The sequence below is a fragment of the Schistocerca americana genome, chromosome X (genome assembly GCF_021461395.2).
Source record: "Schistocerca americana isolate TAMUIC-IGC-003095 chromosome X, iqSchAmer2.1, whole genome shotgun sequence".
Lineage (NCBI taxonomy): Eukaryota > Metazoa > Arthropoda > Insecta > Orthoptera > Acrididae > Schistocerca > Schistocerca americana.
The window spans coordinates 788243719-788315807 of record NC_060130.1 but is presented as its reverse complement, the minus strand read 5'-3'; the positions used below and the strand labels follow the sequence as shown (position 1 = coordinate 788315807).

The window sequence follows — 72089 nt, the reverse complement described above, 5'->3', positions numbered from 1 at the left end:
AGTAAAGTCTGTAGAGCAATAATAGGCTGGTGGATTTATTTTCATAACTATCTTCTTGGATTTACTGGTTACGCTGCTATGGTATGAATGTAGTGCAGGTGCTGGACTCAGCATGGCTGAGGCACAGGGCCTGCAGGGCGAAGGAGGGTGGCGAGGGGGGGCAAGGGGAGAGGTGCAGATACTGTTTGTGCCAACGGCAGGGTGGGGGCTGGGGAAGGGGAACTGTAATGGCCGCTCACTCAGTGAGAAGGCATGTGGGGAGTAGAAAGAGGAGTGGGGGCAGGGCCTCCTGTATGTAAACAAACTGCAGCGACTACCTCGACTGGCGTTAACTGAGCGAGTTCTTCTTTGGCATTTAATAATTTAATATACTGAAGCACGTATCATCATAAAAACTTACCTTGTTGTCTCTTCAACATCGCATTATGAAAACAATAAAATAGCACTTAAGGAAGACTCTTGTGACTATAGAGTAACATATTTGTTGTTTAACTTGGACACACATATTCTTGTTATTATCATTGTGTGATCATTTAGCAAAACATACATGTAATAGGGCATATTTGAAATAGCAGGTAGATGGCAGCATATTGTCACTGGTCTACTGGCACTTACGAACGCGTGTTACTATCATGTTTTTATGGTAAAGCTTTAACAGTAGTCACTAAATCAACAGAGGAAGTGTGAATCCCTTTTATGTATAGAAGATTAACTAATCCTTAGCTCAGCATGTTCTATTGGCAAGGACAATTTTCCCCTTAATTCCATTACCAATAAGTATTTGTGTTTTCAGTTCTTGGCTGCTAAGACAATATTACTGGAAGCATTAATTGGCACAAGGCAAAATGATTACAAAAACTTCAATCTCTTGCATTAACATGTGATATCCTAAATTCTGTTACCAATGATTGCCAATTCTTATGTCTACTTATAACTAACATGCAGAACTTAAATAAATATATAGTAACAACGGTGTTTTCCGTTAATTAATTCTCTTGCTGCACACAGGAGTTTTCCAACTGTTTACATGTCAACTCAGATCAAACTCCTGGAATGTAAATCACAGGGGTATTTTGACCTTAGAACATATTTACGTTGTGGTCTAGGCAGTTGTATTACCTTCTTTCTTGATTTCTTGGGTGGAACTACTGGCGTAATAGGCCCTGTTTCACTATCGGGTGGGGATGGCTCGGAACCTTTGTACAACTTTAAACTGTCGAAATGAATGATCACTGTACATCCTGCTAACTGAATTTCTGCATTTACTGGTGAAGTAAGCCAGATGATATGGTATGGTCCTTCATAAGTAGGTGTAAACTTCTTGGTTCGTCCCTTTTGTACTGCTGGATTGCTCAACATAACTAAGTCTTCTACCTTGTATGTGGGCATTTTTGCTTTCAGATTATCCCTCTTTAACTGTTGAGCACTGGCTTTTGCATTATTCCCTCTCACTTTTTTCCAAATGGCTTTTAGACATTGGGCCAAACCTCTCACGCCTTTCGATTTAATTCCAGGGGGCACTTTGTCAATCTCAAAAGGCGAATTCATAGGGCAGCCATATACTGATTCATAAGGGGAATATCCTATAGCTTCATGGACATGACTATTATATGCTGATGTGACCTACTGAACATACCTGTCCCAGTCAGTGTGATTTTTATTGACATAGTAAGAAAGTATGCATGTAATGGTGCAATGGACCTGCTCCAGGCATCCGTTCGCTTTTGGATGAAACAGTGTTGTTCTCCACTTTTTGATTTGCAACAATCGACAGACTACTGTGAACAATGTGGACATAAAATTTGTGCCTTGATCTGTAAGTACAGCTTCAGGACTTCCACAGCGTAACACCAAATGGGTGACAAATGCATGAGCTACTGTTTCTGCGGACATATCCGGTATGGGAACTAGAATTAAGAAGCTGGAAAAATGATCTATGATGGACAATATATATTTGTTAATCTGTGGATTCAGATGGAAAGGACCAATGATATCTGTGGCTACTAAAGCCCAAGGACAAGTGGCTTCTGGTACTTGCTGTAAGGGCACTTTCGTCCATGGTGGCAATGACCTCTTAACACAAGGCAAACAATTTTGTATATACCTTTGCACGTCTCGTCGTCTGCCTTCCCAGAAGTAATGGGCAGCTATTCGGCAATTCATGGCATGAAAACCATTATGACATGCTTGCAGACTATCGTGACATTGTGCTATTATTTTGGGACATAGTTCTTTCGGAATTACCCAAGGGGGTCCTTCGATATAAAATTCCATCTTCAACAGAAAATTCAGGCAAAGCTTCATAATTCTGATATTCAACATCTCTTTGCCGTGCTTCCCTCAAATCTTCAATAGAAACATCATTAGTTACAATCACTCTGACTTTCCAACTTCATGCATCGGCATTTTGATACAACTTGCCAGGTTTGTGTTTTACCTATGTTTAACCTGCTGCTTGGGTCTTTTAAGCTTAGCAACCACTGTAATGTGGCACGATCAGTGATGACAGTAAATTTTCTCCCATACAAATAACATCGGAAATAGGTTCCACCAAACATGAGCGCTAAAAGCTCCTTCATAGTGGTACTGTAATTCGATTCTGTTTTGTTAAGCTGCCGAGATGCGTAACCAATTGGTCGTTCTTCTCCATCCATTTCTTGTGACAGGATGGCTCCTACAGCATAATCAGAGGCTTCTACTGACAGAATGAATGGCTTTTCTAGATCTGGGTATGCTAGTACAGGGGCTCTAGTTAAAACATGTTGGATTTGTTGCATTGCTTCATCACATTCCTTGGTCCTGATAAAACTAGCTACTTTTTTCAATAATTTAGTGAAGGGCTTCGCAATGGTAGCATAATTGTTCACAAAACATCTGTAATAATTTGCAAGGCCTAGAAATAACTATAATTCTTTGACATTTGTTGGTGTTGGATATTCCTTTACTGCTGTGGTCAAACGGGAATCTGGTTTGACACCTTCTTCACTTATTATATGCCCCAAATATTGTACCTACATTTGAGCAAAGGCACACTTTTCCAGTTTCACACTCAAGTTAGTTCCTTTCAACCTTTCCAAAACATCCCTCAGCCTTTCTGCATGTTCTTTGATAGATTTAGAAAAAATAACAATGTCATCTAATTATACCAAGCATGTAGTGGATTTCTATCCGTGCAACAAGAAATCTGCAAATCTTTGAAAAGTTGGGCGCATTCAAATGGTTCAAATGGCTCTGAGCACTATGGGACTTAACATCTATGGTCATCAGTCCCCTAGAACTTAGAACTACTTAAACCTAACTAACCTAAGGACATCACACAACACCCAGCCATCACGAGGCAGAGAAAATCCCTGACCCCGCCGGGAATCGAACCCGGGCGTGGGAAGCGAGAACGCTACCGCACGACCACGAGATGCGTGGGCGCATTCCTCAGACCAAAAGGCATTCTCACAAATTTCTATTGCCCTGTAGGTACACCAGTATCAGTTCTATGGTGGTTATGGGGTGCAACAGGGATTTGATGATATCCGGAGCGTAAGTCAAGAGTGGTGAAATACTTGCATTTGCCTTGGCGGTCTAATTTCTCATCAGTGTGTGGTAACGGATACGTGTCTGGTGTCATTACTTGGTTAACTGCTCGCATATCGACACACAGACAATAGGCTTACTCTCCATTCATTGATTTTTTTTTGGCATGATGACCACGGGGCACACCCACGAACTTGAGGAAGGCTGAATGATTCCTGCAGCTAATTGCTGCTGAATCGTATCTTTGACTACAGATTGCAAATGATATGGTATACAATATGGTTTTTGTGCAATCAGCTGTGCTTCACTGGTTGGAATTTCATGCTGAACCAAATCCATGGCCGGTAAGAATTGCCTTTCTTCAAACAACCAAGAAAATTCCTCCAACACTGGCTGTAACATCTTCTTCTCCTCAACATTTAAATGACTTAATTTCTCTGACAATTGACTCCTTAATGATGACACGACATAGCACACTTCTCTAACTGAATACTTCCTTCTCCTCCGTCCCTTCTCCTCTTTACTTTGCTGCATCTCAGCTCCTTCTACTTCTTCAAAAATTTCCTGTCCACTAGCAACAATAGTACCTTTTGGTATCACAACATCTTTCAGACCAAAATTATCTGTACTCACCAGTATGGCAAAACCTTTCTGTTTTCTTTCTAGTCAACAAATAATTCTATTTATATGTACTGATTGATGATCTAATACATCATTCTGGGTGAGCGGATCCACCAGAATGTCTGTCTTCAGTTGCATACGATTTTTGACATCTATCCAAAGAATCTTTCTGCTTCCACTTCTTATCATTACAGGGTTAGTGATTTTTATCATCCACGTCCGAGGTTTTATGGGAGACTGTGAACGGTGCCTTTCACAGCTTCCTCATGGCTGTTGGGATGGTGCACTGCCGAAATGATGAATTGCTTCACCGAAGTGAACAGCGCGTTCAATAATTCACTGTCCCCTGATAACGGTGCAAGAAGTCATTCCCTAATATGATGTCAAAATCACCTTTCTTTAACCTTACTACTTCCATTTCTTGACTGTATTTACCCTTGTCTATTTGCAGATTCACTACACACGAACCTGCAGGGACGATTACTTCCTCTCCAAGGCCACTGATATGGAATCGGGGTGGCTGTAACACCCTTTGGTCGTTTTTATCTACAAATAATACACTAATTTGTGCACCAGTATCAACCAAAATTCTAACTACTTTGTTCCCGAGTATGCCATTTAAACTAACATATGCCACCTCTTGGCATTTTCCGGTCCTCACCAGGTGTATTATTTTCATCAGGGGCATGGGTGGGTGGCGAAGCCTGCCCCCCATGCATTTCCCTAGCTTGTGCCCTCGTTGCGGCATTGGCTGTGCATCTTTTGAGAAAATAGTGACTTTGTGGGGCAAACATTATTGGTATGGCCTACACTCTGGCACATAGTGCAGAAAGGTGCATGACAGTGCACTGCCATGTGGTTGGGTCTCCCACAATGCTAACAAAATACTTCCCCTGCTGAAACCGGTACTGGGTCCAGCGGATGCAGTGCAGCAGCACAGAAGTGCAATACATCTTTGTGCACTATTGGCAAACAAACAGCTTCAAACAGTGAGGTGGGGGAGGCTGCTTTAACTTCTCCTCCGATGTGGGGATCAATACCGCGAACAAACACATCAATTGCATGCACTTCTGCTTCTGAGTGCAATATTCTATTTTCACTGGCATTTTCACCTGGCTTGTAGGTACGACAAGATACGGCTCGTATGTGATCTGCAAAGGCATCAAAATCTTCATTTGGCTTCTGCCTAAGGGTTGATGATTGATCTCTATAGTATCCGGTACCTCTGGTATCGGTATAATGCATAGTTAGTCCATAGGCAAAACTTCAAAGCCACGCGTATTGCGCAATGTTTCTATAAACATTCAGGGTTCCCCTATCAACTTTAATCTGGCTATGTTGAGCAGTAGATCATCTGGCCAGGCACAAGTGTGACCCACATCGCGAATATTCTGTATGAACATAGCCACATTTTTGTGGGACTTCACGGAAAAGGTGGGAATGAAATCAGCTGCAGGAAAATTACTTACAGTTGCCATGTTAGCTGAGACTGTCGCAGTCACATTAGTGACAGAGTCAGTATTAGGTGTCACTGATGGCACATTGGTTACAGGCGTGGAACTAGCCACAGGTACTGGCTTCCAGTGTCTATTTCAAGACGCGGTTTTGCTCAAGTAATTCTTGATTTTGTGTGAACAATTGGTGCATTTGTGCATTTATGGCTTTGAGCGGGTCTTGTGAGACAGCTGCCTCTTCAGGAGGATCTCTCCCTTGAGGTTTTTCCTTTGGCATGTTTACAAATTTAAGGGACGCTACTGACCAAAAGAAAACATAATTGCTACAAAAAATAATGGTCACAAAGTTTTGCTAATCCAGCGGCGGATGACTCATGACATTACTGTTTGAAGCCACGCTGTGACTTACATAGTAGTGGGGTTGGTGCAACGCATTGGTGGCGGCGACGGTGTGTGGAGTGGCGGCAGCGGGTGACGTGCCGGCGGTGGTCATCAGTACAGACTGGCGGCTGCTGGATCCACAGGCTGCGGCCAATGCGATCCCGGCAGGCGATGCTGTGCTGACTGGTACACGGCGTAGGCCCCTCAGCAATGGCTGCTGTGATGGGCGACGGTGGGCTGTAAATACAAACCGTGCTTCTGTTTTAACAAAGCGTTTCATTAATTTCCCCACTGACCATACAGCATAGGTTTTTCATACTATATAATAAAAAGTTTATTGATCAAAAACTATGGGTGTTACAAAAAAACTGAGGCTGTATTTGGATTCAGCTCATAAAAATCAATATAGTACAAAAAGTTTTCCAAAAAACATTTTTTGTTGGCCTGTATTATGGATCCAAGTATATGTCTTATCAATTTCGTCACTTTTACTTGTGCTTTCCATTTACTGTGCGATGAGAATAGGGCACTTTTGTAAAGCGTGAATGTTATTTTTTTTACCTGTCAGAAAAAGTATATGTTGTATGGTTGACAGAATGGAGTACACTTTAGCGAAATTACTTTTAATGAACATGTTGGTATTCCAATTTCATCAACAACCACACCATTGTATAAGAAGTGATAAGCCATCTCCATCCCATGAGTCATTACTGTACAGAAATGGCTCCATTTCCATCTAGGGTGAAAAAACTTTTTCCAAATATGATGATGTGTATCTTTTGTGAGCTGTCCATACTTTGTGCTGATGTGTACACATTATGATGTCATTCCATTGACGGATTTATGTCTTGGAATCAAAGACCAAATCTGCCACAGGCTTCATGGATACAAACAAAAACTGCTAGTTTTTCAGAAAGTGTTACTCTGTACTGGGATGGGTATGGGTGCACAGGCACACAATTACAAAACAGTTATCACAGTAGAGGGACCAAGTGAGAAGCAGAGAAATGATTAAAGATAAATATTAAATGATCAATTCATTGGCGTTCGATTAATTTACAGAGACTAGAAAAAAAAATGGATATCTAGTTACTACACAAGCATTGTGACAGTGGGTAATGGTTGCAGCAGCCTCATTGCTGCCAGAAGGTTTTGAATACATAGCCTCAAACAACTGGTGCGATCCACAGAATGCAGAAGCATCTTGTCAGCAAATACATCAGCATGAATGATAGGTTTACATTTCATGCTTTATTGGAAACACTGAAAACAGCAACCTTCTTTCAAGGTGTAATGGAATTAAAAACATTAGCTGTCAGTGGTCAATGATTTATATAAATGGGGAAAGCTGGAAATTTGTGCTGGACTGGGATTCAAACACAGGTCTCCTGTTTATTAGGCAGATGCGCCAATCACTGAGCCATCCAGACATAGTTGTCAACGCAACTGCATGGGCTACCCTACCACACCTCCCATCAGATCCAAATTCATAACTCATCAACACACTACAGATGTAGTGCTCCTTGACCATTATCTTCATTACCCATGTTATTTTGCTGTTTCCCATAAAAGTTCGAGCTTGGTGTGCATCTACACTGAAGGGATCATTGCCCATCCTCACCTTAATTATATATATGCTGTATCTGTTCTTTTGCACATCTGTCTGTCTCTCTCATTTTACACTATTTATATGATCGTCATCTCTTTAGCTTACTGAGAGCTGATGAGCAGTTGACTCAAGTGACAAGCTGATGTGCACAGTGAATATTTTGAAAGAGTTATTAAGCCTTTCCAAAAGTCTCCAAGATGAAATGACATTAGAATTGGCGTTGTCCACCTAGTCAGATTTCGCAACAAGTGCCGTACTACTTAAAGTACCAGTTTGTTTCAATAATTACACGTCGATAATTCTCATGTTAACATTGTGATATCGTAGGGCGTTCGCTTGTGTGAAACAACGGAGGTAACATGGTCTGATGGAAAAAGACCATAAACCACTAATTACATTTTGGATAGTTTATCACAAATAGAAGAAATATCTTCAGTTGCAGGGAATGATTCTGTATGTTAAAAGTATGGTCTAAGACAGAATTATTACATCATTCAAATATCATCGTTTTTCAATATGGTATAAATACACAAATCTTCAACTCACTTTTACCGGAAATGCATTTTTCGGATTTATGCCCAAAGTCCATCAAACTCCTCAATTTAACTAAAGAACATGACAAAATCATTGAATATTCGACGCCCAACCAAATACAATTACTTTACACATTGTATTTACACTGATGAGTGAAAAATATTATGACCATTTGCTTGATAGCTTGTTTCTCCATCTTTGGAACGAAATACATCACTGATTTGGCAGATCATGAATCCAACAGTTTGTTGATTGGTTTGTGGAGGTAAGTGGCATTAGATGGCTACTCACAGGTCACATAATTCATGTAAATAATGGGACGCTGATTTGCGTGTGTGGTGATGGTGCCCGATGATCACCCAGATAGGTCCCATAGGATTTACATCTGGCTAATTTGGTCGCCGAGACATCAACGTGAATTCACTATAATGCTCCTCAAACCACTGTAGCACGGTTCTGGCTCCAAGACAAGGACAACTATACTGTTGCAAAATGACAAAGCCATCGGGGGAGACATCAAGCATGAAGAGCTGCAAGTGATTCACAGCTGTCAGCGTGTCTTCGATTACTGCCACAGGTCCCATGCAAGTGCAGGAAAATGTCTCCTGTAGTGTAAAACCGACCTCACTAGCCTGCATCTGTGTCACGCTGCATGTTTCGAGCTGCCATGCACCTTGATTTAAGCAGTTGTGGAGACGAACATCAGCCTGATGTCGCTAAGGGGTGATTCAGTCAAAGAGCTGACACGTTTACAATGATCAATGGTTGAATCCCGATGGTCCTGTGTCCACTGCAAATGTAACTGACCATGTCGTTGGGTCAACACGTGATCACATAGGGATGGTCTGCTGTGGAACTCCATGTTCAACAGTGTACAATGAATGGTGTGCTCCGAAACACCTGTGTGTGCACCAGCATTATGCTCTTTCAGCACAGATCACCATCTAGCCAACTTTACAGAGCAGACAAGCCTCTGAACCTCACATTTTGTGTAGAGTCATGAATGTTCAAGCAGTGGTAGTTTCACCATCCTTTTACCTCTTTTCATAGATGTTCATGAAGTAGCACATGAACATTTGACCAGTTTCGCCGTTTTTGAGATATTCGTTTACAAGCTTTGTGTAATAATAATCTGTTCTTTGTGAAGCCCCTGATCTCAATGGGTTTTCCCATTTTGAACCCATATCTTTGCTAGGGTGATCCCCATCCATCTCTCTTGTGCTTACATACTTTTCGCTGCACGTCACATGCCCGCAACGTCACCAGGCAGCATCCAACAGTGCGGGGGGGCAAGTGGTCATAATGTTTTGTCTCATCATTGTACATTGGAGTTTATTCCCTTGACATTATTGCTACATTCTCACTGAAAACTTTAATTTCCACCCCAGTAATGGAAACTGTCATTGTATACTCTCAATATCCTTTTTGATGTCCTCACCAAATACTACTCTTTGCAAACTGTTGTTGACTTTATTTATTTTTACACTCTGTGGAATTGGTTACAGAATTCATGAGACCAACTGACTCATTATTATGCTGAACTGCACAGTTCTAACAGTTCTGGTGCTGCTGTCTCTTGAAACAGCATGACATGCAATGAGGCGAACTGCCACCAAAGCATTGTCTATAGGCATGAAGTCGAAAAATTACCAGAAAATTGTGAGACTGTTTTAGATAACATGGGAGACAATACTGCTGCTGATTTATTTATCTCTTACATTTATCTGCTATGTCAATAAACTAAAGAAAAAACACTATTTAGTATGCACTGTACTAATAGAAATGAGTTGCGTCTTAAAGTGACGACACTACAAAACAAGTATTTTTTAATAAAACAAAATAACCATAATTCTCATGAATTAGCAGGATAAAATGCACTTTTAGAGTCAAAATGGTCTGTGTCTACATTCAGTCCACAGTTGTACTGAAGGAGCATTACAGGATTACCATAAAAGTATGCAAAAGTAGCAAGCAATAGGTGTAGATACATAACAAAATCCAGTTAACAAAACATTCAGTGCCACAATCAAGTCAATACAATTGACAAAAGCAAAGAAAGCAGGCATTAACAAGAGTGCAGATCAAATTTCTCATCTTTAGATGTAAAGGGTACAAAATCAAGGTAGCGTCACAATTTACGGGGCAGATTTTATCCTAGGATTTCTTTACTGATTGTTCCTCTGAATGCTAGTGGTTCTTTCACAGAAGAGGTAAAAATTTTATCTCCAGTGAGATTAGAACTGAAAACAAATGGACTCTTCAGCTTAAAGGGTGTACACTTTACCCCTAAGTTAGCACACACGTGCATCATGCAGTGCTCCATTGTCACCCCACTAACGGCTAACACAAAGAATGCAAAATGTACCCGGCAAAGTAAGCTGCAGCTCGTTTTGGAAAGAGCTTCCTGGACAGAAAACCATAAATCTGCTACCTCTATATCATCCCTTAAGTGAGAATAATTCAGAATATTTAATTTAAATTACAAGGAAATATCGAGTTATTTCACCAGGATAATTCTGAACCAACCCAGGAAGTAAACTGACAGTTGTATAGTTGTCAAATATGTTCTACAATGTTGCCAGTTCTCCATTAGACTAGTGATAGGCAGACTACTTTAGCTCAGCTGGTACAAATCTTGAGTTGGCTATCATCGGAGAAGTGTGCCTTTAGGAGATGCAGTGCCACTTACTCCTATTGCATTGACTGGCAGCCAAAATTCCAAGTATAGGTCAATGAGATTTATTTGCATATCTGTAACTATGATTTGGGACTAAAGCATAGTTATGAATAATATCCAGATATACTGATCGCATCTCAAACATCATAAACGGAGACCAGAGAAAATTATTTCATCGGTTACCCTCATTAACAAATGTCATAGATATTTTTGTTTTTCTGCATTAAGGAAATTGCAAAATACAAAACTAATTCACAGGAAGCAATTCCCTTCTTTAGCATTGCCAGATGCTATTAAATCTCTGTTGGTCCATCATGGCCAAGGGAAATTGGCTGGTTAAGTAATTTCCAATGACAATAAAATTCACCAACACCACGTACTTTAAGATATTATTTTATTTTATTGTGAAGACTACCAGTTTCTGCATTTCATTATGCTATCTTCAGCCCCCATACACATCTATCTAAATAAACGAGCTTGTCATATAGCACCATAAATCTCTGGAAATTGTGAATTCAGTCGTTACATTCGAAGACGTAATAGGACCTCATTGAGAGCTGAGTTGAATTATTGCTTTTATTATTTTATAATCCTGTTAAGCTGTATATTAACAAAAAATATGTGTTCATGACCATTATAGTTTATGTTCCTGTTCAGGATCAGTAGCTTCTTCACTGTTTAAGTCTCTCTAGAAGTTTGCTGCTGCTACAGTTGGTTTCTCTATTATTGACAAAAATGAAATATCTTCAGGGAGTCTTGTTGATTTTTTAATGAACTTAAAGAGTATAAAGACCTTAAAATATGATTTTGAAGCTTTGATTGACCCATCACTGCCAAAGTGCATCCTCACAAATGACTGCAACTGGAAACGAAATTTCCCTTGTGGCTTTGATGAGAAGTTCATTAAACTTTAATTCCAATCTTTAATAATCTCACTTCCGCCAATGACTTGAAATGGCTCTGGTTTCTCCCTGCATTGTTTAATGACTAGGACATTCTCTTCCTTTGAATGTACAGTTTCCCTCTTCTTCAACTTTTTTTCAGCAAAATGTGTGACAAACATATTCAAAGTGATTTTGCTAACCATGTGCAAAAAGTGATCATAACAAAGTTTGTGTTTTGCCCTGTTTCATAATATTCTTGAAGACTTCAAGCTTCTTGAACATAAAGTCATGGATTAATGAGCAAACTTAGTTTGGATCCTTCTTTCCTTAGAACTCCATAAAATAGTAATAAGCACTTGAACCTTCATTATGGCAGTGTACTTTAAGAACAAACATCCAGAGGAGTCATTTATGAAACTGTGGATTCACTCCCAGTTTTGGTAATGGAAGGTTCTGTGCATAATCACATTCTAAGCACAGCAGTCATCTGATTTGCAATGTGCTATAAGCTGCTTTTTTTCTGCATAATAGCCCTCAACATATTGTTTGTGCAACTCTAATCTACATTCAAGCTCCTTGTTTTCATCACATTTAAGTCTTGTAGTAGTTTCAGAACAAATGTCACAAATGTCTGACCTAGGTTGTTTGAATGCAAAGTTCAATGTTTTGAAGAACTTATAATGTGCATGATACTTCATACTAACTTGACTACCGTATTTTGCCCAGTTGTACTCTTTAAAGAGGGTGAATAATATACTGATACTTAAATTTGGGTTCTCAAAATACAACTTGCTTAATTTTGATGCTGCATAATGTGAATTTGTGTAAGGAATTGTTACAGAGTGCTCCTTAATACATTCCCAAATCTCCTTCCCTATTTTATGGGGTCCATTTTCATGCTTACCCATTCTTTCTTCAAAGCTATCCACCTTGCAGAACCTTCTTCTGCACAATCCTTAAACGCTTTTCAGAAATGTTCAGCACATGAAGGAGCAAATTTCTGCACATAGGCACTTTACAACCTCAGTCATAAAATGAATACACCCATACATTTACTCTGTTCTTGGTTCTGGGCATCTTCTTTATTTCTTTAACATCCTTTCTCTCCACACATCCTGTTGAGATTTATTACCACAATGATAAAAGAGATTTAATAATGTTCCTTGGATCTCATCCGTCACTATTGCACTACACTCTTTTGGACAACACCGATCTACAGGCTTAAATCTTTTTGCTCCCACAACCATTCCTTTCTTGTTTCTATAGCTTTCCACATTGTTTATTCTCTTCTTTTTGTCTGTAAAGTCATTTTCAACTTCATTACCACTCACTTCACTCATTATATCATACAACTTAACAATCAATGCAACTCACAGTCGACACATGAGCTATACACAGTAAACAAGGTGACAACTGCCTGTTATGCACTGCCTTCTTAAGATGACTCCTCAGCTTACCCGAAAGTTGTGAGACGAAATTTTCAGAGTCAGTAATTCAAATGTGGGGGGTATCAATTTAGCACTTTGACAGAAGAAAAGGGTGTAAAGCACAATTAGGCTCATAGTCCATCATACTCCTCAATTGAAGACTTCATAACAAAAACGACCCTTGTCAAAAATCTTCATTTTTCAGGAGAGCGAAAAAATGTAAATAAAAACTGTATCTCTCTTCAGATGTTGCTTGCTGTTCAAGTAACGAAACAATTAAGAGGTCATTTCATTCTGCCCTCTCTTGGTAACTCATTCGTGACATGTAAGCATTATTACTTCATCATTGTCAAGGTTGCAAGTGCCAAAAACATAATACCATAGCTGTTTTGCATGAAATATTGCATTAGTTGTTAGCTGAGGTACAGGAATGTTTTGCATGTTACTGAAAGATACAACTTTCACTAACCCCTTTTGAGATTTCTGCATGAAGCGTCTTTTAGTACATAAAAGGCTTTCACTTTTCTGAAGTGAACTTCTTTTTTGAACTATCAATGTGGATTCGAGTAGCAGCAGGTATCTGCTTCTCTAAACCATCACAGATAGAAGAAGTGTCAGACTGAGGATACCCAAATGATATACTGAAGGTACTGAACACTTCTTAGTAGAATTTATGGGATACATTATTATGATGTTCGTCCAGAAAAACTTAGTGTGTTTTCTTCACAAGGTTTCAGGCAGGTACCTATTGGACAAATTCTTATGGAATGAGTAATGAGAAACCATTGGTTTAAATAAAGGTATGTAATTTTCAACAAGTACTCCAAGTAGCCCATGAACTGCACAAGGACTGTTCTAATGCCTACCTTTAATATCCTTTGCAGAACTGTTGTTTGTGAGCAGATGCCATTGGAAAGTGCATAGTCAACCTTCAGAGATTGTGTGAAAAGCCATGAATACCTCTCTACAAACAGATAACTCTGTTGTAGTAACATCACCAGTCTGTCAGACTTTATAATAAAAGGAAATTGTGTGTCGAAAAGGGGTATTGGACAGTGAACAAATGCCATCATCACAACTTGCACCCTCTTCACACACTACTTTGTGTGATCTTCTTTGTTTCGCATTATTAATAGTGATAAGACCAGCCAAATAGGAGTCTTGTGCATTTTTGACTACTTGCTATACAAGGTCTGAGAAAAGCTGTTGCTTTGTTCAGTTGTTGTTGTTTGAAAGCACTGCAGTCATTTGCATCTGCAACCAAAGGTCACATACCCAGCTACCCATAAAGAAAAGCAGATGGAAAAATTTACTGGTGGAAATAAAGAATGTAAACAGTGCTTACCTGCAATCTTCTCCAAAACATTATTTCACGATAACACTTTAACCAACACTTTCATGTGTTCCTTGCCTATCAGATTTTTCTTCTTCATTACCTTTTTGATTCTTTCTTGGTGTTTCTGATGTTTATGCTATTGAACACAGTCTTTGGAATTCTTTACTGACGCAGAACTGTCACTTGCCAAAGAGTAGAAATAATCCAACAATTTCTACGAAGGTGACAATGAACATTCAGGTTGCATTGTCACCTGCTTTCATACAAAAATAGCCCTTGTCAAATGACAAAGACTGTTTTTATCGTAAATTATTTTGTTTCGCTAAAGGCTGTTTTTGTAGAACCATCACATTTCTGAGCCGCAATAACTCAGTACAAGGGACATTTCTGCCGTGTCTCAGTTGAACAAATTGTGAGTCTTGGGGACGGCTACAAGATTGAGCTGAAATCGTGAAAATGAAAAAAACTGACAACAGTTGTTTTTGTTATGAAGTCTTAAATTGCAAATTTTTTAAAGTAGGCGGTTGAAATTACACATCAAGGGGTAAAAATAGATGATGGAGCATTGCCTCAGATTCACAGTGAATCCACCAGTCAGTAGGGGGTTCACTACACTTTATTGAGCACACTATATGGCACATAGTGCTACCAAGAGATGAGTGATTCTGTACTTCCTTCCTACAATCACTCTGTTCTCTAACTATCCCATCCTTAGTTTGTAAGAAAAAAAACAAACTGACACCTAATCAAAGTTATGACAAGGTCATATAATAGGAAAAACATGGTGAACTAACAAGCAGCAGTGGTGGTTTTTTTTTTTTTTTCAATATCAGACACTCCCAACTTTCTGAGAACATTCTTAGAATTATCTCAAATTAATTCACTCGAGATTTAATGTTAATTATAAGCTCAGACCCACAAAATTTCAGTCACCTGTTTTGCTTTAATGACTTCAAGATTCTGAACTTTGAAAATATAATTTTACTGCAGTATTTTTTGTGAATGAGACAAGTCTCGCTACTTAATTCAATCAGTAATTAAGATGTCAAATGATTCAGAATCATAAAATATGTATTTCAAGATGTATGCCATTCTAGTAATTAGGGGATTTCAGAAACCATGTAATAATGTTGCAGATACTTTTGTGGATTATTAACCTGAAACATATTTTACAAACCAAAGAATAGTAAAGTCTTAAGCTCCATGCCAAACAGTCAAATCTAACCTTACAGAAATTCAAAGCATTATGCAATTTCAGAATCCACATCATATTCTCTCACCTGTCTTTATACAGCTACCCCTACCCCAAAATCTGCAGTCCACCCCTAAACAGTACACTGGTAAGATCTCTATGTTGGATTGTATTAGACTAGTGCACAGACAACATGTATGTGTCAGTTCATGTTAAAAGTTTGGAGCCAACAAGCACAGAGAGAACATTAAAGTGTTGGCTTGGCTGAAAATCTGAATATTGTTAATCTGACCATCACAAGTTTGGGTCGCTTACAGTGAAATCCTGTGACACAAAATAATACAAGTGACTAATATGTCTGTAAAGATTACGAAATTTGTGGAATTTATGGTGGCATCAAATGAATCTCAGGTGAACTAGATGACATCCATTCTGAAAGTGTTAATGATCTGCAAACTATGTGTGCTGGATAGTGTTATGTATACTTGTAACCATACTGTAAATCTTTTCAAGTGGACTGATGAAATCATATTTCTGTCGTTCTATGTTCTGCTACTTTGAACTTTAACCAAGTCTGTGACACTGCTTAGTAGTCAGGTGAGTCTCCTTCCTTACAAGATCACACAGAATGAAATGTGCTCCCATTTACCTGTACATACTGAGAACTGCAGAACTGGAACTGGCCACCAACTACGAAACAGTGTAAATATTTTGGAATGAACAACCTTTAAAACTAATTTTGTGTGTAGTTCACAGCATTTGGATCTCTCTTACTTGACATCACTTCTCAATACAATATTTCTGTTCAACAAGATATAAGACACAAAGACCCTTAAAAACTGAATACAACAAAACAATAGGTGACTGGAATGACATCCCTGATATATTACAAACATTGAGAACAGAAATGAATGATTTCCTTGGTATAAATGAAACACTCCTTTCACATGTTATTCTAAAACTGAAATTAATGTAGAAAAAGTTCAAAGAAAGTTACATTATGGAAAATAAACAGGTAACTGCAAAACGGTGGTTAGTTCTCAAGGAACATAAGATACACACAAAAGAGTGGATGGATTTTTGTATGCTGATGAAACTTCGTGTGCAACAGATCATTCCAGGGAGTTTGGAAGGCACAAACAATAATTGCCTAAGCCATCAGGAAATGGTATGATTATTAGATAAAATGTGTTGAGACATAGAATTACTGTAAAATTAGAACACACACAGTACTCAGTTAGGGAATGTTGGTCATAATGTACCACAGATGGTACCATTTGAAGATGATCTTGATATACCAGAGAATGGTTTAGAGGCTTCCTAAAATGTTACATAATACATCTATGACGATAAAAAGGAAGGAAAGAAGATTATGATAAATTGTTCCATTGATGATGTCGTCAATGGAAATGACATACAAGCTCAGATTGTAGAATATAGGGAAGGAAATTGTTCCTGACATCCTCAAAGGAACCAGCCCATCGTTTTTCCTTTTAGGGAAATCACCTAAGACTGGATGGCCAGACAAGGATTTGAGCCACCATCCTACCAAATATGAGTCCAGTGCCTTGCCACTACATCATATTGCTTGATACCCCCCCGTGTGTAAACTATGTAGTATACAACTTTTAATTCCATATCAGTAATCCCATTTGTGAAATGGGGGAAAGACACCTTGTTTTTTCACAAAGTATGATACATCAAATGCATAAGTATTCACCTTCTTGATACACAGTTTATATAACAGTCATTATTCTTATAATCATTCAAAAAGAGATCTGATGCTTTTGATAATGAAATATTAAATGTGACTGTATCTCTTTGGAAGTAATTTTGGTCATATTGATACTGTACACATATCTTTGTAACAAGAAAGATCGACGTATTCAAAAATCTCTGAACTGTGGCTTCCTGTATCACTGTACTTGTTGATTTGTGTGCAGAACTGTAGAACAAGTTCTTGAGTACATACTCTATGGTCAAGTCTTGAGCCTGGGGCAGTGCACTGAAGATAGAATGAGATACAAGCAGCCATGACAAGCTGTACTGCATACTGATTTCTGTAATTTACTTCATGGGAAATGTTTTTGTTGATGTTATGTGGAAATTGACATTCATTAAACATCTAAAGTGAAAACAGAGTTTTGTACCATACAATAATTTCACAGTACTTATGTCAAAGACAGCAACCCATTCCTCTCTTCGGAAGCAAGGTAATCGATCTATACAACCCACCAAAGTAGAATTCTACAACAACACAAAATTTAAGTAACTTTTATTGTTTTTAACATCCACCTGCACATTTTCTATTATCACACAAATGGTCACATTGTTTTTAGGTGCCTGTCTTGCAAATATTTGTTTGTCATTAGGCAACTGAAGTCACTAGAGCAAGGGGGTGGGTTAAAGGCTCTGACACTGAATGGCTGCAAAATAACAATCTGAAACTTCCATCTGCTGCCACATCTTATGACAAACATCTGAGAACAACTCTACTGAAATGTGAACAGCCAAATTGAAGGTGATCAGAATTCCTTTTGGAGTGTGTTCTTGCACTCAGTTAAGAGACAAATCAAACTGCTGTATTTTTCTCTGGACATTGTGAACACATAGTAATCTAACTTATTTAGGCATTCATCAGAAACGTTCATAATCCAACTTACTTATGTATTCATCAAAAATGTGGTGGCGCAGGAGGAAAAAAACACTTTAAGCATTCTTGAAGTGTCTGGACTACCTCATCAGACTTATGCACTAACTCAAAAACACACATGTTAAAAGAGCTTATTGTTTGGACAGGCAACACAGGCAACTGAACACTTGCTGAGAAATGACCACAGTGGAAGCTAAATGATAGGTAACACTGAAAGCATTCAAAGATGATATTCCTTAAAATCAGCATTCTGTTATCCAAAACTTATTGCATATAATTTTTACACATCATAGTTTGAATTTTCATTTACTGTTGCACTAGACATTTTGTCATTCACTGCCAGAGAGCAGCATGTATGAATGTTCGCACAGTATTATATGTCCCATTTTACTACTCCTCAAAAGCTACATTTCTCTTGGTCAACACAACAGTTGAATGCAGCAGTGCTCCACAAGGACAAAGCTGGCATACTTTTGTGATGGAACAGGAATTTATCCAACAACACAGCAGTAACAGAATCCTGATTTGATGCCTGCTGTGGATTGCAGTCCCACGTAGATTTCAGCCAGTGAGCTATTGCTTTGTAAACTCAACATGGTTGTTATTCATAAGTAATGACCAAGGATGTTGCCAACATAAATTCAAGGATTACAGCTAAGTTTTCTCATCACAACACCTAAACAAGAAGTCCAACAACAGTGTTTTGCATTTGACATTTTTACTACAAAATAACAGATCAAAAGATAACTAAAATCTGCCAGTAAATAGCGTAGAGCTGCATTTTAATAATGTTCAGCTAATGCAGTTCTTCAAAACTGATAATTCTCAAATTAAAACAAAATTTGTAAAAGACATACAATCTCAAAATATTTCTGAACTTCATCCACTTCTAAACTAAAAGACATTAGAACACACTTCCACAATTCTGATTAAGTCTACATGCCGATTTCCAGTATGACAGAGGGACAAAATAAGTTCAAAGTGAATGTTCAATCAGCATGAAGTTGATAATATGCAAGGAAACATAACCTACATTGATATTATTTCTGTATTTTTCTAGTGTTGTTGTGTGGGTTTCAGTTCCACTAGAAATTAATTTATTATTAATTATCAACACCCTCAAGAAGTAAATGTATTGAGGAGTAAGAGTAAGAATTCCTCTTGTCTCAGCATGATGTGCAACTGTCTGTTTCACACAATATTCGCATTGGTCACTTCTGCTAAATAAATGTTTTACTGAGTAACTGCATTGCTCCAAAACACTACATTTATGTTCTGTCTAATATGGTTAAGTTTGGGACACTGATTAAATATGTGTCATCTGCCAACTCCTGTTTCCCATATAGTGAACTGTTCTTTTCGTATTCTCCAGTGAATCATCATATTATGGTACACAGCAGAATGTTTGGTTATTGTGTACTAAGTGCCAAATAACGTAGAAGTTTAGCAACTCACTAAGATATTTCCAAGTGCTATTGTACTGCTTAAATAATTGATCTTAAGCCTCAATTATTTGAAGGACAAAAATAAACTGAAATGTCAGTAATGGAAATTATCACAGATATTGAAGTGTACAACTATTACAAAATATCTGCAGTAAATTCTCAGTGAGATTTATTCTGAATAACAGCTTTGTGGCTCAGTAGGTTAATGCCAGAATACAGATGTCAGGCCCTGGCTACAATTCACAGTCAGCCCTAAGATGTTTTCTCTTACTTCTTTCAGCACTGCCAAGTATACATTAACATGAAAAATGCCAAGCTGCATCATGGTTCAGAATCCATGTTAAACTGTAGGTCCCAGCATGAGTGGCAGGATCAGCCCTTTCAAAGGTCTAGATCATACCATCTCCGATGCTACCATACCTAGTAAAATATGGTGATGCACAATGCTGCCATCAAAATTTTTCATTACTTATCCAATGACATAAAATGTCCGATTGACAATTTTAATAGTTAGCAGCCTTTTATCAATGATTAGACCCAAAGTGTTTAATAAAACAATACTTTGGAAATTATAGTAATCATAAAAACTATTGATTTTTTTCCAAGATTTGAGATAAATCATTGGAAAGAATAATTTTTCTTACAATAAATCAGTTTTATTACGATTTATTCACATTTTTGGTAAAGAACAGTGACACATGTAATAATAAAAAACACACTAATATGATACAGGTATTTCATAAATATATATGCATCTGTCTAAGTATTTGTTCCTTATATTTTGATGAATTGCTTACTTCTTTCAATAAACAAAGAATTTTACTGGCTGTGACAATTGTTGTGGAAACTTCTTTAAGACTTCTTCCAAGTGACACTGAGAGAACACTACTTTAGTATTGTATGGAAAGAAAATGAGAAATCAAAATAAAAAGGAGAAATATTTATGGCACCAAAAATAGGAGTATAAAAAAAAAGTATATGGGAAATATCAATTTTGTAAATAATTATAGCATCACATTATTTGTGAAACTCAGTAAGTTATGATTTAATATAAAGATTGTGAAAGATATGGAAACTGGTCTCTTCCCACGGTAAACAATATGAATACCTGGAACATAAGTAAATGAAATTCTCATTGAGTGTCACAGCACCTTACAACAATACCGAGATGCATGATTGTTGAGACAAACAAAATGCCATACAAAACTGAAGTTCATTCAGTAATGGAAAGAAACAATCAAAGATCTGTAAGAGCCATGTTTCATTGATGTGACAAGGGAGGGAGGGAGGGAGGGAGGGAGGGAGGGGAGAAGAGGTGAAGTTATATTGCACATGTTTCAAATCTAACAACAATGGATAACATTCATATTCAATACAATATCCAGAAGTTAAACAAAGCAATGAAAACCATGTGGTTTCAAATGACTGCTGAAAAAACTGAAGAGGAAACAATACTTAGAATACAAGAAAACTGTTGCAGAATGGGTATTATATAACATTAAGCTAAGACTGTCACAGAAAATATGTGAGGAGATTATTGTCCAAGGAAGGAGAATTCATATAATGTTCCATTTAAGTTCCATATGAATGCCACATTTTAAAAAGTTGATGAAATTTAGTTGTGTGCATCACAAAAAATGGAAGAGCTAAACAATTTGTTTTTAGTTGGCACATTAACACAGTCCACAGGGACTTTGGAAAGTCAGTTACACATGTCAACCAACGCAAAGACCACTGTGCACCAAAACTGGTGCACTGTCAGAAGAGAGCGAACATTCTGGGTCTCTTGCAGTATGGATAACAGATGAATCTTGGTGTAGTACAGCAACTATAAATGTATTCAAAATTTGAAGCACACTGGACAGTGCGATAATCACGAGCAAAATGTCTAAACTGCCCATAGATTCAGCACAAAATTCAGGCTGTATACAGACCAAATGCAATGTCAATGTCACACCCAGCCACAGTGAAATGAAACCAACTATTTAACCATGGCCACACAGATGGGATGACGCCGACTGTAGAGTCATTATCTTGCACCACGTGATTTCCATCTTTTTGGCAAGCGAAAAGAACATATTGAAGGAAAGAGATTTTCCAATGATGAAGACTTTCACACAGTGATTCTCGAATGTCTCCATGACCAAGGTGCAAAATCCTATTGTCGAGGAACTGAATGACTGGTAGAACATTCCAATTACTGTTTATGTAATTTTTATGACTATGTTGAAAAATATTGTCATGTATCTGTATCACTTTGAAGAATAACAGTCAATAACAGATATTTGGCCTGCCAAATATGTAACTTACTTTTTGGTGTCCCCTCCTATTTTCAGCACCATACATTTCCAACATGTTACTAACATTCAAATTATGATTTTTTTACAATTTTAAACATGGCTGTGAGCCAGAAATCATACAACGATATGATTTGTATAATATAGCCAACCGGTTGAAATAACATTTAATGTGATCTGGTGCCGACGCTGATTATGGGTGTCTTCATCAGACTCAAAACCATTAACATACAGGAAAACCAATAATCATGTAGTTCAAGATGACGTCTAGTGAAGTTATAAGTAGTAATTGAGTCAATAAAAGATACAGTTCTGCTGTGAAAAAAGGAATCTGTGGGAACTGTAATACTGAAATTGTGTAACTAAACAAAGACCTTACAAGTCTACAAAAAAATCATGTATGTCCTAAGGCATGACATTTTGCAACTAACAAATAAAAACTGTAAGCTGAAGAAATTCCATCATGTTACAAACGATAAAACACGGTAATTGCAGAATGATAATCTGGAGAGTTATGAGTAACTGAAGCAAAGTGTCCAACAGGTAACAAACTTAGCAAATGGAATTATGTTCACAGATATAAACAGGTACAATGTACTGACAACAAATAGTGGTGGTTACAATAAGGATGACAGACTTTGTAAATAGTGTGTGAATAGAAGAACAAACCAGTCCACAAAAGAATAATACAACTGAAATCAATATACGGCGCCTAACAGCAGTGAAGTTGTAGAATCAGATGGAAAAAAGAGAATCAGCGAAGTCAACAAACCATGTAAGCAATGTGAATTTAATGGCAACTTACTTGGAAATCAACAATGAAGTGCAATGTACTTTAGTTAGCTTATAGAAATGGAAGAAAGCTAGCTGATGGTGTACAAAGCTTGAACCATAACATCCAAGTTAGTAGTGTGGTGGAGCCAGGTGTGAGAATGAAAAACATCATAGTGGACACAGATTTAGATGCACAATGTTGCATGACCATGATTTTGTTGTTAGTATAACAGGTACAAATGAAGTGGCATGTAGTGAAGCCAATATTTGTATTGGAGGTCTGACTAAGTTTCTAGAACAAAACAAACACAAAAATACCATTGTTGCTACAGTTCCACATCTTCATGATTTAGCACACAAATTGTGTGTTAAGAAAGAAATAAGAAAAACAGTTGCAAGAACTAAGTTGTTATGATCAAGATATGAAAAATGTTTGATTCTGGATATTGATACATTAGATACAAGCATGCACACTAAACATGGATTACATTTGAACTATGAGAGTAAACTTTTTTTTTTGTGAAAAATTACAAAGATTGAGTACAGAAAAGATTGAACTGAGTAGTTTAATATGTGAAAATAGTTCAACAGCGAGTGAACTTTTTTAGTGCAAATCAGCCTTCAGTGTGCACACAAAAAAGTAAAACACCACAGACAGAACTAAAAACGATGAAAAATTTAAAATAATATTCCAGGATGTCCAGTACACCACAAAGTAAATAGAACAAGTTGATGAATTTCTAGGAGAGAGTAAACCTTACTTATATATTGCGAATCAACCTGGATGCAAGATGAAAGAGATTCATAGTTTTAACTTCAATAATTACAAATCTGTGAGTAAGATGTACAAGGGTGGTGGTGCAGGCACGATGCTAGAAATAACAACCAGTGTGAAAACACTGATCATCTTCGTGAACTCACTGTGGAGATGTCCTTTCAATCACCAGCAATAAAAATAAAGACAGGCAAAATCAACTTCATAATCATAAGCCTATATAGATCACCAAATAGTGGTGTAGATGACTTACAACTATTAACAAACAAAAAGCAGATTATAATAATAGGAGATGTCAACATAGACTCTTTAAACTATAATGTAAATTATCTTCGGTATTCTGACTTGTTACATTGCTACAGCCATATCCATATAAATTTGTTACCAATGATAATAACACCTGACCCACAATCTGGTACTAACTGTGTTGTAACTTGAGGAGGACATTGCATGCAGAGACTGGTACAAGATAAACAAATCAGCTGATATTAATGAAAAGTACAGCCAGTTCTATGAAATTTTTAACCACAGTTTTAATTAGACATGTCTAGTAATAAACTAGTGAAATCAAAGTACACAAAGAATCTTAAAATTGAGCCAGAAATCCACAAATAAAAGGAAAATACAAAAGACCTATATGTGCTGTTCATAGATACGAAATACCAGTACTTCCTAAGGTACATAAACACCAGAAAAACATACAAGAAATCCCTGGAGATTCTAGAAGCACAATATTATGCTGAACAGATAAGTGACTCCAGTAATGTTAATGAAACAGCTTAGAATATAGTAAGCAAAGAATGTGAAAATAAAGAGAATCCAAGATGCAGTAATATAGCACTAGAAGGAAATTGGTGAGTGAGCAAAAGACAGTGTGCGAGGCCTTCATAAAACATTTTGATAAGAGAAGTAAAGAAGAAACTGAACCACACTACAAATAAACTCAGTAAAAATGAGTAGTTCAAATAACTAGGAGCATGGGTTTCAAAAAGGAAGATCCGCAAAGACCACAGTAGCAACTTTCATTCACGAACTGTTAAACAGACTGAACAAAGGAAACAAAGTCATTGTGACTTTCCTTGATTTGTCTAAGGCTTTCAATTCTATGAATGATGCAGTACAATTATCCAAATTAGAAACTTATGGCCTAAGAGGAGTAGCACTAAAGTACTTCAGTCTGTGTCACCAAGATACAAGACCATGTACTAAACTGTCGCAACAATGTAAGTAAAAATCTTAACAGTAAAATCAGCATACAAAACTCTTAACTGCGGAATTCCCCAATGAAGTATTCTTGGACGATTTTTGTTTATTGTATATATTAATGACATAACAAGCTGAAAACCTCAAAACTAGTGAATTATGATGATAACACAGTATTTATTAGCTGGGGTCATACTGAGCAGCTAGCATCATAAAGCAATAAAGAGAACTCTGTACTGATCATGGAATATCCAACAATAAGCAAACTTACATCGAATAAGGACAAGACCGTTGTAATGAAGTTCTAGTTAAATTATAACCAATTTCATACTGAATCACTTTCTTCTGTTGAAACATCTGTTAAATATAAGTTTTTCGGCGTTGTGATTGACAAACATCTTACATGGACTTACACAAGTGTACTGTGATTAATTCACTTGCATTTGCAATATGGGATTGAAATTTGGGGAGGAGCCCCCAAAGTGTACATGGGCAGGAAATTCAGGCTTCGAAATAGATCAGTTATGATAATTCCCAATATAAGTAAATGTGAATTATGTAGACACTACTTTAAAAATTATAATTTACTGACTGTTCATTCACTGTATGTTCTTAAGATAATTATGTTTGTAAAAGAGAATGATTAACTGAATGTAATGGATAGAGACATCCACAATTGGATAGTGTTATGCATCAATTGACCAAGTATGATTTTTTATTTTTTCAGATTTTTGCATCCAGTCGTGTGTTAAGGTGTAAACTATCCACAAAAAAATTGTTTGACATCAGTGTGGTCGATTTTTTGACAGGAAGTTAATCTGAACCAAGTACCGAACACTTCACCTCAACTATTAAATTTTGCATCAGTTGGCCAACTGCACAATCCTATGGTTTTATTTTGCATCCAATGGTTATACGGCAAATGAGCACTGCTTGGTCACATGATGCACTGATGTTTTGCCCGCAGTAAATGTATCAAAATAAGAAATTTCTGTTGTTTGCTGAGGCACGTCGTCTTCCTCGTCCTCATCATCGTCGTCCTCCTCCTCCTCCTCCTCATCACCATTTCAGCCTTTTCCCACGTCATGTGGGCTCGGAGTTGCTTTGCTGCATCCTACTCTTCCATAAATGCCTACCCAGTGCTTCTCCTCTGAGCCATCCTTTCTCCCGTAGGTCCCCTGTTACCTTGTTTTTCCATCTCAGTTTCAGTCTTCCTCTTTTCCTTGATCCTTCGATTCCCAGGTCTTCTCCCTAAATAGTACTCCCCTCTTCTCTGCACATGTCCATACCATCTTAGCCTACTTTCTTGGATCTTCTTCCCTATGGGCCCCACTTTCACTGTTTCCTTGACGTACTCATTTTTATCTATCCTTTCGCATCACCCCACTTATCCACCTTAACATTCTCATTTCTGCCAGTTCCGTCTTTTTCTCTCGGGCTTTTGTAATTGGTCAAGTTTCTGCACTATACAGCATCACAGGCCTCACCACAGACTTGTAAAGCTTTCCTTTCATTCTGCAGCTAACCTTCTTATCATAGTACTCCACTCAGTTTCCTCCAGTTCATCCATCCACTATTTATCCTGTGCTGTATTTCAGCCTCCTGTCTACATTTTAAATTTCTAGAACCTTTGTGAAAGTCAAAGCCTTTATTATAATTTCATTTCTAAAAAAATTGCAAGGATTTTATTTAAGTTAAATGTATGCAATCATTTTGTAGGGTTGTAATAGGTATCAAGTACCGATATATTCAAATAAGGCATACAAATATTCAGAATCAATATTAGTAACTATGTTCATGTGTCAGTAAAATACATACATCTTCAAATTCACTATAATGTATTATTTGTTGTCATAATGTTTTAATTTATAGAAATTCTTTTTAATTGCATTAGAAACAATACAGTATTTTCTGACACTGTTAGCATAGCAGAAGTATGTTTTGCACATCATGATCCACTACTCCTTTTCACAGCTAGATAATTATTATGTGACTACAAATAAAAAGCCAAGCATAACATGGGTTAGAGGTCAGAGAGGGGAATGTATTAGGATATTCACAGACTGTCTTAGAAACACAGACTGTCCACTTGAAACTGTCACAGAATTCTTTATGTCATTTACAATGTTGTTATCTTTTTCTGCACAACATATACAAACTGGCTTCTTATATACTTCACGGCACTCTCCTCAAATTTCTGAACTCATTTTGTGGGAAGCATCCCACAACTGTCTTCTGCTCTGATGTGTCGAACTCTTCAACAACCCCTGGTCACCATCATGACTTAAGCTGAGGGATGCTATATTCTTCTGAACACTATGACATAGTTCTTTGCTGTTATGATGAGAGGATTTCTGCAAACATCTTTTTCTGCTTCAAGAGAATGTTCACAAAAAGAAGGTACATTTAAAATGATGGTATGCGCTGCACATGCCAGTCACCGTTCTCGAATGTTCTTACTTCATAAATTACATTCGTCTCCTTACGTCCACCATATCTTATTACTCGAACAGTGCATATCAAAGCTTGGACATGGATGATGTTTGGGTCCCGATATAGGCGGTAGTCAGGCCCTGCAAAGCCTGGACCAGAATGCTGCCCTTCAAAGAGCCATGCATAACCATTACTCCGAGCACCAGTATTCTTGTTGGCATCTCCAACGTTTTCTTCATTTCTGTTGTCACCCTCCTTGGTGGCACCAGCATCTTCATTACTGTGGTCTTGAGTAGATTCAGCAGTGTTGTCCCCAACACCATCTTCATTTCTGTTGCCACCATAACCCATGTCACCATCAATGTCCTGATTTCCATTGCATGCAGTATTGTTGACTCCACAAGTGTCATCCCTACAGTCAACAACAGGACCAATGCTGGCTGCATTACTAGCAGCATCCTCAGCAACGACATTCCCAGTGCTGTCGTTGTAATGTTCATACTGTGCCTCTAATCCCAGATCTACCTCATGTGATACACTTCCTGTGTGGTTACTTACATCTGAGACCACATCAACGTTACACTCAACTTCAACCATATTTTCATCCCTATCTGTCTCATCCCCTTCAGGACCAAATCCAGCAGCGTCAGATTCTGTCCCATTTTGTGAGTACTGTTTTTCAGACAACTCTGATTCACTGTCACTTTCTGAGGTTTCAACTTCTTCCTTTATTTCAATCTCTTCCATAGAGAGAGAGACAGAGTCAAAAGTATTCTGTTCACCATCTTGTTCTCGTTCTGCACTCCCACACATTAAATTACTCTTGGAGCTGGCACACCCTGTTCTATCATCCACTCCATCATTTACATTATTCTGATCAGAAACTACAGTATCCACTTCATGTAGGTCCAGGATTTCTTTTGGGCCTCCAGTGGGCGAAGAACTAGTACTAGTAAATGTCCCAGCAGCTGACATCATGATTATGGGCTCAACTGATGACGACGTTGCACCATATTCTGGTGCTGACTTTGAGACACTGTCTTCTGTTATACATGTTATCGTGCTGGTACTCTCTTTTGTGTTTGCTTCCAGTTGGGCTGTTTCTCTGATACTTGCTTCAATATGTGCATTATCAGTGCTACCTACTGGTGATGGTGTGACGTTTGTCTCTTCAGTGAGAGAAGTGCTGTGTGATGTGCTTATGCAGGTCTCAGCAGTCGACAATACGTTTCTGGATTTCGTTGTTAATGTTGTGGCATCACACTGTGGTGCAGACTCAGATATACTACCTCCTTCTACACTGGCTTCTGTATTGGTCTTCTCTTTGATGCTTGCTTCTAGATGGAATCTACCCATTAAATTCCCATTTGATTGCATGCCTGCTGCTGCTGGCTGTACTGCATCACCATTGGATAGTGAAATCACATTTAATTCTGCAGACAGTCTACTTTTTAATGCATTCATAATATGAATGCTACATAGTAAACATCCGATAGGTGAATGGCATGTGCAGCTGGACACCGAGTGAGAAACGCTAGCTACCATATGCTCAAAACTTTGGTCACTTAATGTATCACCAACTCTATTAGCGCATTTCTGCAGATGTGCTGCCACATCCTGAAGTACATGCACAAACTCATCAACAGTTTTTCGAAAAGTGTCACCCAACTGTAACTGAGGAGGCGCTGATGCTGACCGTCGACGCGAGTATGGGTGCATTTCTAAATGCGTAAGTGCATGTGCAGGTTGTGAAGCTGCATTGTCTCTCATCTGCAAAGGTGCTGTGGCTACAGAACATGAAGTTGGTGTGAATGACCTCCTACTACCGTGGCTGTTAATAATCTCTCTGTTTCTGGATGACTGGCCATCTTTAAATACTTCACTCATCATCTTGAGAGTTGTGATAGTTTCAGAGCTTGTACTGCTGTGTTCTGTAGTTAGTGGTCTGCCTCCATACTGATAATCAGCATCTTTTACTTCGCTGTGAGAAGCACCCACAACAGCTTTTCTTTTTTGGGTACTACTGGCTGCTCTATTTACATCACTATTTCTGATGCTCTTCTCCATATGTTTGTTATGTTTTGCCTTCAAGCCATCACATGGAACTCTTATTTCATTTCCACTGTTGTTATCTTTTCCTACACAACATATACAAACTGACTTCTTATATATTTTACGGCGTTCTCGACGAAATTCTGAACTCATTTTGTGGGAAGCATCCCACAACTGTCTTCTGCTCTGATGGGTCGAACTCTCCAACAACCCCTGGTCATCATCATGACTCAAGCTGAGGGATGCTACATTCTTCTGATCACTATTATGTAGTTCTTTGCCATCATGATGAGTGGATTTCTGCAAACATCTTTGTCTGCTTCTTGTTGTCGAGTTCTCTTGATTTTTTGTGCTGCAACCATTTGAACTCTTAGTAGTTATTTTGACATCTCTGATGCATTTCTTTTTATTGCGATTTGAAACTTTAGCCTGCATATGCTTCTCCATATCAAATGGCTCTAGCACCACTGACACTGTTTTATTTAGAACATTTGTAAGCTGGTCCTGCTTACTGGAATGTTCCAATTCTTCGTGGTAGTTAGTCGCTGCCTTCTTACTGCTACATGTAACATCAGAATGCCTTCTTTTCCTGCTGTTTTTGGTGAATTCTATTAAACTTCTATTAGAATTTGTATTATCATGCTGTGCACTTTGACTGATGTCTGATGCACATCCTCTTGATTCATTCGTCCTCTTGAGTGAACAGCTTTCTCCTCTGCCTCTGCTACTAGATCTGGTTTTCATGCTGGCTATTCACTCTCAGGCAGACTCTGTAAAGACAAATTAAATATCAGATTACCATGTGAGCCAGAAGCACTATTAACAAACAAATCTTAAAACAACTGCAACAGATTTCAGTTTAAAAAGAAAAAAAATAATAATAAACCCTCGTGGAATATGCACAAAATGCCAGGAATTTTTACAATCAAAAAGATGTCATATTCATCACAACCAACCAAGTTTAACAGAACCATGAAATTGTCAAACTAATAAATAGTGATTCAGAAAAACTCTGCAAACCCAACCCCCCCCCCCCCCCCCCCCCCCGTGCCTTTTCACTTTTCAGTGTACTTGTAATACTTCTGTACTCAGATCAGTAAAAACATGGAGTGATACTTCACATATGTACTTACACAGGGTGTCCCAAGAGAAATGGTCAATAGTCAGGGAAACGAAAGGAACAATTGTCTGAAGCAAAAAGTTGCATATGTATATATGCCCTATTCCAAATGGTTTCATAGATAGCACACATTTAATGTGTACTGTTATTTATTTTGTATATTATTCAATACATTGTCAAGGTTAAACATGCACATGCACAACAGTTAGTAATAAAAACAATATTTGATTTAAAAGTATCAACTGAAAAATAACATTTTTAACACATTCACCTCTAAGCATTACCACACATGTCTGTTTACAGCTGTTGTACAATTCACAAAAAATACTTGGATACTCCACCAACTTCAATGAATTTGCGCATTTTTAGGAAAATAGAGTATTTTGTTTGTCTGAGTGCCTCTACACGTTTTGCAATGAGAGCATCAATGTCCATGATTAAGACCAAGCAGTTCATCTTCCATATTCATCATTTGTTTGTTCTCCTCCAACTTCATCCAAGCCCGTAAACAAAAATCTAATGCTGCAACGTCTGGTGACCTTGGTGGCCAGTTAATTCTTCTACCTCTACCAGTTCCGTGATTCAGGTAAGTGTGGTTGGGATGTTCCCTAACATGTCAGGTAAAATGTGGAGGGGCCCCATCATGCTGGAAGTACACTGCAGTCCATGTGGCTTAAGGAACAAAGGAATCAAATTTCCAAAAAATGCAAGTAATTCTGTCCCATAATTCACTCTTCTAAAATGACTGGACCTATCAACAGATTACCAGCCATGCCACATCAAGCACTGATCAAAAAATAAAGTTGGATATTGGTTTCCACAGTAGCATATGGATTTTCCTGTGAACATCGATGATTATTATGCATGTTGTTGATTCCATAGCACATAAATGTGGCTTCACCAGTGAACAGTATTAATGGTCAGTTGATATTTAACCAGTAACTAAATTCAAGTAGTGTGGCACTGAACGAATGTGAAGAATGTGGACATAAGTTTCCCACATCTAATTTCACCAAATGTGTGTTTGTGGGTCACAGATACGTGCAAAAAGCTGCCATGTGCTGGCAGTAGGACTACACTGAACCATTTCAACAATGTGTTGCCGTTCCTGCACAGGTCAGAAGAATGCACATGGTCAGAAGAATAATTATTGGAAGAATACCTGTTTCACAATATGCTGAAAACTGTCTACAATCAGTAATGTGACTGGTTAGAAAGTGCTGCCTGTAGTCTTCAACAGTAGCAGGAGCACTACCAATGCAAATGTCATAAATGTACACCGTATCTGCATATTATTCTTGTAGCCAAGTCAGTGAAGCAAAATTTGGCAAAAAAATTGTGCTGTCACCATTTTTTGTACAGTAGTAGGAGGAAGTGACATGAACAACGTCCCAAAAATTGTGACCAGTGTGGTGTGAGTGTGGGGATGAAGGGGCGTTTAAAGGTCACGTTTTCATGGTTCTCTTGAACATCTCAAAAATTGCAATTTCTAGCAAAAATGTTTCCCAGTATGAATTTAAACTACATTAAATTTCCTACATGAAAGGTCTTCATTTTTTCTCTAGGACTGATAATTACCACATTACAGGGGATGGAAAAATAGCAATTATTAAAAACAGTGTCTTAACTACATACAATTGTATTAAGGGATAATCTGAGATACGAGGGTGTGATGAGTTGAAGGGCTGTGCAGAGAGGGAGGGGGGAGGGGAGAGAGGGAGTATGGGGGCTGGAGGGTGAATGCATGATGGATGAGGCAGGTCACCAGATCGTGGTCATGCACTTCCCTCCTTTCAAGGTCTGCCAACTGAACAGCGAGTGGACGAGTCCCAACTCTCTATCTCTCTATCCCACTATGTCACTACATGGAATACAGATATGACTCTCTAATAATAGTAACACAAGAAATATATATGGGCAGACTGTATGTAAATCTCTGCATACTGTTCTACACTGCTACAGGGAAATTTATTCTTATTCACCCTCTATGACACTGTAGCATTCTGCAGGCAAAGGCAACAACTCCATGGCTTGCTTTTCAGTTTACAGACAGACTATACCTCCCCCAGCATTTCCACTATGTGATCAAAAGTATCCTGACACCTGGCTGAAAATGACTTACAAGTTCATGGCACCCTTCATCAGTAATGCTGGAATTCAATATGGTGTTGACCCATCCTTAGCCTTGATGACAGCTTCCACTCCTGCAGGCATGTGTTCTATCAGGTGCTAGAAGGTTTCTTGGGGAATGGCAGCCCATTCTTCACAGAGTGCTGCACTAGGGAGAGGTATCGATGTCAGTTGGTGAGGCCCGGCACGAAGTCAGCATTCCAAAACATTGCAAAGGTGTTCTATAGGATTCAGGTCAAGACTCTGTGCAGTCTAGTCCATTACAGGGATGTTATTCTCATGTAACCACTTTGCCACAGGCCGTGCATTATGATCAGGTGCTCAATCCTGTTGAAACATGCAATCACCTTAACAGAATTGCAAGAAGGTGCTTAAAACATCATTGGAGGCATGTGCTGTGATAGTGCCATGCAAAACAACAATGGGTGCAAGCCACCCTCCATGAAAAACATGACCACACCATAACACCACTGCCTCCGAATTTTATTGTTGGCACTACACACGCTGGCAGATTACGTTCGCTGGGCATTCACCATACCCACACCCTGCCATCGGATCGCTATAGTGTGTACCATGATTTGTCACTCCACACAATGTTTTTCCACTGTTCAATCATCCAATGTTTATGCTCCTTACACCAAGCGAGGCATTGTTTGGCATTTACTGCCATGATGTGTGGCTTATGAGCAGTCATTCGATCATGAAATCCAAGTTTTCTTACCTCCTGCCTAACTGTCACAGTACTTCCAGTGGATTCTCGTGCAGTTTGTGTGATGGTCTGAATATATGTCTGCCTATTACACATTACAACACTCTTCAACTGTCAGCGGTCTCTGTCAGTCAACAGACAAGATCGGCCTGTACGCTTTTGTGCTGTACATGTCTCTTCATATTTCCACTTCACTATCACATCAGAAACAGTGGACCTAGGGATGTTTAGGAGTGTGGAAATCTCTTGTACAGACATATGCCAAGTGACACCCAATCAACTGACCACGTTTGAAGTCCGTGAGATCCGCGGAGTGTCCCATTCTGCTCTCTCACAATGTCTAATGACTACTGAGGTCACTGATATGGAGTACCTGGCAGCACAATGCACCTAATATGAAAAATATATGTTTTTGGGTTGTCCGGGTACTTTCGATCATGTAGTGCATATGAGCAGGCAAAATAACTTCACTGGGCCCATGTTTATTTAGTTATTTTCAGTTTTATTACACGAGTATTTATTTGCAATTGTTAAGTGAGCTATTATGTCAAAAAGGTCCACAGCTAGAGCTATCAACTGTGTACACATCAAAGAACCTATCCTAGCTGTAGCATGCTGGCAATATGTGTTTGACAATGTTGATATTGTTTCTGCTATCAATGATGAAGACTTTTCAGAGCATGAGGAGTATCAAATGCACCCCCTCAGCCTCAGCTCTTCCAGCATCTGATGAGGCCCAGAGGCTCAAACTGCCTCCTTCTGCAACAGAAGTATGTCACCTGAATGTTATGGAACTTCAGAGATTTCAACACAAGTCAAGCAATGCATTATTGCACATTACTGTCCTAAATTCGAATGTAAGTCCTTTTCCATCAGAGATATGGACACCCACCCTGCAAGATATGGTAAGTGGCTCCAGTCACTGCAGCCCACTCTATTACAAGTGCTAGCTATACCAGTAACACAAAGTTGAGGGAAGTGCAGTAACTTTCTGGTCAATCATTAATTCACCAGCAAGTGACTACAACATAGTTACACAACTTTAGAATATGTTGCCAACAACAAGCAGTAGCAAGATACCACATTTACCAACCCAGTCTGTTTCCCACTAGCACCACATATGCCAATGACAACATCATACTTACAAATGAAGCATTTCTCAGCCACTGTTTATAGGAATCCATTTTACATAAAAGCTCACTTAACAACTGCAATGAAGTACTCACTGAATGAACTGAAAATACCTCCACTATATAAACACAACATCAGTGAAGTTATTTTGTCTACTTACATAAGGGAACCACAGATGAAACACTGGGGAGGTACAGTCAGACTGTAAACTGAAAAGCAAGCAGTGCTGGTGGTGAAGGAAGTCACTTTTCTCAGAAGAATCCAGCTTCTCGTAGCCATATTACACAACTTCATACAAACTCAGTAAGGTGTGATAATGGCATCTTTGTTGCTGTAAAGGCTTTCTTGACTAACATCAGCTCACCATGTCTAATCTAAAGGCTAATTAACACTCATGAATGATACAGAGTGCATTTAAAGAAAACCTGATTTGCATCCCCATAGTGTCACTACTAGCGCCACTCTTATGCGACTGGCACAAAATTGCAAACAGACGTCACCGATCAAAAGTAGAAACATGCCTAACAACTTTTGTTTATTTCACACAACCCCTTGCTGGTGTTGCATTTTTTTCTGTCAGTGTATTTATTATATGCTGATTTTAACATTAACCTGAAACTGAAAAAAAAAAAAAATAAAAACATGTACCTTAAAACGAAGAAAAAGGAATAACCTGATAACTGAAAATAGAGAAATAAGAAAACTTTTAAGCAGTTTTATCTGAAAACAACTTTATTCAGACCATACTAGAAAAACAGAGGTGTCATCTTCCCTGTTTCACATATACTGAAAATTGTGTTACTAAAAGCTATACATGTAAACTTAGGTCTTTCAGATCATGACACACTACTGACACTAATAAATTCTTCTATATTGCAAGTAGTAAAAAAAAAAAAAAAAAAGTGGGAATATGAAAGGCACTTCAACAAAGAAAAGATGAATATTCTTGTACAAATGTTAGCAAAGGAAACATGGGGAAATATAGTTTCAAAACCAACAACCAATAACTCATTCTATGCATTTTTCTCGTACTTTTTGTGTCACAGTTGTGATGCATTTTCCACAAAAGGAAGAAAAACCCTTACAAAAATCAATGTTGAACAAAGGAAAAATATGAAGTGGATATCATTTACTATCACAGTATCTAGTGAAACTAAACATCTCAATCACCTCAAAAAAGACAACTTCACAGAATATGATAAGACATACAAGAAAATTCATGGGAAAGTGATTAAAGAAAAGACAATGCACAGTGATGGAGTAGTTCATGACCTGGACCTCACAATACAAAATAAACAAATTCAGAGCGTAACTGTAACCTAATTTTTAAGTGTGCATGCTGACAAAAATTTAGACTGTTCATGGCATTGCACCAATGCAGTCATCCTGTAAGCTTCCATTCTAAGAACAGAAACATGGGTGTTTATAGTGATATATGTGGTGCAACAGTGATAAAATGTTTTCAAATTTTCACAGAATCTCAACTGTAGATTCATCCCTTCTGTATCCAGTGGCTCAGTACAAAAAAATTGTTATGTTTTTGTGATAACAAACAGTGCATCCCTATATCCCAGATGTTACAAACCAAGATTTAGGTACTGAACAGTTAGTTACTGCAACACAATTAAACAATATATAGTGCTTACAAGATGCACTGAAAAGATTAAAAACAAATACAAACAATAATAACAGAAGTATGTGTGCCAAACAGCAAAATGAAAATACACACGCAGGCAATATATCGGTAACAGTTGTGACAAAAAATAATTACAATGTATTAGTTGCAGAAGAAGCTGACAGCCAACAAATAAATTCTGTAAATTATAATCTAACTTCAGCTGCACTATAAACACCTCTGTGCAGAAAGTCAAGAGAATGTATTCAAGCAATAAACAAAGGAATATAAAAAATGAGTTGTGATGCTCGGTGACATCCACACCATGAGAAATCTGAAAAAATAAATGAGTATAATACATCACATATGGCTATAGGAATGATGAAATTGAGTGCACCTTTGACTGAAATAACAAAAAACACCAAACTCACTCAGAGAATTATCTAAGAATGATACTTTCATAATCATGGGTGCAAGTAATGATGAATACTGAAAGGAGGGTAGGCATACTACACATTGCTTTCCTACACTACTTGATCTTAAAGTGCCCAACATCACTAGTACTAGCATGCCTCACAGATAGGACCTGCAGGATGACTCGGTCATAAATTTGGAGCTTTTTTTTAAAAAAAAAAAAAAAAAAAAAAAGAGAGAGAGAAAGAAAGAGCAAGGTCTATCCTAATGTAAAATTCTTTGAACTTTCCATTTCAATAGAATTGTTTATGAAACACAGACATCACAACAACACTGGGAAGTCATACATTGGCAAAATACTAACAAAATTAATACACATAGATGACCTCATTGAAATAAAAACAACCAGTTTCGACAAAAGCCACATTGCGATCGGGCTGAGCAAACCTGAAACACCAAACTCAGAAATTGTTTGTGTTGAAAGTTGTGCAACTACCAAAAACACAGAAGTATAACAGAAGAGACATTTTTAGGTGACAAAACAAAAATGATAGATACAGATACAGAAAAAAAAAAAGATCCACAGTGAGGAAAAAAATTAACCAGAAACATCTGAAGGAAGCTTCTTTTATATGCTTAGGTGAACACTGATAAAGGACTGTATTGTTGCCAGTTTACACAATCCTCCTCATTCTGTACAATATCCTTTGAGCATGGTGAGATACGCATTTTTGTTAGAAGTAACACGAGACACTGCTGTTTAAAATCATGGGAAAGGAAAACAAAACTTCAAAATTTATACTAAATTTATACTTCACTAAAAACAATTACAATTTGCCTGTACAGAAGCCCAAATGTGATCTTAGCTTATATTCTTATAGAAACTAAGACAGTGCATTCAATAAGCTTAAAGATAATAAGAAAAATCTAATGGTGTGTGATGATTAATTGAACTTCCAGGAAAACTCAAACAAAAAAATTATAAATGCAGAAAATAATTCCAGGCTAGAACAATAAATACAAGGTTTTGTGCCCATAATGGACGGTGTAATGTTTTCTATACCACAAACCACAATGCAAACAGAATTAATGACAGAAGAATGAATGCTAAGTGAAAAAATATAGATACCTTCAGACAACTGTTAGGTGAGGAAACATGGAATGCAGTATATCAGCATGGCAGAACATGTCAAAAGTCTGACAAATCTGTGGAAATATGTAGTAACTACTATAAAACTGCATTCCCACTGAATGAACACAGGCTATGGTCTAATAATAAAAACAGGTCTAGCTGCAATTAATCTTTCACAGGAAAAAAGAAAATCTATATTGTATTAAGGACACTGTGGGTGTGTGATGAATTTCATGCTTACTGCAGAAAATACAAGTAATATTTTAATAGTTGTTACAGAAGCAAAAATGAAGGAAAATGACCTTTACATGCCACAAGACAAAAGCTACATCAGAAGTTGTGAAACAGTAGACAGGTAATGTCACTAACAGAAATGCCAATATCAAGCTATGTCAAGATGAAGAGAAAATAACTGACACAAGGAATATAGCAAAAATCGTCAACAACTATTAATAAACATATGTAGGCAACTAATCAGTAAGATTAACCCAAGTAACCAAAATGCAACAGCAACATCAGTCAAGATCAACAACACTGCTACCTCATTACATCTGTACCAAATGAATAAAGAAGAAATTTTTACTGTAATAAAAACTTTAAAAACGAAATTAATAATCATTTAGAGTTGATAGTATACCTGATAAAATAATAAAGAGATGTAGTGGAATCACTGTAAAACCATTGACACATTTATGCAATAGTTTACTGACATCAAGGTCTTCTCTTCCTATCAAAAAAATGCAAAACTGAAACTAATATTTAAAAAAAGGAAAAACAGAGGAAGTTGTCAATTACAGGGCAATTGCCCTATTGTCCTGCTTCTCAAAATTTTTTGAGTAGGTCTCCCACAACAGACTGACATGCTTTATGCAAAAATATCAAATTCTGTTCATAGCGCAACACAGGTTTAAAATGAACAGCCGACCGGCACTGTTACCTATGAATTTCTGAGTGAAATTTACCAGAAAGTGGACAATGGTGAATATAATATTGGAGGATTCCTTGACTTGTTGAAGGCATTCAGTATAATAGATAATGATGCACTACTACAGAAATTAAATAAACTAGGCTTAAGAGGCACACCTACTGTTGGGTCATGTCATACCTTTGCAGACACAAACAAATAGTGAAAATACAACACACTGCATGCAACACAATTACAGACCAACACTCAGCTTACCAAGAGATTAAATATGTTGTTCCCGAGCACCAGTCAGACGTTCCTCCTAAATGTAAATGACCTAAAAACAAACATAAATTTCAAAATATTTATCAGTTTGCTGATAACACAAGCTTTGGTTAACTTTTCAGATAATCACTTTGACATTTCCACACAATAAAGCTGTCCTCAACCCAAAGGTTATTTGGAACACTGCAGTGCATTACTGGATATGGTCCCAATGGAAGTGGTATCCCCTTGCTTCCTCTGACACTGAGCTGATGTATGCAGACAACTACACGACAACCCACAGTTTACTGTGGACTCCAAGCCATGGTGAATCTCAACATTTTTCAAACTAACGAATCATTGCCAGATGTGAAAGAAATAATAAGTAATAGGAAAAGGACCAACTGCAGATTAAAACATGGACCTTTTGATATTTAATCTGACATCTAGCCACTGAGCCACACACCGCTTCCACACCTCGGAATAAGGAAAATATTGGAATGAGAGTGATAAGTAGTTTCTCACATAACTGTACTTTGCCACAGAAGGAAGGGAAACACACTTGAAATTTTAAGGTGAATTTCATACTATTTATCACGCAGAATAGTATTAGAGGTGGTGGGAGAGGAATTATACAACAGTTTCTCTCCTGTAAAATCAATCAAATATGCCCCACAAAGGAAAGCAACAGGGTGAGTCAGCAGAGTTGTTCAACATTATCTTCATGTTCATCTCTGAACAACACTAACAGAGCACTAAGGATCTATCATCTTGAGAGTGAGCTTTCTTCACACATGATATACAAGTATTTAACCACTTGTAATGTCCAATTAGTCCTAGAAAATGGGAACAGGAGTAAAGTAATACAACGAAACTGTGTTCAACACCTTCACATAGCCTGCTTTCTGATGTGAAAAGGAGACAGTCTACCAAAGAGGATTCTTTGGGGGTCATCATCAATGAAACGAAGTGCAGGAAAATTGCATTACGCAGTTCAGTACTCATATAGGAAGACATGTATAGAAGTTAGTACCAAATATTCAGCTGTTTTTGATAAATAACTTAAAATATTCTGTTCGCATGTGTGTAGTACTTGTTCATTTATCTTCAGTCAGCTGTGCAACTATTAGCAGCAGTATCAGTACTCCAACAGTAATTCACGCATCGCCCTAGCCAGTGTTGACTGATACCACCATGCAGCAGCACTGCTAGTTAGTTGATTGCGTGTTTCATTGATCAGTCGCATGGTACGGTAGCTGTTATGATGTGGAACATGTCAAGTGCACAAGAAATGCACATATGAAACAAGATTTTTTTAATATATAGATATTACAATACATAGATTAATATTTCTATTATTTACCCCATTCCCTTAAATGGCACAAAATGCATATACTATATTTATAGATTTATTTATTCCTATTCAAGAATTCATCTATGGTATAGAAGGAGTTGTCAAAGAGATATGATTTCAATTTATTTCTGAAGCTATTACTGCTGTCTGTCGGACATTTTATTTCATCTGGTTATTTGTCAAAAATTTTTACAGCAGCATATTTTACCCCTTTCTGTGCCAAAGATAAGTTTAATAAAGGATAGTGAACATCTTTCTTTTTTCTGGTATTATGATCATGAATGTCACTGTTTTCAAACTGATCCATGTTGCTGAGAACAAATTTCATTAGTGAGTAAATGTACTGTGAAGCTGTTATAAGAATTCACAATCTTTTTAAAAGATGCCTACAAGATGTGCAACTATGAACCCCACACATTATTCTAACCACTTTCTTTTGAGCAGTGAATAATTTTGTCTAAATGTTGAGTTACACCAAAATATTATTCGGTATGACATCAGAGATGAAAGTATGCAAAGTGTGTTAGCTTACGAATTTCTATATCCTCAGAAATTGGCAATTATTCTGATTACAAAAGTTGCTGAACCTTGCTTTAGAGGAACCAAAATATAAATTTTCCAATTAAGTTTCTCATCTATACATACTCCCAAAAACTTAGAATGCTCTACCCTGTCTACTGACTTCTGTTGATGTGTTGTATTTAGTTCAGCTTCCTGTTTCAGATAGGAAGGGAGGTCATTCACATATATCAAGAACAGAAGGAGACCCATGATTGAACCCTGTGGAACACCTAATGTAATTTCACCCCAGTTAGATGAACTGGCAAACTTATTTAAATCACTTGACCCATATAAGGAAACTTTTTGCTTCCTGTTCTGTAGATATGACTTGAACCACTCATATGCTACTCCATTTATACCATAGAATTGTAATTTCTGTAACATAATGTCATGGTTCACACAGTCAAATGCTGTCACAGAAAATTCCTGTTGTTGACATTTCACTATTTAAAGACTTTATTATGTGGACAGTGAAATTGTACATTGCTGTCTCAGTGGAACAGCATTTTTGAAATCCAAACTGTGATTTACTAAGTATCCCATTACTGTTGAGACGGCTAACCACTCTTGACTACATTACTTTATCAAAGATTTTTGAAAATGGTGTAAGCAAGGATACTGGCCGATAATTATTGACATCTGTGGTGTCTCCCTTTTTGTAGAGAGGCCTGACAATGGCGTATTTTAACCTGTCTGGTAAAATACCTTGAGTTAGTGATGCATTACATATGTGACATCAGCTGTAATTGTTTTACATTGTTTTCGTATCTTATTAGAGATGTCATCTACTATAACAGAACATTTATTTTTCAAAGATTTAATAATTTTACTTATTTCACAAGGGGACGTTAGGTGAAAATCTGCCAAAATTTTTTCAGAACAGACCCTTCCATGTATTACCTGGCGTTTTCTTTTGAACTGTTCTCACCCACCAATTTTTTCTCCTACACTTAAGAAATGGTTGTTAAATACATTAGCTACTTGTGTACTGTTGGTTAGGATGGTCTCATTCTCTTTAATAGTACATCTACATCTACATTTGTACTCCACATCTACATCTACATTTGTACTCCGCAAGCCACACAACAGTGTGTGGTGGAGGGCACTTTACATGCCATTGTCATTGCCTCCCTTTCCTGTTCCAGTCGCATATGGTTCGTGGGAAGAACAACTGCTGGAAGCCTGCACAGGAATCTATCTAATTTTACATTCGTGATCTCCTCAGGAGGTATAAGTAGGGGGAAGCAATATATTCGATACCTCATCCAGAAATGCACCCTCTCGAAACCTGGACAGCAAGCTACACCGCGATGCAGAGCGCCTCTCTTGTCTGCACTTGAGTTTGCTAAACATCTCCGTAACACTATCACGCTTACCATATAACCCTGTGACGAAACACGCCACTCTTCTTTGGATCTTCTCTATCTCCTCTGTCAACCCAACCTGGTACGGATCCCACACTGATGAGCAATACTCAAGTATAGGTCGAACGAGTGTTTTGTAAGCCACCTCCTTTGTTCATGGACTACATTTTCTAAGGACTCTCCCAATGAATCTAAACCTGGCACCCGCCTTACAAACAATTAATTTTATACGATCATTCCACTTCAAATTGTTCCGTACGCATACTCCTAGATATTTTACAGAAGTAACTGCTACCATTGTTTGTTCTGCTATCATATAATCATACAATAAATGACCCTTCTTTCTACGTATTCACAATTCATTACATTTTTCTATGTTAAGGTTCAGTTGCCACTCCCTGCACCATGTGCCTACCCACTGCAGATCTTCCTGCATTTCGCTGCAATTTTCTAATACTGCAACTTCTCTGTACACTGCAGCATCATCCGTGAAAAGCCGCATGGAACTTCCGACACTATCTATTCGGTCATTTATATATATATATTGTGAAAAGCAATGGTCCCACAACACACCCCTGTGGCACGCCAGAGGTTACTTTAACGTCTGTAGATGTCTCTCCATTGAGAACAACATGCTGTGTTCTGTTTGCTAAAAACTCTTCAATCCAGCCACACAGCTGGTCTGATATTCCGTAGGCTCTTACTTTGTTTATCAGGCAATAGCGTGGAACTGTATTTAACACCTTCCGGAAGTGAAGTAATACATCCCACCCCAGTGATTACTTTTCCTGTCTCTCTTCTAACAACATTCCATATTAATTTGATTTTATTGCTGGAGTTGTTAATTTCTTCTCTAACATACATATTTCTTGATTTCCTTACAACTTTTCTCAGTATGTTACAATAATTTTATAGTGTAAAACTACTTCTGGATCTTTTCTAGTTCTTGCTGTCTCATACAGTTTTCTTTTTTTTTCTGAAGACACTTTAATGCCTGTAGTAATCCAAGGTTTCTTTGAAAAGTGTGTGGTGTTACATTTAGTAATTTTCTTTGGGGAAAAAATGTTCAAAAAGGAATATAAATTGATCAAGAAATATGTTGCATTCATCATTAACATTTGGCTCATTATATACATCTCCCCAATTAACATTTCTTAAGCTCTCTCTGAAGTGCTCTATAGATACCAGGTTGAGCGACTTCACACTTTATGGTTTCCGAACTGTAAACCTTGTTAGGTTTTGTAAATTAATCAGTTGCGAATCATGGTCTGACAATCCATTTACCACAGGAAAAGCATGTGTTTGTTTTACATCCTCTTTCTGTACAAATACATTATCTATTAGTGTGCTACTGTCTTGGGCTATATGTGTAGGGGAACTGATCGCTGATTCTAAGTTATAGTTATATATACACTTCTAGTTCACGTTTCCTATCAGAATTACTTCAGGGTGTATACGCGGACAAGAAAAAAAATTACACTTTCTCCCAGGTGAAAATACACTTTTTCCCTGTCAAGTGACAGTATACTTTTCCTCAGAACTGTAAAAATTATCAATATTTTGAATGGTTATAGAAAAAAAAAACACGTTTTGGAAAGATCTTTGATGTGCAGCAACATGTACGCTGCATATTACGAAAGTGTAAATTTAAATTCCACCAAACGCCGCATGTTACTTTCCGAAGCATTGAAATCAAGATTGCAATGCGCTTTTGTAGCCAGTCCTAGCTCGTCACGGGATCTCACCAGCCGATGACAGCGGATCTTCTAGCGTAGGATACGTGATATAGTCAGCCAATATCAAAATCAGTGTTAAGTAGCGCGTACACACAAATAGGAAAAGTTAATGGTTTAAATTAACATACACAGCGTTACTACAAGAAAAGCAAAGCTGTCACATACAATATTGGTCTCTGAGGTTAGTAAGCTGCAAGAGCAGCTAAGCTTTCACATATAATGTTGATTTTTTTTGCGCATGTTACACTTTAAGGTACAACACACAAATGCGTCAGTAAAATTTTTAATAAAGACATAAATGTATGATCTTCTGAGCTCGAAATTTTTCTAAATGTATGTCCTCAAAGACTTGATTTTTAAATGAGACTCAAACGCTCTGCGATTTAAAAAATTCATCGTACATTCTCGCACATAATTCATCTTGCATAAAAGGACATTTACTTTGAAAGTAACGCTTTTCAAACAACCATTCGAAATATTTTCCCGTGACCTGTTAGAAATAGGTTCGTTTCAGTAGTTGCCAGAGAGTGCCAGAAACAGGCGTCACCGCGCTTGCGCATCTACGATGATGCACGAAGCCCGTATGCTCGTAAGTGTAAAACATTAAAAGATCTTACACTGTGTCATAAAAGAAACAAAACATCAGGATACTCCAAGAACATCGGAATTTCGTGAACCATACTACAATGCGTAATTCGGCTTAAAGTGCACATTCGTATGTCCAGATTTGGATGTAAATTACCTTGAGTACCGGTACTGTATTATCTCATCTTTGGTTCTTTATTATGGCATAATGCCATACGTGCTAGAAGATGAAAACATGCACTTTTGAAATGCAGCGAACAGTTGAAACTAGCCCATAGTATGGATTTAAACACTTCGTTTCAAATAAATTGCCTGCCCCAGCGGAAAAGATTAATAAAAGCCAAATTTCTTTAGCAAACCGACAAAAATAACTTCATTGTTCTGCAAGGCGATTAATGCCTGACTGTCAGAAAGGTGGAGATAAAACCTGAAACTAATAACACATTTTAGCCTTCCGTAATTACGAGAACATATTTTAATTCATTTGATAGCTCACGGCCATAGATATCCGTTTTGTTTTCGTTTAATGTGAGAGCAATAAATGAAGAGGAAACAGCAAAATCACTAAACGTAAACACGGGTCACGTGGAGACTCCCCACTAGAACTCAGACCGCTCTGTGGATCAGCCCCGGATCTCCGATATTTCCGAACCGGGGCAATATTAGATAGTAGCGCCCAGCCACACGTCTGTAGCGAAGAAGCGGGGACTGGTTCTTCTCATACGTGACTAAACTGCACACGCACAAGGGCCAGTCCACAACTGCTCAAACAAATCTAAAGTAAACACTTGTGACGTCACACTCATCGGAGACAATTTGTTGTTAGGAAGAATTGCATAGTCTTCCCAAAGCCTTTGACACACTTTGCAGTTGGCAAACGCTTGTATGAGCACTGTGTTTTATATGGCGTATTTCTTTTGCGACTTAAGCTTTATTTTCGGTTTTTTTTCTCACGTTCATGTTTTGTTGCTGCAATATAATACTGCAGAAGCGGGATACAGTAATATCCTTTGTTAGAGTATTGGTTCTTACCCGTCAAAATCACAAAAATTTAACTGAAAACAAAAGCCAAAACAATGAAAAATTCCCGGGTTTATCCTTATTCTCTCCCGGATGAAAAAATTCCCGGGTTTTTCCCGGATCTCCCAGTGGTCCCGGGTCGTATACACCCTGTTACTTAGAAAGTTTACACTGAAATCACCAGAGATTAATAATTTCTTTTTGTCTGACAGACAGCATAATAGGGAGTCACACTTTTTTTATGAGCAGCTCCCAGTCTCCTAATGGGGACCTATACACTGTTGCTAATATCAGTACTACATTATCTAGCAGAAGTTCACATGCACAAACCTCAAAGTGCCGATCAACACAAAATTTGCTTACTTATACAGTTTTGCATTTATACCCTTGTTTTATGAAAATGGCAACTCCTCCTTTATCCATCCTAGATCTATAAGTGTAAGATGCCAAATTATACCCACTTATACTGACACTATCCATGCCCACAGTTACATGGTGTTCAGACAGACAAGAGTATATCAATATCACTCTTATTTTTGAGGTCATCTAAACACACTAATAGCTCATCTACTTTATGTTTTAAATGGTTCAAATGGCTCTGAGCACTATGGGACTTAACTTCTGAGTTCATCAGTCCCCTAGATCTTAGAACTACTTAAACCTAACTAATCTAAGGACATCACACACATCCATGCCCAAGGCAGGATTCGAACCAGCGGTCGAGTGGTTCCAGACTGTAGTGCCTAGAACCGCTCGGCCACTCTGGCCGGCTTTATGTTTTATTGCCCTGATATTTTGATGAAATAAGTTGATACTGCCCTTAGCTTTACCCCTATTTACTGTACATGAAGTTTCTTTTATTCTATTTATCTTGATTGTCATCTGTCTGGACTTTGGCTTTAACCTAAAAAACCTGTCTGCCTGGACCCATTAACCACAGGTATCACTCCTTGTGTGACTGTGGACCCCCTTACAGTTTCTGGTAATACAGAAGCTAACATATTTTCCCCATCCTATTCAGGTGCAGGCCATGTGTAGTGTATCCCCATTGCCGGAGTACTGGTTATTCATCATTTTTTAATGTTTCTGTCAATACAAATTGATAAGTACTGCGCTACACTAATTTGGGACCACTCTATTGAACATGCATGTAAAATTTCACTTTAAACATAATTTTGTTTGTAACAGGGAAACAAACCAATGCTTTCATTGATGCAGGGAGTTGTATGAAAGATGTGATGAGCAGTATTTGCTTTGGCTGACTCCAGCTACACACTGCAAAAACAAAATTGCAAATGTCTGCTGAAACACAGCAGAAAATTTACATGACGACTCTTAGGAGGGACACCATGGATGAGTTGTCTGGGTGTAACAGTAACTTCATTTATAGGCATCTGCACGGGTATCTAATGTGCATATAGCGCAGTAGGAGCTTCAAATTTAACATCACTTCAGAAACCTGCATGTCCCTGGCTAGGTATCCTACTGTGGAAAGGAGCCTAATCTACATTTCATTCCTAGCACACCTCTACATTGTTGAAATGTGAAAGCTAGGTCAGATAGACCACCAAGCTCAACATGGATCAAAACCGGGTCAAATCTTGTACAGTGGTTCCTGGGATTAGTCTGATCATATAGACAGAAAGTGTGGCTCAAAATGGTCATATAGGAAAAATTGTAAAACTATTGTCAGATAATTGTTGCTTCTTTGATCACTAACTCTAAAAGGATGAACCAGATACATTAAAATAATCTACTCAGTAATTTGGACAGGAATCTACACAACATGCAAGACCTTAAACCCTTTTCCACACTCATCTCATTGTATTTAAGTGGACAAATCATTATCAAGACAAACTGCTGCCCTTTTTTCAGAATATAAAGTGCAATCAAGGAAAATGTGGCATAGCACCACTGGTACACAACAAGCAATGCACCCTGGTGGGTCCTCCTGGAGTTGCCTTTGTGTCAGAGTACAGCGCCCTATTCTCAGTCATGTTAAGGCCACTAATTTCTACCTGCGTGACTGCAACGATGTTCATCATGGCAAAATTGTTGGCTTTATCAGGCTTAATTTGTACTTTTTACTGCCAACCACTCAGTCTCCTTTTGACACCTAACTCTTCTACTCAATGGGTAACAGCAGCCAAGGGGACAGCATGGGATAGTACATTGATTACTTGCCATCACCCCTTGCTGCCATGTAAGCTTGCTCATTTCCATGGATTCCTGCACGGCCTGACACCCAGACGAATAATACTTCATTCCCTTGCTACTGTACTAAGTGAAAGGTGTCTTGTATGTGTTAACTCCTTTGTTTACTGGGTACATTTGCTGAATGATCTATATATCACCCAAGGCATCACAGCAAATGAGTAAATTATTCCAACAAATGCACATCATCTGCTCCTTTAGGATTGTAGAGATTCCTTTGTCAAAGACAGTAATTTCATCTGGAAGTCAACTCATAAAGACACTGCCAGGGTAAACTACTGAGCAGCTGACAGTACATTCCTGTTTAGACCTATGAATGTAAACAAATCATATAAAAATTAGTAAATGGCTTGTTTAAAATAAAATCTGATGTATAAGATTTCTTGTACTATACTTTCTCTGACCCAGGGTCCCAGACTTAACCTGCACTGGTAAGAGCAAAAACAGACAACATGCAACAGGTCAGTCTGACTGGAATTTGAACATATGCATCCTGACCATGTGTCCAGTCCTCCTGCAAAGGATCACTGCACTTTGGGATATCTAAAGAGAAGTAGGCTGCTGTCTTTATACACCTCCAGATATTAAAGTCTCTTCACAGTACCCATTAACCATCATAAATATGCTATGGACACTTCAGCAGATGGAAGAAGACATTCAACAGTAACTTTAAAACATACAACATACCAAATTCTGCTGGATACACAGCACAGTTTACTAGTGCCATCAACGACCTTTTGATACCACGGAACTGTTGCTGAAGTAAATGAATCTCTGACTTTAGCAGGAAAATTATATCATGCCATCAGCCAAAGTTATCTACATGAATAGCTACAATCTACTGATCTGATATGATCCACAATGCTACAGCTGCAAGCCACACAGATGTGAATTATGTTTGTTTGTATATAAATGCTGCCATTGCATATTCTTGCCGGTACAAATTAAAATTCCTTATTAATCCAGTAAATGTTTACAGATTGTGGGATGTCATTTGAGCAAGAGCATGCACACTAGCGTGCACATGCCGCCCCCCCCCCCCCCCCCCACACATACACACACGTTAAGTAACATCAGAAATCAGAATACATTGTATTATTTATTTATTTATTGTTCCATGGGACCAAATTAAGGAGAAGTCTTAAGTTTAAATGAAGAAAATCAACAATGTAGCACTGGAATTTGCTTAATTTTTTAGCTCTTCCAGGAGCTCCTCGACAGAATAGAAGGAGTGAGCCATGAGGAAACTCTTCAGTTTAGACTTAAAAGAGTTTGGGCTACTGCTAAGATTTTTGAGTTCTTGTGGTAGCTTATTGAAAATGGATGCAGCAGAATACTGCACTCCTTTCTGCACAAGAGTCAAGGAAGTGCATTCTACATGCAGATTTGATTTCTGCCTAGTATTAACTGAGTGAAAGTTGCTAACTCTTGGAAATAGGCTAATATTGCTAACAACAAACGACATTAAAGAAAATATATACTGTGAGGGCAATGTCAGAATTCCCAGATTTTTGAATAGGGGTCGACAAGAGGTTCTCGAACTTACACCACATATAGCTCGAACAGCCTGTTTCTGAGCCAAAAATACCCTTTTTGAATCAGAAGAATTACCCCAAAAAATAATACCATGCGACATAAGCGTATGAAAATATGCGAATTAGACTACTTTTCGTGTTGAAGTGTCACTTATTTCAGATACTGTTCTAATGGCAAATAAAGCAGCATTAAGCTTCTGAACAAGATCCTGGACATGGGCTTTCCACAACAGCTTACTATCTATCCGAACGCCTAGGAACTTGAACTGTTCCGTCTCGCTTATAATATGCCTATTCTGTCTGATCAAAATATCGGTTCTTGTTGAATTGTGAGTTAGAAACTGTAAAAACTGAGTCTTACTGTGATTTAGAATCAAATTATTTTCCACAAGCCACGAACTTATTTCATGAACTACATTATTTGTTACTGTTTCAATATTACACACAAGATCCTTCACAATCAAGCTGGTGTCATCAGCAAACAGAAATATTTTTGAATCACCTGTAATACTAGAAGGCATATCATTTATATAAATAAGAAACAGCAGTGGCCCCAGCACCGACCCTCGGGGAACGCCCCACTTAACAGTGCCCCATTGGGACTGAACATCACTACCACTCTCAATATTGCAGAGAATTACCTTCTGCTTTCTGTTCTTAAAGTAAGAGACGAACCAATTGTAAGCTACTCCCCTTACTCCATAATGGTCCAACTTCTGCAGTAATATTTTGTGGTCAACACAGTCAAAAGCCTTCGTTAAATCAAAGAAAACACCTAGCGTTTGCAACCTTTTATTTAATCCATCTAAAACCTTACAGAGAAAAGAGAATATAGCATTTTCAGTTGTTAAACCATTTCTAAAACCAAGCTGAACATTTGACAGCAAATTATGTGAATTTAAATGCTCCCGTAACCTTGAATATACAACCTTCTCGATAACTTTAGCAAACACCGATGGAATAGAAATAGGTCTAAAATTGTCAACATTATCAATGTTTCCCTTTTTATAAAGTGGCTTCACTACCGAGTACTTTAATCGGTCAGGAAACCGACCACTCCTAAAGGAAAAGTTACAGATATGCCTGAGAACTGGGCTAACATACATAGAACAATAATTCAGTATTCTGCTAGGCACCCCGTCATATCAGTGAGAGTTCATGGTCTTTAGTGATTTAATTATTAACTCAATCTCCCTCTTGTCAGTATCATGGAGGAGCATTTCAGGTAACAGTCTCTGAACACTTTTTTCTAAGAGCGCTATATGATTCCCTGTTGGGACTAGGTTTCTATTTAGTTCACCTGCTATATTCAGAAAGTGATTATTAAATACTGTACATATATGCGACTTATCAGTAATACGGACATTCCCACTACGCACTGATTCTATATCCTCGACCTGTCTCTGCAGACCAGCAACTTCCTTTACGACTGACCATATGGTTTTAATTTTATCCTGAGACTTAGCTATTCTATCTGCATGCCACTTACTTTTTGCCTTCGTAATAACATTTTTAAGCACCTTACAATACTGTTTGTAATGGGCTGCTGCATTTAGATTTTGACTGTTTCTAACGTTTTGATATAACTGCCACTTTGTTCTACAAGATGTTCTTATCCATCTAGTCAGCCACCCAGGCTGCCTGTTTGTGCCAGTATCCTGTTTTAAACATTCTAGCGGAAAGCAACTTTCAAAGAGCATGAGAAAAGTCTTGAGAAAAGCATTATATTTATAGTCTACTGTATCAGCGCTATAAACATCTTGCCACTCTTGTTCCTTTATAAGGTTTACAAAGGTCTCTACAGCAACTGGATCAGCTTTCCTGAACAGCTGATGACTATATTTAACACGTGTTGCAGCACAAAAATCTTTTAAAGTTAAAATTTGTGCATCATGATCTGAAAGGCCATTCACCTTTTCGCTAACAGAATGGCCTTCTAGTAATGAGGAATGAACAAAAATGTTGTCTATGGTTGTTCTACTGTTCCCTTGCCCTCTCGTTGGAAAGAATACGGTTTGCATAAGATTATACGAATTAAAGAGGTCTACCAGCATCCTCTTCCTTGCACAATCACTTATACAATTAATATTGAAGTCACCACATATAACTAACTTTTTGTATTTCCTATAAAGTGAACCAAGAACCTCCTCTAGCTTTAGCAAAAATGTTGTGAAATCGGAGTCTGGGGATCTATAAATAACAACAGTTAGAAGTTTAGCTCTGTTAAATTTAACCACACCTGCACAACATTCAAACACCTTTTCAGTGCAGTACTTTGAAACGTCAATTGACTCAAATGGGATGCCGTTTTTCACATACATGGCTACTCCCCACACAGCAAAGAGCTCCTCGAAAAGCTGCCAGCCAACCTGTATCCTGGTAAAGGAAGCCTCTGAATTATCTCCTTATTTAAGAAGTGTTCAGATATACCAATAATTTCAGAGTCAACATCTATAAGCAGTTCACTAACTTTATCTCTAATACCTTGTATATTTTGATGAAATATACTAATTCCCTCATTACTCGGATACCTAAGCTTTGTCAAAAGTGATTCCCTTGTTAGAGAGACTTCCCTTAAGCAGGAATACCTATCAGCTGACTTCAATCCAAAAAAGGCGTAGCTCTAACACCCACTACTGCAGGAATTTTCCCATGAGTGATCCCACCAACCCCACCTATGCTGTCACCTACAAGCTTTGCCAACCTCCCCCTCCCATAATTAATTCTATTACATCTTGCTTTAGCAGCATTAGCTGTTTTTGCATGTTCTTGCTTCAGGGCTGCTGCACATAACATGGTCTGAAAATTCTGTCACTGACTAAAAGCCACGATCTAATAAAAATGGTCTTAGAGATTTATAAAAAGTGAAAATGGGTTAATAACTTATTTTTTGTGGCAGACCATTGTCCACTTCTACAAACATTATAGAAAAAGGCAGATTTCTACTTAGCAAAAAGCAGACACATTAAGTTGCATACAGGCACAATTAAAAAGACACTCACATACAAGCCTTTATCAGCAAAAGAGAAACACACACCACTCATACACACAAGCTAGCACATCTTATGCACAAAAGACTGCCGACTCCATCATCTCTGGCCGGAATGCTGGAGTTGGCAGTCATGCCCGCATAGGGTGTGCTTGCTTGTGCATATGAATGGTGTGTGTTTCTCTTTAGCTGATGAAGGCTGTGACCAAAATCTTTATGTAAGTGTCTTAATTGTAACTGTCTGCCACTTCACTTCATGTGTCTTTTTTAAACTAAGTAACAATGTCTTTTCCTAAATTGTTGATATTCCTATCTGGAGTTTCTGTAACACTATTTGTAGTAAAGGTTTTACAGGCTGATGTCCTTACTGACTCCACACAGAGGCTGCCTGGTATCACGCTCATTTATGTTAAAGTTTTTGTTTCTCTCTAACATATTTACATGTTTCTAGAACAAAACTGCAAGGGAGTGAGAACTGTGGAAGCTTGCTTTGAGAGCAAATAAATGCAGGCTGTACCATACATTCTTAGGTGTGACATTTGTTTTTATTGTGTGTGTGACATTGTAATTCGGTCAGCACCAGCAAAGGACTTGGAAGAGCAGTTGAACGGAATGGACAGTGTCTTGAAAGGAGGATATAAGATGAACATCAACAAAAGCAAAACAGGGATAATGGAATGTACTCAAATTAAGTCGGGTGATGCTGAAGGAATTAAATCAGGAAATGAGACACTTAAAGTAGTAAAGGAGTTCTGCTATTTGGGGATCAAAATAACTGATGACGGTTGTCTTTGGGTTTTTGCTTGTAAGAAGAATCATTATACAACCCTTAATTTTAACTTTATAAAATTTATGAGCAGACTTTCTAGACTGTAGTTGTATGTGAGAATCCTAGCGCTACGATTATGATAAGAAGAGATAAATCCAACATCCTCTTTCTGGGTTCCATTTGCCTCCCACATTGAATTTCCCAACTGGAAAATAACAGGACAGTAGCAGAAAATATTTTCGTTTATACCTCTTAGGTAGATGTGTTCACTCTTCCAGACATTAAAAATGGGTTACCAATTCATTATGTACAGGTTTTAACAATGGATGGCATAAAGGCAGATATAAGAGTACACAGATACACAAGAAATTAGATCAACCCTGCTATTTGAAACAGAATTACCCATTCAACTTCCTACAAACCACTAAAATTAGTCTCTGTAGGAACTCATTAGACCTGCTTCATTGTGTTATGAGAAAGTAAGTTATTAATTACGTTCCTGTGTCCTAGCACACTAATAAGATTTGTAGAAACAGGTAAATTCTCATGTAGCATTACATAATACTGTGCACGTATTACTACTTTGAGTCCACTTAACTGTATTATGGTTATTTCAGCTTATTTTAATGTGTGAAAAAGTATTTAAAGAAGTGCATTTACAGAGAATACAGATGTGTTTACTTGATCTGACCATCCTGATTTGGATCTTTGAAGGTTTATTCAAATTATTCCATGCAAATGCCACAATAGTTCTTAGTCATGGCCATGGGTGACACATTCCTCTTTAGACACGTGTCCATCTTCACACGAAATGGTGATGACCATGGCAACATGAGTATGCAATGATAAAATGTCCAACCTTTGCTAGGGTTGATTTACTAGTGTGTGCTGAAAATTAATGTCTCTGAATTTTTTATTCTGTTTGCAATTTTGGTTGAGGTATTACATGTCATGCACCTTACTCTGTCAACTTTCACACTTCACTGACACAAATTGCAACTATAGTGTGTAACATGGTGGCGTTTAACATAACTATGTCGGTGTGTGAGAAACAGCATTCTGTAGTTGAATTTCTAACCGCAGAAGAGTTTGTTCACACATGGTGCACCATCCCCTTCAGCATGACAATGCCAGACCACACAAGTGCACTGCGACATCTGCAACAATTGGATGCCTTGGATTCATTGTCATCCTCCGTACAGTCCCAACTTGGCCCCATCTGATTTTCATCTGTTTCCAAACCTTACCTTGGAGGACTTCACTTTGACAGGGATGAAGCAGTGCAAGCAGAGGTGAGACTGTGGTTCCAACAAAGTCAAACATTCTACAGTGAGAGTATCATCAAACTGGTCTCTCATTGGGTGAAATGTGTTTGTTGCCAGGATGACTACAGTGAAAACTAAAAATGTAGACATGATGAATAAAGATATAGAATGTTAATGAAGTTTGTTTTATTTAATAACCTTAAAGGGCTTTCACATAAAAAAAAAACAGACATTACTTCTCAGCACACCTTCGTACCGCTAACAATAAATGTTTCAGAAGGTACCTTCCAACTGCACGTATTTTTAACAGAAATTATATAAACACTTCACCTAAACACACAGATGGAAGATATATTTTGAAATGTAGTGCGTGGAATAAATCAACTCCCTACAGTGTTCTTTTCTTGCCCACTATTAATAGTTGCGAAAACAGTAAATTCTTTTGCTGCATTAATTTCTTTATTATTGCATTGAATTTTCATATTAAAAATTCACAGCTCAATATTTTATTATTGTGATTTTTTTCTGCTAATAAGTTCTAGAGGAGGCCTGACTTGTTCTAAGAACTTCTTTCATAGAATAAAAAATAAGCAAACATTATAAAAAAGAGAGATTTTATAGAGCACATATTGTTGATGGTGAATTCAATGCACTGCTGTAGACATTTTCAAATTTTATGAGAGTGCTTTTCCAATAATGTACAGAAAAAAAATAAAAGCACATTACAGTCTTTATGTAGTGCCAAATTTTCTCAAGAACAAATGTTTCAATTTGGTTTCATTAACCCGTTGCAGCGAAGGATGAACCACCATTCGTTAAATATCGAGCAGAAAGGAACATCATATGATACAATTTTCCAATCTACAATGATGGACATGAGTTACTGTTGTTAGTGTCAGTGAAGTCACCAAAACTTGCACGAGCAAATTTTTTTTTTTAACGGAGTTTCAGAGTTGGAAAACACAATTTTTCATGTGTGCAATGTCTAGCATGTGATTAAAAGTGTGAAAATTCAATGCAGTTGTTTAGGGGTGTGAAAATTCAATGCAGTTGTTTAGGTAAAGTAACTTAACTTAAATCTTGCTCAAAGACAAGATCCTCGTCATACACTTTGACTGACCAATGCCAGAAGCTAAGTTATTAAGGAAGTTATTTGGAGGAATCTGTAACTGAAAAATGGATGTTATTTTGCTTACTTGTTTGTGCCCATGTATAATAAAAGAAATATAAACAGAAGTTAGTTGAAATGGTACTTTGAAAAATATTCAGAATGATTTACTTCTGTGTTTACCATGAACAAGTTAGAAAGATTTCCAGAACTTCACAGTTTGTCATATTTATACAATATGTTTTCCCTGAGTGTAAACCTAAAGGAAGATTTTCAACTTTTCTCACTCTTGTGAGTGCCATGCCTTAGAAAAATCCCTTTGAAACTTTACTGGCTAATCTGGATATTTTAGGCAAATTTATTTATCAGATTTACAATGGTGTAGCTGTCACAAGCAGTCATCATTCGGACAACCAGACACCTCTTAAATAGCACTATAGACATGCTCATTATTTTTGAAGTTATGACCATAATCATAACACAGACATAATATTTTTTTTTACTGACATCAGTAAGATTTTTAGCTACTTCCCATTCCCCAGCTCTTCTAAGTGAACTATGATGTGTCCAACACAAAATGCAGCCTCAAATCAAGAATAATACTAACTGAACACAAAAATAGTCACTTACAGAATACACAGAGAAAATCCAGCTTTCATCTCAACAAACTATTATGATTACAATCATAAGAAGGTGCTATCTAATATTACAACCACCATCATTTTAACTTTGGTTGTCTGTATTTTATCATATCACATCACACACTGATATACTGTACAACTCATTAGACTATTGATTCATGACAGTATAAAAAGAACTAACATTTTAAAACAGCTGTACAAGGTATATAAGATACCATTATTGGCAAAATTTCCATATCATTGCCAAAACTTCCACATTCAGAAAGAGGCTGCATCCCATCAATAAATAGGCACAGAAACATGGAATTCTAAAAATGGCAGCTGTGAAAAAGAGTTATACAATTCTCACTCAGGTTCATGACTGCTTGTACTTCACAAGCCACCTAATCACTGCCCGGTATACAACTTTGAAAGGTTCCCATACATATTGCTACAGAGGTCTCACGAAATACATCCTTCCAGAATGAGATTTTCACTCTGCAGTGGAGTGTTCGCTGCTATGAAACTTCCTGGCAGATTAACACTGTGCACCGGCGGACTGAGACTCAAACTCGGGACCTTTGCCTTTTGCAGGCAGGTGCTCTACAGTCTGAGCTATCCAAGCACGACTCACGCTCCATCCTCACAGACTGATTTCTGCCAGTATCTCATCTCCTGCCTTGGAAACTTCACAGAACCTCTACTGCGAACCTTGCACAACTAGCACTCCTAGAGGAAAGGATATTGCGAGGTAAAAATCTCATTCTGGAAACATCGTCCAGGCTGTGGCTAGGCCGTGTCTCCGCAATATCCTGTCTCTCTGGGGTGCCAGTTCTACAAGGTTTGCAGGAGAGCTTCTGTGAAGATTGGAAGGTAGGAGACAAGATACTGGCAGAAATAAGGCTGCGATGATGGGGGGTTGAGTCGTGCTTGGGTAGCTCAGACAGTAGAGCACTTGCCTGCAAAAGACGAAGGTCCTGAGTTCAAGTTTCAGTGCGGCACACAGTTTGAAATATATCCTCCTTGGAATGTGGTAAGATGAAAATAGAGCTTTAAATACTCCAAATGAGTAAAAAGTTTAGAACTCTCACAAGTGCTGTTGTAAAACTAAGATATATAGTCAAAATAATTTTCAGGAGCCTTTTAGTAAATGAATGTCTTTCTATACCCTGAAGAAATTATATTTTTTTCTGAGGTCTCAGGTGTACAGTGTTCTCCATTGAGAGAAACCTCAAAGTGCACTGTAATCTACTATGAATGAGTCAGTAACAAACTCTTTACACTATTGGGGAGTGGGATAGATTGTTTCATAGAAGCTTATCCATAAAGAATTTTCTATGTTTTTAATTTCTGGCCATGTTTCATTAGCTATTTCTAACCCAGTAGTCTGTCTAACACTGAACCACCACTGCATTTGCTCCATTTGTTTTCCCAATACACATATCAATAATTCACTATTCACTGCAACAGATAACTCCATTTTTTATCATTTGAAAATGATACTAGTATCGCACATTCAGGGCCATACTGAAACATAGAGCAAACAATGTATTGGAGGGAAATTGTTCACAGTTAATTATAAATGTGTGCTCATGTAATTTCAATATGAGGTACAGCAAAGACCAGGCTTTAGTTGAGCAATGGGTCATGTAATTTCAATACGAGGTAGAGCAAAGACCAGGCTTCAGTTTATCAGTGGGTCACCCAGTGACCTATACTGGCACACAGCTCAGTTTCAATAGATTCTCATCAAGTCTGACTAACATGAAATCTGCAGCATGGCAGAAATATATAGAAGCTTCAGGTAACATATACTAAAAATAACTCACGCGAAACATACTTGAGAAACTCCAAGAAAGAATCTAGGAATATCATTCAGCCCTGTAAACACCATTCCCCCAATGGCTGCCAAGATAACATTACACTACTAATAAAAGTGAAATATCTGCTTCATCCAATTTACTGTCTTGCAAACAAACACACAATATAGGGTGTAAGAAGCTTGCTTTTTTTTAAAAAGAAAACTCAGATAACAGTAATCCTGGAGAGGGTCTCAATCACGAAAACTAGCATAACAATATGTGGAGACATGAATGTCAACACAGAAGATCAGGGCAAAATTAGCAACAGCTTCCTAAACATTTTGAACACTTTTGGTGTGAGAAGAATGGTAAACACTGCAACGATGATTTTAAAAAGTTCAGTTTCAATTTTTGACCACGTACTTATGGGCACTGACAGGGAAAACTGTAAGGTATTTATAAGAGAGCATGGCATTTCAAATTATTACTGTCAGATAATAGAGCTAAAAACATGCTCAAAGAAACTTCCTGGCATATTAAAACTGTGTGCCGGACCGAGACTCGAACTCTGGACCTTTGCCTTTCGCGGGAAAGTGCTCTACCAACTGAGCTACCCAAACACGACTCGCCCCGTCCTCACAGCTTCACTTCTGACAGTATCGACGTCTCCTACCTTCCAAACTTTACAGAAGCTCTCCTGCAGAAGTAAAGCTGTGAGTACCGGGCATGAGTCGTGTTTGGGTAGCTCAGTTGGTACAGCACTTTCCCGCAAAAGGCAAAGGTCTCGAGTTCGAGTCTCGGTCCGGCATACAGTTTTAATCTGCCAGGAAGTTTCATATCAGTGCACACTCCGCTGCAGAGTGAAAAATCTCATGCTCAATGAAACCTGTGAAACTGCAGGCCTACAAGAGGATCGTCTCAGATCATAAGGTAGATACTTTTTCTATATACTGGCAAATCTAACCTGAGATGAAATGTATACGGAAAGCAATGTAGATGCTAAGACCTCTAAATTTTGCACATTATTTAAATTAATTTTTGAGGTGACACTTACAAAAGTAGACATTCCTACTGCTGCAGATAGGAAAACAGATGGGTAACTGCAGGTTTTAGAAAGTTCTCACAGACACTCAATTTTCTTAGTTCCTTGCAAGAGCATTGCACTAACCCACATATCCTTAAACACTATCACGGGTATTTAAAAAATATATTATATTTAAAAAACAAAGAAAAAAACCATTCAATGACAAGTTATTATGTAATTCAGTAAATAAAAGCAAAGTGGTGTGGAAGGTTATAAACCATGAAGTTGGAGAGGGCAGACACAGGGATAATAGTACACATATCAAAAATGAGGACAGAATAACAGGAAGTCCGCAGCAATTAGGAATGTTTGTAAATGATTATTTCTCTGGCATTGCAAAGACGGTGCAGAAAAATCTTTCTAGAACACATTTAGCACCCACAAAGGCTTCCACAGCATTCACAATCATGATGTTTCCCTCAACAGATTTTGAAGTTAGGAATACAGCACAACAATAGTCAGCAGGCATAGATGAGGTTCCCGTCTCTGTTCTGAAGGCGTGCATACAACACCCGTTAACAAACACAATAAATGAATCTTTTAGTTCAGGAGTTTTTTCCCAGAATAACTAAAGCAAGCATGGGTGGAGCCATTGCTAAAGAAAGGTAATGCGGAGAGAACTGGAAACTAATAGCCACTTTCACTATTCTCAAAAATAACTGAAACAATCACGAAAGATAGACTGATGAACTATATGAATAAACAAACCATCCTTAATGAAGCACAGTTTAGATTCAGAAGTAGAAGAAGTATAACAACACCCATTGCAGAATTCATGAAGATGGTACCCGATGTTCTCAAAAACAATGATTGTGTTACTGGCAATTTCTTAGACTTGTCCAAGGCTTTTGACACCTCTGACCATAAAATACTATTGAGCAAGCTAGGTATAAGCGGGACAGCGAATGACTGGTTTTAGTCTCACTTCAAAAAGAGGATGCAAAAGGTGAAGAATGTTCAACCATCTGCTGATGATAAATGTTTGGTAAAACAACATTCAGATAAGATACATAAATCACATTCCACATAAGCAAGACATGGAAAAAAAGTTCTCTTTGCTGATGACATCAACATCGTAGTCACTGATAAGACATGAGAATGCCTGTTAGAGAAAGTGGATGAAATGCTAAATGATGTTTACAATTGGGCAGTATGTAATAAATTATGCACAACAAAAAGAAAACAAACAGTATGCATTTGAGCATAAAGAGAGGAACCAACTCTTGTCACATTAAGGATAATAAACACGTAGATTGTGTAGCAAACAACAAAGTTTTTAGGGATGGACATTGATTGTCAGCTATTATAGTATGTACAAGGATACTGGCAAAGATAATGTCATCAACATATTATGTTTTTGGGGTGTTAGCGTCAGGTCGTAACAGCCAATGTTGTGACATATTATGTCTACATATACTCAGTTCTTAGCTATGGGATTCTTTTGTGGGGATCGAAGTCACAAAACAAGGACACAAGTTTTTCCAATTGCAAAAAAAGGCCATAATAATAGTAATAATAATAATAATAATAATTTTAACTGAAAGTAGCTGTCGGGCCCACTGTAAAGAGTAAAGAGCTACTTCAAAAATTAGGCATCCTTACTGTACCAATTGAGTGTGTACATCAATCTGTGGCGCATATCGGACAAAATATTAATAAATACTGCACTAATAGTTCTATTCCTAATCATGGAACAAGAGCTAGTTTGGAGTTAAATTCAAACAGGAAAAACAACCAAAAACCCAAAGCAGTGAACCAGAGCATAAAATTGTGTAACAAATTGCCAAAGGTAGCGGAAAAGATTACTAAAACACATTTGTTTAACAAGGCAGCTAAAATGTTCTTCACAAGTAATGCATATTGCACAATTCAAGATTACTTAGAGGACACAGAGTAGTGGATAGTAATGAATGGTGCCTTGTCACATTTCAATACAGGGTTAGGGTTTACCGCTTTCACAAGGATCATGTGTGAAGCTGTATAAAGCATAACAGTTACGTCTGCCAAATGAGGCAATACAGCTGTTAGGATGCTGACCTCATATTGATGATGGAGCTGCTCTGTCCAGCCATTCTGATTAGGGTTTTATGTGGTTTTCCTAGATCCCTATGGCAAATGCCATGATGGTTCCTTAAACTAGGCCACTGTCATTCACCTGTCCTATTCCCATATGCTACCTGCCTATCCTCTTAAAGCATGTTATACGTGCTGTGTGATGTATTTTGCTCTGCTGATTGGCACTGTATTACCTCGACAAACCCTGTATCATTGCGAGATGATCCTTGGATGAATGAACAGAAATAAAAAATAATTTGCAGAGTGACATCAACAATTTGCCAGGGAGAAATCACAAAGGGAATTCCATCACATGAAATAATTGATTACCCACTGCTGTTACAGTGAATGGCATGTTATTTAATTTGAAATAGGAAGCAAAACCAGTTTTCTGTGAATCATAAAAGTGTTCCAAATACGTAATTAAGACACTGGCCTCTCGCTCAACAAGCCAAAGCCAACAGCGGGTGTTAGAGAGAGAGAGAGAGAGAGAGAGATTTCCTTCTTGTACGGTTATTTATTTAGCTTAACCAGAGTGGAGTGATATGTTTAACAAGAACAGTTGTTCCCCATTAAGGCCAACATATTAATTATTAAAACGACTACAAAAATCTCCAATCCACTCTACTTTTTAAGATGATGTGTGGTTGGTGATGGAAATGTATCTGGGTCTGAAGAGCAATTTATATATCATAAAACAAAGCACTGTGAACTGAACAATTTGGTAAATATCTCAAACTGAGTAACAGTGAAATGGAACTGTCTTTACCGTAGGAATTGTACCTGGTATGCGACAACTCCTACCCCCATGAACCATGGACCTTGCCGTTGGTGGGGAGGCTTGCGTGCCTCAGCGATACAGATGGCCGTATCGTAGGTGCAACCACAACGGAGGGGTATCTGTTGAGAGGCCAGACATATGTGTGGTTCCTGAAGAGGGGCAGCATCCTTTTCAGTAGTTGCGGGGGCAACAGTCTGGATGATTGACTGATGTATTGTATGATTATATGATAGCGGAACAAACACTGGTAGCAGTTACTTCTGTAAAATATCTGGGAGTATGCGTACGGAACGATTTGAAGTGGAATGATCATATAAAACTAATTGTTGGTAAGGCGGGTACCAGGTTGAGATTCATTGGGAGAGTGCTTAGAAAATGTAGTCAATCAACAAAGGAGGTGGCTTACAAAACACTAGTTCGACCTATACTTGAGTATTGCTCATCAGTGTGGGATCCGTACCAGGTCGGGTTGACGGAGGAGATAGAGAAGATCCAAAGAAGAGCGGCGCGTTTCGTCACTGGGTTATTTGGTAACCGTGATAGCGTTACGGAGATGTTTAATAAACTCAAGTGGCAGACTCTGCAAGAGAGGCGCTCTGCATCGCGGTGTAGCTTGCTCGCCAGGTTTCGAGAGGGTGCGTTTCTGGATGAGGTATCGAATATATTGCTTCCCCCTACTTATACTTCCCGAGGAGATCACGAATGTAAAATTAGAGAGATTAGAGCGCGCACGGAGGCTTTCAGACAGTCGTTCTTCCCGCGAACCATACGCGACTGGAACAGGAAAGGGAGGTAATGACAGTGGCACGTAAAGTGCCCTCCGCCACACACCGTTGGGTGGCTTGCGGAGTATCAAGGTAGATGTAGATGTAGATGTGGCCCTGTAACACTAACCAAAATGGCCTTGCTGTTGTGGTACTGCGAACGGCTGAAAGCAAGGGGAAACTACAGCCGTCATTTTTCCCCGAGGGCATGCAGCTTTACTGTATGATTAAATGATGATGGCTTCCTCTTGGGTAAAATATTCCGGAGGTAAAATAGTCCCCCATTCGGATCTCTGGGCGGGGACTAATCAACAGGACGTCATTATCAGGAGAAAGAAAACTGGCGTTCTACGGATCGGAGCGTGGAATGTCAGTTCCCTTAACAGGCAGGTAGGTTAGAAAATTTAAAAAGGGAAATGGATAGGTTGAAGTTAGATATAGTGGGAATTAGTGAAGTTCGGTGGCCGGAGGAACAAGACTTTTGGTCAGGTGAATACAGGGTTATAAATACAAAATCAAATAGGGGTAATGCAGGAGTCGGTTTAATAATGAATAAAAAAATAGGAGTGCGGGTAAGCTACTACAAACAGCATAGTGAATGCATTATTGTGGCCAAGATAGACACGAAGCCCATGCCTACAACAGTAGTACAAGTTTATATGCCAACTAGCTCTGCAAATGATGATGAAATTGATGAACTGTATGACGAGATAAAAGAAATTATTCAGGTAGTGAAGGGAGACGAAAATTTAATAGTCATGGGTGACTGGAATTCGAGAGTAGGATAAGGGAGAGAAGGAAACATAGTGGGTAAATACGGATTGGGGGAGAGAAATGAAAGAGGAAGCCGTCTGGTAGAATTTTGCACAGAGCATAACTTAACCATAGCTAACACTTGGCTCAAGAATCATGAAAGAAGGTATATACATGGAAGAATCCTGGAGATACTAGTAGGTATCAGATAGATCATATAATGGTAAGACAGAGATTTAGGAACCAGGTTTTAAATTGTAAGACATTTCCAGGGGCAGACGTGGACTCTGACCACAATCTATTGGTTATGAACTTTAGATTAAAACTGAAGAAACTGGTAAAAGGTGGGAATTTAAGGAGATGGGACCTGGATAAACTGAAAGAACCAGAGGCTGTACAGAGTTTCAGGGAGAGCATAAGGGAACAATTGATAGGAAGGAAAGAAATACAGTAGAAGAAGAATGGGTAGCTCTGAGGGATGAAGTAGTGAAGGCAGCCGAGGATCAAGTAGGTAAAAAGACGAGGGCTAGTAGAAACCCTTGGGTAACAGAAGAAATATTGAATTTAATTGATGAAAGGAGAAAATATAAAAACGCACTAAATGAAGCAGGCAAAAGGGAATACAAACGTCTCAAAAATGAGATCGACAGGAAGTGCAAAATGGCTAAGCAGGAATGGCTAGAGGACAAATGTAAGGATGTAGAGGCTTCTCACACTAGGGGTATGATAGATACTGCCTACAGGAAAATTAAAGAGACCTTTGGAGAAAAGAGAGCCACTTGTATGAATATCAAGAGCTCAGATGGAAACCCAGTTCTAAGCAAAGAAGGGAAAGGAGAAAGGTGGAAGGAGTATATAGAGGGTCTACACAAGGGCGATGTACTTGAGGACATTATGGAAATGGAAGAGGATGTAGATGAAGACAAAATAGGAGATACAAGACTGCGTGAAGAGTTTGACAGAGCACTGAAAGACCTGAGTCGAAACAAGGCCCCGGGAGTAGACAACATTTCATTGGAACTACTGACGGCCTTGGGAGAGCCAGTCCTGACAAAACTCTACCATCTGGTGAGCAAGATGTATGAGACAGGCGAAATACCCTCAGACTTCAAGAGGAATATAATAATTCCAATCCCAAGGAAAACAGGTGTTGACACATGTGAAAATTACCGAACAATCAGTTTAATAAGCCACAGCTGCAAGATACTAACGCGAATTCTTTACAGACGAATGGAAAAACTGGTAGAAGCCGACCTCGGCGAAGATTAGTTTGGATTCTGCAGAAATGTTGGAACACGTGAGACAATTCTGACCCTACGACTTATCTTAGAAAATAGATTAAGGAAAGCCAAACCTACATTTCTAGCATTTGTGCACTTAGAGAAAGCTTTTGACAATGTTGACTGGAATACTCTCTTTCAAATTCTAAAGGTAGCAGAGGTAAAATACAGGGAGCAAAAGGCTATTTACAATTTGTACAGAAACCAGATGGCAGTTATAAGAGTCGAGGGGCATGAAAGGGAGGTAGCGGTTGGGAAGGGAGTGAGACAGGGTTGTAGCCTCTCACCGTTGTTATTCAATCTGTATATTGAGCAAGCAGTAAAAGCAACAAAAGAAAAATTCTGAGTAGGTATTAAAGTCCATGGAGCAGAAATAAAAACGCTGAGGTTCGCAGATGACATTGTAATTCTGTAAGAGACAGCAAAGGACTTGGAAGAGCAGTTGAATGGAATGGACAGTGTCTTGAGAGGAGGATATAAGATGAACATCAACAAAAGCAAAACGAGGATAATGGAATGTAGTCGAATTAAGTCGGGTGATGCTGAGGGAATTAGATTAGGAAATGAGTCACTTAAAGTAGTAAAGGAGTTTGCTATTTGGGGAGCAAAATAACTGATGATGGTCGAAGGAGAGAGGATATAAAATGTTGACTGGCAATGGCAAGGAAAGCGTTTCTGAAGAAGAGAAATTTGTTAACATCGAGTATAGATTTAAGTGTCAGGATGTCGTTTCTGAAAGTATTTGTATGGAGTGTAGCCATGTATGGAAGTGAAACATGGACAATAAATAGTTTGGACAAGAAGAGAATGGAAGCTTTCGAAATGTGGTGCTACAGAAGAATGCTGAAGATTAGATGGTTAGATCACATAACTAATGAGGAGGTATTGAATAGAATTGGTGAGAAGAGGAGTTTTTGGCACAACTTGACTAGAAGAAGGGATTGGTTGGTAGGACATGTTGTGAGGCGTCAAGGGATCACCAATTTAGTATTGGAGGGCAGCTTGGAGGGTAAAAACCATAGAGGGAGACCAAGAGAGGAATACACTAAGCAGATTCAGAAGGATGTAGGCTGCAATACGTACTGGGGGATGAAGCAGCTAGCACAGGATAGAGTAGCATGGAGAGCTGCATCAAACCAGTCTCAGGACTGAAGACAACAACAACAACAACAACAACAACAACATGTGACAACTATACTACATTACCAAAATATTTATGAAGGGTTAGTATATCAGGCTCCAGGATAAGAGGGACCTACCTGTTGGCAACAGTTACCTACCCTTCCTTTTTGAACTTCTCACGAGCTATCCCACTTTCCTCAGGGGCCAGAGACAGTAGTTATGTGCCTGCAAGTTGTGCCTGTGTGAATGTGTGCGTGTTTTCTAATTCAGAAGAACACCTTTTGGCCAAAAGCTTAAAAATATAGCAGGTCTTCTCATTGTGCCTGCCTGTAGCTCAGTGTCTCCTCTCTATGGGGAATAGCAACCTATCCTTTTCATAATATTGCCATCTTTATGAAAGAATGCCTTCATTGCTGAAAAACAGGCTGTAAGAATAATATGTGGTGCTCACCCATGATTATCCTGTAGACATCTGTTTAAGGACTGCTGCTTCAGGATATAGTTATTCTCTCATGAAATTTGTTGTAAATAATACACTGCAGTTGAAAAGAAGCAATGATATACACAATTACTGTACCAGAACAAAAATGACATTCAATACACCACATTAAGGCTATCTTTAGTACAGAAAGGGTTGTACAATGCTGCACCCAAAATTTTTTATCATTTACCCAGTGATGTAAAATGTGTGCGACACACAACAAAGTTTAATTTGAAAATAAATGAAAAAGTTTCACCTTGTTAATTCCTCCTATTCTGTGAAATAATATCTGCTATTGTAATCTGTAAAAGCTGGTGATTACTCCCATCTCTAAGTCATCTTTTTATTATTTTGGAAAGAAAAGAAAGACTGTTGTCAATGATCAGGTCTATTTAGAAAATACTTAATGATATGAATATGGAAGACTCAGTCCACATCATTACTAATTATTGTGCAAATGACCCATGGAAAATTAAACTAACTAGCTCTCACCCCTTGAAGGAAAGTACTAGGCAGCAATTCTCTCTCATAATTTTACAGTATATATTCTTGGGTGGTTCTCTCTTCTAATATAATACTTCATTTCCACTTTTTTTTATATATAAATTACTTTATAATGATATACAGACTCCTGTGGAAAACCTGATGACTGTACTGCGTAAATTCTAGCTTGTTCCCAATAGTTTCAATCGCTTAGCCTGCATGATGGGGATATGATCACAACACACAACATAAAGCAACTGTTATGTACTGTGGGATACGATACGTTTAGGGGATAGATTTACAAAAAAATTATTTGTCTTAATATTTATGAGAGAGGGTCATGCCAAGGCATACCACTGCAGAGGGAAAGATTTGCTTGGGCATCAATCATCTCAATCTGGAACACCCTATATTAATTAATTCAGCACTTCAAGAATACCACAAAGTTGTAAACTCTTGTTCTTTACAAAAACTGGGTCTCAGCATTATTTTCTTTCCCCAAACAATGGAGAAGATAGGAGATGATTGCAGTAGAAATTACATTTTAGTGAATCCAAATTAAAGAATGGTGTTTTACACTGACGTGTTGATACACAAGCTGTCAAGAATAAACTTCTCAGTATCCTGCAGGTGACAAGAAATTAGCACGGAAAACTATCCACCAACTTCATTTGAAATACAAATACAGGAAACTATAGACAGCAATAAATGATCTTCTATACTACTGTGAGACACATAAGTGGCAGTTTCTTTTCGTTATGCTTCATAAATTTTCACTAAGACGACTTCTCAGAAAACCGTGGTGCTGTAAATGACAAACATGGGGAATTTTTCCACTATCAATCTCAACAGAAGGAAGAATGCGAGTTTAAAATACCACTGATGATAAGGACGTTAGATATGGAGCAAACATTTCGATCTAGGATGAAAATAGTTGAGTCCTTTTAAAATGACATTTGTCATAGGAAACCTAGAGAAACCACAAAAAACTTATGTAAGGATGGCTTAACACGAATTCGAAATGCAATCCAATCAAATATGGATGCAGCATCCCACCAAGTAATGTTGAAACTCGGAAGGAAGGCACAATGAATAGTGGATATCAGTGTTAACCAATATATGATGGATATGCATCGGTGAATTAGCAACAACATTAATCTGATAGTAGCCTAACTAAATGTGCCTCCAATGAATTTGCTCTGAAGTAGAAGGGTAAGAGAAACACATCTTTTTTTTTAAGAATAAGTCTGTAAGTGTGGACCACCTAATAAAAGCTAGAGCTGAACTCTCACCTTAATGAGCATTGCAGTGTTCAGTGTGCTAGTGAGTATAAAGATTATCTGTTTGTTAGATGTTTCTTAGTAATTCACAAACAAGAAAAGCAAAAAATGCAACAAAAAAATGAAATTTGATCGAGCTGCAAGATAAATTTTAAAGTCTACTCACATTCACAAAAAGTTAGGCCAACTTTGGATACAACAGCTACTCAGTCCTGTTGAATATCTCTCTAACTGCTCCATTCCCCCCTCCCCTCTTCCTCACTAATGGTAATGTGTAGTGCCACTACTTGTCAAAATTTCAAGGCTGGAAGAATGATGAAGGAATTATTCATGTAGTGGACAATGAATATTTATATGGGAGAAACGTATACAAGGAATAAACATTCATTTTCCATAGAAGAATGTTGGCACCATATCCTCAAAATCACATTCCTGCCATTGTCACAATGGGCATGTAAATGTGACTAACTTTACAGATGTTAGATTGGAAAATCACTTTTTGCCCTTTTTTGCCAGCTTCACATTTCTGTCACCCAAAAGAGATCCTCTGTGAATATCTTAATATATCACACATCACTAATAACTGAAAAATTGTTGAGAGTCATTAAATTAGAGAATTTAGGATAAACTGAGGCAATAGTTTAATTTGGGTGTTCTCTCAGCGAGCTTTACAGTATACTATGCCTGATTAGTAAACTAGCCAACAAGCATGATGACATAATGTAACTTAAAGCTCATTGGACATTTCATTCTGCAGATACTGTATGCAGTACCAAGAACTAATCCCTCTCACCCTCAATCATTCATAGCATATTTTGAGACAAAAAAAATGCTTATGCCCAGGAAGTCAGATAAGCTTGTGACAAAATTGTAGTTCGGAGGAGAGAGACCCCCTATTTGAATTAGTTAAAATTAGACTTCAGAAGCATAAGCTATTTCAATTCTTAAAGACTAGTGATGATAGGTGGAAACCTATATATCAGGTTCTGTATGGCCTTTCACGTGTCATCAATAAATAAGATGTAATGTAAAACGAAACCACAATTTTCTGGAATAACTGAAATGCCAGTCCTACAATCAAATAATCAGAAACTAGACAACATCGTTATGGCAGTGATGTGCAAGAGAGGGCTGTGTAACTGTGGAGAAAAAATTGATAAGGATGAATAATAACAGGCAGTATCCAAGTCTAGCATCATAACAGGTAACAACCAATGCAAAGAATAGTAAAGAACACATCAGCATGATATTCAAGTAAAGGGGAAAAAAATCAGTATGTTTATTAGTTTCACATACTTTTGATCAACTTTAGCACATTAGCCTGTCCCTACAACTGACTAGTGTATTTTTATAAGCTGGAGCTTGGCCTACTGGTTAAATTGTGTGACACGCTAAAAAACTAAATTCACAGAATATAGAATTATGACCGTAACTTCTATGCATATACATGATACAGTTAAGACATATTTAAACAAACTTATTTTTCTTTTTACATGCCAAGTAATATCACTACATAGGGAAAGATTGATTTGGGCATCGATCGTATCAATCAGGAACACACAACATAATTAATGCAGCACTCCTAGAACACAAATTATACACCAATGCTAAACAGTGATTGAAACAATTATAGCACAAGAATAAAATATGACTATTACATCAATTGTACCAAACTACAACTTGCCAATAAAGTTTCTACTAGAGCAGGGTGCTTACTATACAACAGATTAGCAAACAGTTTAAAAAAATATTAACACACTAGCAGGTTTAAAAACCAAAGAAAGAATGTGCTTCAAAAGAGCATGATTGTAAAGTGTTAAATAATGTTATAACGCCAGGCACCATTCCAAAAAAATTAGATTTTGCAGTACTAAACCAATATCTTCAGGACTGTGCTTCATATATTATGTCATTCATTGCAGCAGAAACTGTAATTGGTTGCCAATATGTTGTAAATTAAAATTAATATTAAGAAATGGCTTTGCCTACGTTTTCATTAATTATTTTACATATATGGGTAAGTCTATTGTAAAATAATATATGTGCGCAAACTGTAATTTACACAGCTGATGAAATTTTAAATGCTTAATGATGTATCCAATACCGCTCCAAACAACGATCAAGGATGGGTGAATAAATAAATAAATAAACGTAAATTTTAATTTCCTTTATTACTGTTATTGCTACAACAAGAAAACATCGTCTTTCCAACTTTAAATAGATGCTGGACAATATGGTAATCAAGCGTCAACTGCGCCGGTGAAAAGAAGAAATAAAGCAAAATAATTTTTTCGTGGTATTACAGAACTCACGACCAACGTCATTTTCGTGAGTGTGAAAGACACAAGACAGGAACGACAATTAATGTCTAACAAATAAGAGGAACAAAGCATTAATGAGTTAACCCACGTCCAAACAGAATTTCATGGGTACGACGAACACTTAACATTCTTATTTTTTAACAGTAATAATACTCGCACTTTTTTCAGTTTCCTTCACAGTTTTACGAAAAACGAAGATCCCGCATACAGGAAACGAGCTTTCAAAGCTACAGCTTACTAAACTGATACAAAACCACAAACAACTGCATTTAAAGCAGCCATACTACGTATTTACATTCAGCAAAGTGTCATCCAAACGTTGCAAATCCAGCGACAGTCAAGGCAACGTATACCCGAAGCTACGCCTACAACACAAAACCGTGAAGATTTGTTAATAGGATTTTTCCAGTGTTCGGAACGGAGCTATTTTGATGCAAACCATTAGCCACCAGATCCCCAAACACAGATTTATTTAGTTCCATTAAAAAGAAAAAAAAAACATTAGCAACGTAAAATAACCTTCGGGTAATGGTGGCCATTACAAAATGCACGCACGTACATACACACATTACACACACAGTCTTGAAATATGTGTTAAATGTGTTCGTACAAAACATACCATACTATTACGGAACTGGTTTCCTTACTCACATTTAACATTTTATGAACGTATTCAACAATGATCAGCCCAAAACCTGATTTTCACGTACGTTAACATAACATAAATCCTAAAAAAAAATTAAATGTTAACTTTTCTTACCTACGTATTTCTTTAACTGCGACGAATCCCTTGTTTAAGTGCAACTAATTATAGCATTATTTCAATGATATGAAATACCATCATCACGGCTCGCTCTAACATAAATGTCGCCTGCCCTCGACACGATCTTTGCCGAGAAGTAATGTTCAGCAAACAGAGAGTTCAACTGTGTGGAAATCAGCAAAGAAGAAAAACCTAAGGTACTAAAATAGTGCCCAGTTTTGAGGAGAGTTTTAGATCCCTTTACAAGACGAAACAGACCATTATCTTATCGAAATTAAGAAAGTTTTCACTAGCTTTTTTTTTTATTTGTACGCATCCTCTTTAGGAGCACTACATTATATATCAAATCCGTCATTCGGGTACTCTCTGGACTATTCAATCAAATTCTGTGATGGTTCGATCTCTTTACGTATTTATGCAAAGGGGAGAAAATGGGAGGTACGAATTTTGAAAAATAGGGAGGACATTACGTCCAAACAAAGAAGGGTGGTTGGAAAAGAGTAGGGAAATGAAATGTTATGTATACACATTTAAACTGACGAAGATAAATCCTTAACAAGCTGTAACATACATACATACATTAATCCTTGTTCCATTTATCACGAATACGACATTTCGAAATGATATGGAACGTGTCACTTTAACATAAGTTTTCTTTGCACAAAATAACTAATTATTTTTTTACAGTTACTGCAACATATATAAGAATTCATCTATTGAGAAGAAGGAGTTGTCATTCAGAAGTTCTTTTAATAAGCTTTTAAATGTTGGTTGGCTATCTGTCAGACTTTGTGGCAGCATAATTCACCCCTTTCTGTGCCAAAGTGAGATTTAATCCAACATAGTGAATATCATCCTTTCTTCTAGTGTTGTAGCTATGCACTTCACTGTTATTTTTGAATGGGGATGGGATATTAATGATAAATTTCATAAGTGAATATATATATTGCGAAGGTACTGTGAATATCCCGAGTTCCTAAAATAAATGTCTGCAAGGTGCTCTTGGGTGGGCTCCAGCAATTATTCTGATGACACACTTTTCTGCAATGAATACTTTCTCTCTTAATGACGAATTGCCCCAAAATATGATTCCATATGAAAGCAATGAATGAAAATAGGCATAGTAGGCTAATTTACTGATACGTCTATCAGCAAAATTTGCAGTAACCCTAATTGCATAAGTAGCTGAATCTAACTGTTTCAGCAGATCATCGATATGTTTCTCCCAATTCAATTTCTCATCAATGCACACACCCAGAAATTCTGAATATTCTGCCCTACCAACAGAATTCCGTTCATAGTATAT

The 72089-nt window shown here is 37.8% G+C and overlaps 1 long non-coding RNA gene across 1 annotated transcript; it reads right to left on the bottom strand.

The window, feature by feature from the left end:
- Window positions 1-29987: 29987 nt before the first annotated feature.
- Window positions 29988-70517, bottom strand: LOC124556592. Its single transcript, XR_006968626.1, has 3 exons — window positions 70180-70517; window positions 38707-38767; window positions 29988-30045 (listed from the first exon to the last, which is right to left on the bottom strand). It is a non-coding gene; the product is annotated as an uncharacterized LOC124556592 (long non-coding RNA).
- Window positions 70518-72089: the final 1572 nt, after the last annotated feature.